Source organism: Mobula birostris, chromosome 13 (assembly GCF_030028105.1).
Source record: "Mobula birostris isolate sMobBir1 chromosome 13, sMobBir1.hap1, whole genome shotgun sequence".
Lineage (NCBI taxonomy): Eukaryota > Metazoa > Chordata > Chondrichthyes > Myliobatiformes > Myliobatidae > Mobula > Mobula birostris.
The window spans coordinates 51299426-51371514 of record NC_092382.1 but is presented as its reverse complement, the minus strand read 5'-3'; the positions used below and the strand labels follow the sequence as shown (position 1 = coordinate 51371514).

General features: G+C 46.1%; 1 protein-coding gene, 5 non-coding genes and 1 pseudogene across 6 annotated transcripts; 4 read left to right on the top strand and 3 right to left on the bottom strand.

Annotated features, from left to right (window-relative positions):
- Positions 1-2201: 2201 nt before the first annotated feature.
- Positions 2202-2273, top strand: trnae-cuc (transfer RNA glutamic acid (anticodon CUC)). The gene has a single exon. It is a non-coding gene; the product is annotated as a tRNA-Glu (tRNA).
- A 3050-nt stretch (positions 2274-5323) lies between these two features.
- Positions 5324-5419, top strand: LOC140208841 (U6 spliceosomal RNA; annotated as a pseudogene).
- Positions 5420-10526: 5107 nt separating this feature from the next.
- trnav-cac (transfer RNA valine (anticodon CAC)) lies at positions 10527-10599 on the bottom strand. The gene has a single exon. It is a non-coding gene; the product is annotated as a tRNA-Val (tRNA).
- Positions 10600-12453: 1854 nt separating this feature from the next.
- trnai-uau (transfer RNA isoleucine (anticodon UAU)) lies at positions 12454-12547 on the bottom strand. Its single transcript has 2 exons — positions 12510-12547; positions 12454-12489 (listed from the first exon to the last, which is right to left on the bottom strand). It is a non-coding gene; the product is annotated as a tRNA-Ile (tRNA).
- Positions 12548-20497: 7950 nt separating this feature from the next.
- On the top strand, positions 20498-20570 carry trnav-uac (transfer RNA valine (anticodon UAC)). Its single transcript has one exon. It is a non-coding gene; the product is annotated as a tRNA-Val (tRNA).
- A 3295-nt stretch (positions 20571-23865) lies between these two features.
- Positions 23866-23947, bottom strand: trnas-gcu (transfer RNA serine (anticodon GCU)). The gene has a single exon. It is a non-coding gene; the product is annotated as a tRNA-Ser (tRNA).
- Positions 23948-28006: 4059 nt separating this feature from the next.
- LOC140207603 (uncharacterized) lies at positions 28007-36720 on the top strand. The gene is made up of 2 exons (XM_072276150.1): positions 28007-28034; positions 34413-36720. The coding sequence occupies exon 2, from the start codon at positions 34818-34820 to the stop codon at positions 36039-36041; it is 1224 nt and encodes a 407-aa protein (XP_072132251.1). The 5' UTR covers positions 28007-28034; positions 34413-34817; the 3' UTR covers positions 36042-36720.
- Positions 36721-72089: the final 35369 nt, after the last annotated feature.

The window sequence follows — 72089 nt, the reverse complement described above, 5'->3', positions numbered from 1 at the left end:
TCCAACCCTCCTCCTCTTCTTGGACTCAGCGTGCTGGTCCTCTGCCTGTTCTGGGATATCTTCATCACTAATTGCCAACTAGACATCAACCGCCTCAGCATCAGGACCCCCTCTGAATACGCTGCCCTCCCAAATCTAACCCCCATCCCCAAATTTACCTTCAATCACGCAGACAAAGTGCTGCTGTTGTAGAGTGGCGGACTGACCTCTACCTTGCTGAGACAAAGCGGGAACTCTCAGACACATCTTCATCCCTACACCTTGAATAATCCCGACTGCGGACGATCACAGATCTGTCTCCGGGGTGCGGACGATCACAGAACTGTCTCCGACATTATCACTGACGTCATCAACTCTGGAGAACCTGCATTCACTGTACAAAACTCATGGTTCCATTGCCCTGAACTGCTCGCTCTACCTCCGACTCGATTCACAAATCTGATTGTCCAGGTAGGCTCATTGTCTCAGCCTACTCCTGCCCCACTGATTATGTGTTCTCATAGCTCCAGTCCATCCTATGCCCCATACTCAGTCCCATCCCACCTGCATTCGCGAACCTTCCCGAGCTCTTGATTGACTCACTAAATTCCAGTTCCCTGGCTATGACGGTCTCATTTTCTCTATGGACGTCCAGTCCCCGTATTAAAAGGCCTTAAAAATCTCCACATTTCTCAAGGAAAGAACCAACCAGTTCCCCTCTATCATCACCATCCTCCGTCTGGCAGAACCGGTCCTCACCTGAACAGTTTCTGCTTCGGTTCCTCCTACTAACTTCAAATTCAATGGGTAGCCATGGACACTCGCATGAGTCCAGATATGTCTCCCATTTCGTTGGCTAAGTAAAACAGTCCATGTACCTGTTATGGTCCAGTCCGTGAAATCCGCATTCCCGTTCACAGTCCGGTTCATTGATGCTTATTCCGGGTTTTCCTGTTTTCCCTTGTTCCATTGAGTGCCTTAAGTGAGGCACCTGATTCTCGTTTTGGGCTGGCACATAAATACCTCTGGAAACCAAAGATTGGCTGCTGGATTGTTCCCTTACCCTCCCCGTCTGAAACCCTCACAGTTACCTCGGCGGTTTCCTCGGCAGTCACCTCGGCAAGTATCCTCGACAGTTATCCCGGCACTGCGTCCTGGAAGGGTCCCGGCCCTGCGTCTTAGAAGGGACCCGCCCCTGCGTTCTAGAAGTGTCCCGGCCCTGCGTCCTGGAAGGGCCCGTGCATTGTGTCCTAGAAGTGTTCCGGCCTGCACCTTAAAAGTGTCCCGGCCCTGCGCCCTGGAAAGGTCCCTGCCCTGCGTCCTAGGAGGATCCCGGCCCTGCGCTCCAAGGAGGGCCCCGGCTCTGTACGTAAGAGCCTAATCAAGCCGAGTCCAAGAACAGAGCCAAATCTACTCCAAGAGCCACGTTCTGTGCTGGAGCTTTTCATCCTGTGCTGGATTTCCTCGCCCAGCCCAGGAGTCGCCACCATTCCAGGAAAGCCTACCATTCCATCGCCAGACCATATTTCGGGCATTCTGAACGTCTGCTTTTCTTTCTCCTACTTCCATCCAGGCGGAGGTATGCTCACAAAGCGCGTTGGCCACTTGCGTAGGTTACGGCGTCGGAATTAGCCTTTAGGAAGAAGACACCAGATGTATCGGCAACAGTGATGTGGTCGCGGGATCGTAGGGCCGACCACTGAATTGCTTCGAGGCGATAGACAGAAATAAAAATGACCCAGGTCTCATAAGAGAATCTGAATGTCACAATCTTTATAAAGACACGGAGAACGAGTGTTTACCTCAGATTCATTCAGAGTCCAGAGTGTTCCTTAACCAGAAGCACTGGATGAACAAAGGATCTGCAAAATGCTGAGCGGTGGATTCGTGGCAATACTTATCACATTTACTCATTATTATTATTTATCTATAGGATTTGTTTTATATTGACCCGCATCTGGGCCGTACCCTCCAAATATCCGGACCTGCCTCTTGGTATTTTTGCACTACCTTACTTTCCATTTTTCTATTTTCTATTTATGATTTATAATTTAATTTTTTAATATTTACTATTGATTTGTAATCCAGGGAGCGGGAAGTGCAGAATCAAATATCGCTGAGATGATTGTACGTTCTAGTATCAATTGTTTGGCGACAATAAAGTATAAAGTATTTTGCTCATTTGATAGTTGTCCATTGCTGTGTGCTGCGTTTTATCAGCTTCCCTGGTGGTCTAGTGGTTAGGATTCGGCGCTCTCACCGCCGCGGCCCGGGTTCGATTCCCGGTTAGGGAATTAACATATTGCCGCTGTAATTTAATGTGTTAATTTTAAATTATGGTGTGGATTAGCCTGCTTCCACTATAACCCCATTCCTGTCTATGCTTAACCAGCATTGGCCTGATTCAGCACCATAAAACCACAAAATATAGGAGCAGAATTAGGCCCTCGGGCACATCGGGTTTGCTTCGACATTTCCTCTGAGCCCCATTCTCCTGCTTTTGTATCATTTCATGCCCTGATCAATCAACAATCTATCGATCTCTGACAATTATACAAAAAAACTTGCACTCCACAGGGGCCCGTGGCAACGAATTCAACAGATTTACCGCTCTATCGCTAAAGAACTCACTCCTCATCTCTGCTCTAAAAGGACGGTCCCCTATCGCGAGGCTGCGTCCTTTGGTCTTATTTTCTCCTACCATAGGAAACATCCTCTCAGCATCCGCTCTATCAAGGCCTTTCACCATTCGATAGGTTTCAATGAGGTCATCGGGCAACCTACTGAATTCCAGTGAATGCGGGCCCGGCGCCGGCAAACGCTCTTCATATCACTAGCCAATCCATCCTAGCATCATTTCTCTGAATCTCCTTGGAACTCTGTCCAGGTCAGCAATACTTCCTCAGGTAAAGGAACTAAAAATGCTTACAATACTCCAAGCAAGGCCTCACCAGTGCTTTGTAAAGTCTCTGAATTACATCCTTGCTTTATATTCTAGTCCTCTTGAAATGAAAATGAACATGTGCCTTTATCACCACAGATTCAACCTCCTGTTTCATATGCAGCACCTGTTTATTATTTGTCTGTGAATGGGGATGTTGGCCCAGCAAATTTCCTATCGGCTGCAGATACTTTATTTGATCTCCAGTGTTACGTTCCTTTTCTGAAAATAATTTCGACATTACATTCAAAATGTGTCTAAATCAGTATACATTTTACTCTTACTTCCACTTCGCTGCAAACTGAAGTGCTTCTTTTCACTCACTCTTTTTCACAAGCATTCTAAAACTGATTCAAATACATTATTTACAAGCTCCTCGCAACCACCTTCCTCGCAAATATGTTGCCTTCTAATTAAGGTTGACAGCTTCTCTTCAAGACGGGTCACCAGATCATGGAAAACATGATTGCTTCATCTAATCAGTCCCTCTGTACTCCATTTTGCTGCCGTAATTCTACCCAATTCTGAATTAAGCTTCCTTGTGCTCCAGCTTCGTTTAAATTCCTTGCCTCACATCATCCCATGGGTAAACATCGAGAGCCTCATCACAGGCACTTAATATCCTCCGTACATCCGTGACCAGCGATATCCCCACACTAAGGAGAGTTCCACGTTACCGTGTAACAATCAGGGTAGAATTCTCAGTACGGAAGATGTTGAGCCTGTCGGAGCAGGTTATCATTTCATTGTTAATCCAGGGGATTATATCAATAAAAAATATAGTAGATGTCATAAAGGAAAATGTGTGCAGATGCGGCTGAGACTTCAGAAATTGAACTGAAGGGAAATGCTGGATGTTGAGTCAGTTTCAGAACAACGGGGTCGATTTAAAATGTTTATTCACGCTGTGTAGGGAGCTTCCGAACCCAAGGTCGTCAGAAGCACAATAAAAACAATAGATTAATGTTGAAAGTTCAAAGTAAAATTTATTATCAAAGTACATAAAACATACAACCTGAGATCCTTTATTTTCTGCAGACATATTTAGCAAATCTATAGACGAGTATACGGATCAATAAATATATAGGTAAAATATTGAAGAAAAGACAGTTATAAAAAGAATAGAGAAAAAGATAGTAATGATGTTAACCGTACGGCATATGAAATGTGAGAGCAACAGTCAAGAGTTATATTCGGACTCCCAAACTGCAGGTTGAGAAGTAAATTGCCGATAATGCTGAGACTGAGGGGAATAGAGGTTCTTCCTTGTCGGACAAATATTAGGAACTGCACTCAGACACGGAGGAGATCGCTTCAACCAATCTTTATTCGTGATATCACGGGAAACCCTGCCCTAAGAGCGGGGTGTCAGAGTTCCGGAAACAGCTTCAAGTACAGCTTCATTGATACAGTTGAGTACATATCAGTAAGCTCTACATGCAGGGGTTATCGGTTAGTTATCAGTTGTTCACGCACTCATGATCACAGAACGGTCCATTGTAGGATGCAGGCCTTGGGGTTTAAATCAACATTAAAGGACAACACTCACAGTCAATTCCTGATACTTGACATTTGTGCAGACACACAATACATTCTGTTGCCCTTTGATCACGATAAGGAAGCCGCTCCAGCAGAAATATGCTAATGTGTGATAAAGAATTACAAAAACAGGGATAGACTGGTGCGTCTGGTTTCACCCATTCCACCGCCCCCCCCCGCCCCCAACTCTCGCCTTTCACAGGCTTCAGACATTTATATCATTTAGTCGATTTTAACCCTTTGACGCTTGAAAATTCCTCCACAAGTCCCTCCTTGTTGATCTGTCTTCCAGATTAACATCCTAGTACGTTGTTTTCTTCCTCGGCCTGAAAAGAGGGTTCGTATCCTTCAGGGAAGGGACAGTCCCTTCTCGGATACACTTTCTCCCCCAGACAATGCTCTTCGAGGGCTATGGACCCCATCACCTGGGGAACTACTGGGGTGCCTAAAGGATTTACAATATGTTTGATCCACGGGTTACAACACGGCCTTAATGCTCCACATACACAGCACCCGAGAAGACATAACACTACAATTATTATAACTCCATGGATGATTCACAACCTCCAGCTGGAGAACCAGCCAGTAAGCCAGTCCCAGCAGCCCGCCGGCCCCTGCGTGAAGCCATCTATGTAATCACATATTTCACCTATAGCATAGGAAATAATATACCACTCGTCCCTGACATGGGTGATAGATTTATCTCCTGCTATGACACAGACCCCTCCTTGTTGGGCAAGTTCATAGTCAACGGCATAGCGAGTCTGTTGAGCATACAGCGGCAGCTTTGCCAGTTCTCGGTTGAGAGCATTAAACCCATCTATTGTACTGTTGCCTAAGATAGTCAGCCCACACATGAGATGGTTTCAATTCTTTGCAGCTATGGTACGATACAGAGAAGATTAGCATGGCCCCTGCGCAAGGATGACGCGCAAATTCTCAAAAGTGAACTCAGGCATAGGCATATGGTCGTCTGTGGCCGGACCTGGGGCCTTAGTATTTTGCTGACAGATGCCACATCTTTTCACAACCTCAGCAATGGCTGTTGTTATTCCTGGCGCATACCATTGCTGTTCTATTGCATGTAGCATCCCTCCTCTGCCCATGTGGGCCGCACATCGATACCAGTTCCCAGATAGATACAGACATGAGGCTTTCTCCGGCAACCGAGGCCACACATTGGTACAAGTTCCACACTGGAAGCAGAGTGGTGAGAGTTTCGGTTATCTAATAAGCCGAGGGCCGCTCTTCGGTACCAGTTTCACAATAGGCACGCAATAGTTTGTACTACAAAAGCAGAAGGAAATGAGATTGAAAGGTCAGCTTGAACACTCCCTCTATTCTGCACATACTTAGATTGGTGACGAAGTGGAAAATGAGAAGACACTGAATGGAGAAATGGGACAGAGATAGTCATGAAGTCGCAGATTATTACCATAGAAAATAGGTACAAGCTAGGCCATCCCTCTGTGATCTTCCGCCTCGCTCCATTTTTCTGCACCCTCCGTCCCTCTCTCATACACGTCCCTACACAACCTCCACTAAAATGATACAATTGAATCCGCATCTATCAGTTACGCTTGGAGTTCCTTCCACGCTCGCTCGACCCTCTGAGTGAATAAATTCTATTACATATACTTCTTGCATATTTCAACTTTCTCCCCAAGCCTATGAACTTTAGTTGTAGATGTTCTCAAAGGATATGACATAGAACATAGAAATCTACATCATATTACAGAGCTTCCGGTCCACAATGTTGTGCCGAATATGTAACCTACTCTAAAAACTCCTTAGACTTTCCCTAGCGCAGAGCCCTCTGGTTTTCTAAGCTCAATGTACTTGTCTAAAGGGCTCTTCAAAGACCCTATTGTACTCGCTTCCACCACCGCCGCCGGCAGTGCTTTCCAGGCACTCACCATTCTCCGTGTGAAAAACATACCTCTGGTATCCTCTCTGTACCTATTTCCAAGCACCTTAAAACTATATCCCCCTTGTGTTAACCTGGGGACAAAAAAAACTCTGACTATTCACACGATCAATGCCTCTCTTCATCTTGTACATCTCTGTCAAGTCACCTCTCATTCTCCGTCAGTACGAGGAGGAAAGGCCAAGCACACTCAACCGGTTCTCCTAAGGTACGCCCTCCAATCCAGGCAACATCCTTGTAAATCTCCTATGCACTCTCTCTCTCTCTCTCTTCAGTATCCACACACCCTCTCTATAGTATTGACCCTGGATGGGGAAGATCTGCATGCATTCACACTGTTCATTTCCCCATCTCTTCCTTTCAAATTATCGCTGCACTCTTTGAAGTTTATTGATATTTCAAAACTGTAAGTAGATGGCCAGAACAGCCCACGATATTCTATGTACGGTCTCACCAACGTGTTGTACAGCTTCAACAAATCGTCCTGATTCGTGTACTCAGTCATCTGATTGTGAAGGCCTCTGTGATTCGAGCTCAATACGACCCGATTTGCCCGTGACGCCGCTTTCCTGGAGTTATCAATCTGTATCGCCTTGTCTCTTTTTAAATACTGCACACTAAAGTCCACATATTCAATATGTGCGTCGAAGCCCGTTGCACCGTTCCTCACAACGCAGACCGTCGCACACTGTCTGTATTAAATGCCATCTGCCAGTTTTCAAGCCAGCTGACATCAAGCTGCAAGCTTGGATGGAGATTCTGGCCGGAACAGCGGCCCCAACCTTAGAGTCGTCCGTAATTCTTCTGATTCAGTTTTCTACATCGACATCTGAGTCAGTAACATACATGATAAATAGCAATGGGACTAACACCAATCCCTGCAGTAGACTTGTCACAGTTAAAACATCAACAACCCACTCTCTGCTAATCCGGACATGAACGCTCATCAACCCGGCCCTAAACCGCAGCTAAATTCCTCTGGGCGGGTAACTTTTTATTACCAAAGGTCCCTGGAACATTGCTCTCCATCTCTCTTATATGCTCAGAAGAACATACGTACAACGTGTTTTATTGTGACACATGTCATCAGCTGTTACTGTGACCTTCTTGTTCAAATGACTCGAAATGACTGGAAGAAGCGACAGAAAAGAATGATCCTATCTCCCCGTTCAATAAGGTATACTCCATTTCACCTGCCGAGCTGATGTCCCGCCCTCAATGTCAGAAGCGAATGTGCTCCGCTGAATGGGATAAAATAAATCTGTTTCTCTCTCTCCAAATTTCTTGTAGTTAATTTAACGGCGATTGTGATCCTATCTCAGGGAAAGTGCGGACTCTCCAAATGCATCACCCGTTACCTGGTTGGAATGGCAACAACGGAACTGATAGTGGTTATAGTTTTCGCTTTAGTGGACCAGACCAACAATATCTACATTTATTCCAGATCCCTGCTGATCACTCCTGTATGCGCTCTGACAAATGTATTATTTGGTGTGACGAGAGACTGTTCTGTGTGGTTTACGGTCAGTTTCACATTCGACCGTTTCATCGCAATATGTTGTGAAAAGCTGCGGGACCGATACTGCACTGAGAGAACAGCAACGGTCATCATGGTGACTGTGGTTTTAGTGAGCTGCGGGAGATGTGTCCCGTTTTACTTTGCGCTTGAACCTTACGTCATCATTGACAACATGCCGTGGCGTTGCTCCTTCACACATGAATACACTACTTCACCCGAGTGGAAAGGACTCGAATTACTAGATAGCATTTTAACACCATTGCTACCAATCGGCTTAATTCTTATCTTCAATGGGTTAACAGTAAGACATATAATTGCGGCAAATAGAGCCCGCAGAGGGCTTCGGAAGAGCAGCGATAAACAGAAAGATACCAATGTGGAAAACCGCAGAAAATCGATGATCTTATTGTTTGCAATTTCAACTAATTTCATATTGTTTTGGATGCCCTATATAGCTCATTCTCTGAAATGGCAACCGGAAAATTACTATTACCAGGACAGATATTTCAGTTCCCCGGTATATATACTGCAGCAAACTGGATTAATGTTTCAAATTCTTAGTGTGTGCACCAATACTTGTATCTACACACTGACACAAAGGAAATTCAGACAACAGCTGAAGGATGGAATGAAATATGTGTTTACGTTAAATGGCCTTCTGTGTAGAAAACGCCAACTCCAATTCCAATTCAGAGAAGTTTTTGAATAAAGCAGTTTAAAATTCAGTAGTTTTGGCAAGTACGTCATAAATTCAAACAATCATGTGCCTGGTCATCCTGAAATGAATAAATTCCAAACTATTACAGAGACGTGACAATAATCCGGGAAACTTTACCGCAGCATAAAAGCCAGGACCAACAGGTTCCAGGACAGCGTCATCCACCAGACCATTAAACTGACTAACTCAAGTTGGTTTGAATGTTTTTCTATGTTCCATTGCCTGTTCCATTTATTATAAATTATTATAAATTACTAGGATGGCATATTGCACATTTAGACAGAAACGTAACCTAAAGATGTTTTATTCCTCATGTATGTGAAGGATGTAAGAAATAAAGTCAATTCAATCACAAGGGAAGGAATGATTTCCGTACTTCTACAGGTTCAGGTGTTTCAAGATTCTCATAGTCGGGTAAAAGAGAGTAAAGGGAAAGCCTTTTAAACACAAGGAGAGCATTATAGTAGCACAGCGCGGAAAGCGGGGACAATGTGGTGGGATTGTATGCTAATGGACTGTGAGTGGAACTCAGAAGTAGGAAGGGAACAAACACTCGTTTGAGAGTATTCTGTACAGAGCTCCCATCACCAAATCTAAAACAACACACAGAGACAGTGACAGATCAGGAGATAGATTTTGCACAGCTGCTTTTATTAACACGGCTGTTGTCAGAGGTAACTTAAACTTCACTGATATTCATCGGCAATTCCTCTGTTTAAAAGGTTTAGATGTGACAGAATTTCTCAGTTGTGTACAGGCAGAAGAATTGGTACAAGTAACGGGCAGGTGGACTAGTGAACAGTCGATCCTGTGCTAGGATCACCAGAAAGTGAAATGGATCAGGTAACTGATCTCTCCGCGTGTCAGCAGTTCAGATGGATAGAGCACAGCGATTCGACATACCTTACACTGGGATAGCAGCAGACAATATGGAATCACTTAATTGATACTATTGGGTAGGAACGTTGGAGCCGATTTTGGGAAGCGATTTGTACCTTCAAATGCACAAGAGAAATATGGAGATCGTTAATGCAGCATTGATTGGGATTCAGTATTAGCTTCTTTCATTGAGGTGGGGATCGGATGACTCCGTAAAGTAACCCTGGTTGATAAGAGATATGGAACACGTCTTCAAGAAAAAGAAATAAATATACTTAAGGTTTTGGAAGAAAGGATCAGACAGTGCTATGGAAAGTCACAATGTAGCCAGGAGGGATTTAACAATGGACTTAGAAAAATTAAAAGGAGGTATGAGAAGGCATGAGAGAGCCGCATTAAGATAGGTGAAAAACAGGAGGATGACGAGAGAGAGTGGGAGAGATCAGAGATAAAAGAGGAGACTTGTTTGTAGTCCAAGGAGGCAGTGAGGATGGGAGAATGGCAAATGTTACTTCTTTGTGCAGAAAATGTAATAGGGATAGTCTTGGATAGGACCCTGGTCAGACCCTACTTGGAGTACTGTGCTTGGTTCTGGTCACCTGACTACAGGAAGGATGTGGAGCGATTTAACATCTTAAAGTAGTTTTGAAATTTTGCAGGACACGGTATTTGCTCCTGATGTTTGTCTGGATGGGAACATTTGAGATGTCCGCTCCGGTGAAAACACAACACATCCTCCGCTCTGCGACAATAGCTTCGAACCGCTAATTCTCCCGTTGCGACGTCTACGTCATCCACGAACCGCCTTATGTTTAAATCCGTTTATGTTTTCCTGGAAATTATATATCATTTTTATTATTTTTTCTTTCTTTACTTTACCATTGTCAGGTTTGAAATACAATGTGCTACTGCTGGAAAAGCGGATGTTCATTGTACTTACACCCTGGATGCCCACGACAGTAAACCTGAACACGAACTGAAAAGTTCAGTTTCAAGTTCATCCCAAACACTGGAGCCCAAACGATGTTTCTGCCCAGGATTGAACTGGGGACCTTTCGCGTGTGAAGCGAACGTGATAACCACTACACCACAGAAACTGTGCAAAGCGCTCAATACTCTGCGCTATTGAGCAATGACCCGAGGCACCCCCTCCCCACCCTGCTCTGCAATACAGCGATAAGAACAAGTCATTGCCCACCGTTCCTCTTCGCTTTCAATGACAATTATTGCATTTATGTGACATATACGGTTACATGCATTAACAATTTCCTGTGGGGTGCTGGTCAGGGCGCGACATGTAACAGGTAACTGAACTATGTTGCTTATATACAGCAAGGAATTCAAACAGCAAACACGAGGAAATCTGTAGATGTTGGAATTTCGAGCAACACACATAAAAGTTGCTGGTGAACTTAGCAGGCCAGGCAGCATCTGTAGGAAGAGGTACAGTCGACGTTTCAGGCCGAGACCCTTCGTCAGGACTAACTGAAGGAAGAGTTAGTAAGAGATTTGAAAGTGGGAGGAGAAGGGGGAGATCCAAAATGATAGGAGAAGACAGGAGGGGGATGGATGGAGCCAAGAGCTGGACACGTGATTGGTAAAGGGATATGAGAGGATCATGGGACAGGAGGCCCAGGGAGAAAGGAAAGGGGGAGGGTGAAGCCCATGGGCGAAGGGTATAGTGAGAGGGACAGAGGGAGAAAAAGGAGAGGGAGAAAAAGAATACACACACACACACACACACACACACACACACACACACACACACACACACACACACATATATGTGTGTGTGTGTGTGTGTGTGTGTGTGCATGTACTTTTCTCTCTCTCTTTTTTCTCCCTCGCCCTCCTGTCTTCTCCTATCATTTTGGATCTCCCCCTTCCCCTCCCACGAGGTTGCGCTCCAGCTCACGAACTAAATTCAACGGCGCCTTTAAGATTTCTCACCCTGTCTCTCTCGTCCGTTCTCATCACCTCAGATTACAAGTTAATTGAAAGTGACTGAACAACGTGCCGATACACTTATAGACAACAGGACGCGTTACAAGCCGGAGTTACTTGTGAGATGATACCAGCTGTAGAGTAATGAATCACGGCCAATCGTCACACTGAATCCACACTAACACCAGACACACCATCACACTGATATCTCACTGATGATCATGTTCCAATCTAATCCGTCGGATCGCAACCAGACAAAGACATGAAAGGCCAGTTATACGACCGATTGTGAAGGAAATTTATATTGGGAACAACAACCTTCAGGCAAATAGACCAAATCAAAGGTCGCAGTGGAGGGATCGCATTGCAGCTAGAGGGATCTGACCATTGGAAACGGAATCTCAGCAAGTCAGTAGAATCGGGGGAGGTGTCGTCTCTTTCACAGAGGCTTAGTGAACACGGGACATGTGAGAATTATTTTATAATTCTGTCCTGAAATACTGGAGCTTCATGTTGAGAGAGGGGGACAGAGATATCAGCATCTCGATACCATTTCTGGCCATTGAGGCCACGATTAATATCTCTTTTGTTCGCGTGGGCCTGAAACAATTCGCCGTTGTAAGCGAACATTGAGCTTAATCGACAGCACAGCGAACCAAGGTGAGGTGCAATTACAGCGTTTCTGAGGCATGGCTTCAGGAAAGGTCGGGTTCGTTGTTTCACTGTTTGGTTAATTGAATTGAGAAGACAGGAATATGTGTGGGCTTGTGATGTCCTGATTCAACAAAGAAACCGCCTGTTCAGGCACGTTCAACAAAGGGAAGTGAGGCTACGCGTGTTGAGCGAGAGAAGCAAACACGGAGAATGTTTGCAGCCCCGCGGGCACATGCCTTTTAGTGTATAAGGTCAAAGGTGCATCGCTTCGAAGTTAAATGCAAGTAATAAACAGGGTGCTCAGCTTGAAAAACGCGCAGTCACCTGGGCGTTGCAAGCATTAAAATCACAAGTGCTCTAGGTGAGGCTCGAACTCACAGCCTCGGCATTTCTCCGCCGTGTACTGCCATATAAGTACCGCGCGCTAACCGATTGCGCCACTAGAGCCCAGCGCTGCAAACACTTGGCTGTAAATATCTGGAAAGGAAAACTGGAAGAAATTCCAATATCATGGAGCAAACAGCACAGAAATATACGTGAAAAGGCAGTTCGGCCCACAGTGTATTGCCGTGACATCTAAACAGCAAATCAAAGATACTCAAACTCTAATCCCTCCTTCCTACCTTGTCCATATCCCTCGATCTTCCTGACATCCATGAGGATATCGAGTAATCAAAAGTGCACATCAAATGCCACCTATAAATTTGCTGATGATGCAAACATTGTAGGTAGAATCTCAGATGGAGAAGAGAGGGCCTACAGGACTGAGATATGCCAACTAGCGGAGTGGTGTCGCAGCAACAACCTGGCACTGAACATCAACAAGACGAAAGAGCTGAGTGTGGACTTCAGGAAGGGTAAGACGAAGGAACACATTCCAATCCTCATAGAGGGATCAGAAGTGGAGACAGTGAGCAGTTTCAGATTCCTGGGTGTGAAGATCTCTGAGGACTTATCCTGGTCACCACAGATCGATGCAGTTCTAAAGAAGGCAAGAAAACGTCTGTACTTCATCGGGAGTTTGAAGAGATTCAGTATGTCAACCAATGCACTGAAAAGCTTCTATAGATGTACATTGGGAAGCATTCTGACAGGCTGCATCGCTGTCTGGTACGGGGAGTGGGGCTACTGCACACAACCGAAAGAAGCTGCAGAGGTTTGTAAAATTTGCTCCTCTCCATTGTGGATACTAGCCTACGAAGTACCCAGGACATCTTCCAGGAGTGGTGCCTCAGAAAGCGTCCACTATTAAGGACCTCCAGTACCCAGGACATGCCTTTTTCCCGCTGTTACCATCAGATAGGAGGCACAGAAGCCTGAAGGTACACACTCAGCGATTCAGAAACAGGCTCTTCCTCTCTGTCATCCGATTCTTAAATAGACATTGAACCCATGAACACTACCTCAATTTTCAAATATATATTATTTCTGCTTTTTTACACAATTTTTAATCTATTCGATATACGTATACTATCATTGATTTACTTATTTATTATTATTTATTTTCTTCTTCGATATTATGTTTTACTTTGAAATGCTGCTGCTGAGTTACAAAATTTCACGACACATGCCGGCGATAATAAACCCGATTCTTTTTCTGAATTCTGATTCTGCTCTCTTTAAAGCCTCTAATGTTTTTGTTTCTACCACCGTGCCGGGCAGTGCACTTCAGGCATCCACCACTCTGATCAAAAAAGCTTGACCTTGACATCTCCCCAGAATCTACCTCCTCCCATCCTCAATGCATGGCATCTGGTATTATTTACTTCAACCCTGGGAAACCGACACACCCTGTCTACTCTAACTCTTCACCTCATAATCTTCTAAACCTCTACTAGATCTCCTCTCAGCTCCCGGTGCTCCAGAGAAAACAAACCATGTTAATCCAACCTTCCATAAACACGCATACCCTTTAAACCCGGCCGCATCCAGGTAAAACTCCTCTTCAACCTCTTCAAAGCCTGAACTTCCTTCCTACAGTAGGGTGACGAGAATTGTATGCAATACTCCAGAAATAGCCTAATCAGAGTTTTATAAATTTGCAACATAACCCCTTCACTTTTGAACTTAAGGCTTCGACTAATAACAGCAAGTTTTATCTTATAAAAGCAAGGTTGATCGATGAACCTCCTTATCGATCTTCGCTTTCAGCTCAAGCGGGTATAACTTCAGGTTAAAAGGTACATCTATTATCAATTTATACAAATCGTCTTCTAATTCGGGTGGAAATGAAACCTAGAGGGAAACGAAAGGCAGCAGGATGATCAAAGCACATATCCCCTACCGCAGACGGAGATTAAATTCCTGATATCAGTGGATTCAGCATTAATCGGGAACTCGGGATCATCCGCGTAGACGAGTGTTCCGTAGATTGAGCAGCTAGACTCAGTGTGTTTATTGTTACAATGTTTCTCGTTGTGAACAATGAAAGTACAGTAGCCTCGGCCGGCAAATGTCCAATTAAATCGTCGCGTCATTGCATTACGTCAGAATGAAACAAAGAAAGTCAACACATTACGCGACATCCTCTGAAACCTACACTTCCACTAAACCTGTGTCCATCGTGTTAGATGCAGCTGATATAGAAACATAGAAACATAGAAAATAGGTGCAGGAGTCGGCCATTCGGCCCTTCGAGCCTGCACCGCCATTCAGTACGATCATGGCTGATCGTTCAACTCAGACCCCTGTACCCGCCTTCCCTCCATATCCCCTGATCCCTTTAGCCACAAGAGCCTTTTCTAAGTCCCTCTTAAATATAGCCAATGAACTGTTTCCTGTGGCAGAGAATTCCACAGATTCACTACTCTCTGTGTGAAGAAGTTTTTCCTCATGTCGGTCCTAAAAGGCTTCCACTTTATCCTCAAACTGTGACCCCTCATTCTGGACTTCCCCAACATCGGCAACAATATTCCTACATCTAGCCTATCCAATCCCTTTAGAATTTTATACGTTTCAATAAGATCCCCTCTCAATCTTCTAAATTCATAGCGTATAAGCCTAGCCGAGCCAGTCTTTCATCATATGAAACTCCCGCCATCCCAGGAATCAATCTGGTGAACCTTCTTTGTTGTTGTTGTTGTTGTTCGTCCTTCGTAGTCGGAGATGACCATGGCTTCAAAGTCAAATGGGAGATTGGTGGCTGTGGGTCCGGAGGTGACTGATGAGGCCAATCCGGGCCCTGAAGGCTCGCCCACATGTGGGACACAAGTGGGTGGGTGCTGTCATGGCAGTGGACGCTCCTTGGGCCTTGCTCACAGCACGCTTTCGTTGTGCCTCGATGGTGCGCCTGACTTCAGCTGCACGGGCTCCTGTGGTGATCTTGCTGCGCCAAGCTGGACGGTGGAGGGCAAGCGTCTCCCACGTGTTGATGTCGACACCCAGGCCTTTGAGGGACGCTTTGAGGCAGTCTTTGTAACGTTTCTTCTGCCCCCCCCCCCCGACTGAGCGCTTGCCCTGACACAGTTCTCCGTACAGTAGCTGCTTAGGCAATTGGCTGTCTGGCATTCTGACCACATGTCCAGCCCACCTGGCTTGGGCTTTCAGCAGGAGGGTGTAGACGCTGCAGAGCCCAGCTCGTTCCAGGATTTCCGTGTCGGGGACTTTGTCCTGCCACCTGATGTGGAGGAGTCTGCAGAGACAGCTCAGGTGAAAGTGGTTGAGCTGTTTGGCGTGTCTGCTGTAGACAGTCCCGGTCTCGCTGGCGTAAAGGAGGGTGGTAAGGACCACTGCACAGTGGACCTTCAGCTTGGTGGTAAGGCTGAGTCCTCTCCGCTCCCAGACGTTCTCACGGAGTCTCCCAAAGGCGGCGCTGGCTTTGGCAATCATGTTGTTGATCTCAGCGTCTATGTTCACTGCGCGAGAGAGTATGCTGCCCAGGTAGGTGAAGTTGTCGACTGCCTGGAGGTTCTGGCCCTTCACCGTGATGTGCGACTCCTGGTATGGCTTTCCTGGGGCAGGCTGGTACATAATTTCGGTCTTTTTGGTGCTGATAGTGAGACCGAAGTTGTCGCAGGCTTGTGAGAAGCAGTCCGTTTCACGCTGCATCTTCTGATCTGTGCTGGCGTTGAGTGCGCAGTCATCAGCAAACAAGAAGTCTCTGATGACAGTCTCTTGCACCTTTGTAACTGCCTGCAGGCGCCTAAGGTTGAACAACCTGCCGTCAGTCCTGTACCTGACGTGGATTCCTTCTTCGTAGTTACGGAAGACATCTGTCAGCATGGCAGAGAATACCATACTGAACAGAGTCGGGGCAAGAACGCAGCCTTGTTTGACGCTATTTGTCACTGGGAAGGCCTCCAACTCGTCGCCATCATCCAGAACTTTCACCATCATACCGTCGTGGAACTGCCGGACGATTGTGATGAACTTGCTGGGGCAGCCAAACTTCTCCATGATCTTCCACAAGCCTTCTCTGCTGACCGTATCGAAAGCCTTGGTTAGATCGACAAAGGTCACGAAGAGGTCGTTGTGTTGCTCCTGGCATTTTTCCTCGAGTTGGCACGCAGCAAAAATCATGTCCGCCGTCCCAAGTTCAGCACGGAAGCCGCACTGGCTTTCTGGGAGCAGAACTTGCTCAAGATGTTGGAGAAGGTGGTTGAGCAGGACGCGGGCCAGAATCTTCCCCGCAATGGACAAGAGGGAGATGCCTCGGTGGTTGTCGCAAGACTAGCCGTTGCCTTTCCTCTTGTAGATGTGGACTATGCCGGCATCTTTCAGCTGTTGCGGGACCTGTCCCTTTTTCCACATGGACTGGAAGAGAACAGTCAGCTTTTGCATCATGACAGGGCCTCCTGCTGTGTATACCTCAGCAGGGATTGCATCGGGTCCTGGCGCTTTGCCACAGGAGAGTTGCTTCACTGCCTTCCTGACTTCATCTGCTGTGGGGAAAGTGTCGAGGTTTTTGTTGATCTCTACCTGGGGCAGGCGGGCAATGGCCTCGTCGTTGATGTCGGCAGGGCGGTTAAGGACGTTGTTAAAGTGCTCAGCCCACCGATCCAGAATCTGCTTCTTCTCTGTCCGCAGCTGCGTCTCATCTGCGTTGAGGAGAGGTGAGGAGCCGGAGGATCGGGGTCCGTATACAGCCTTAAGCGCATCGTAGAAGCGCTTTACTCGTGGCTGTCTGCATAGCCCTGGATTTCATCGGCCTTCTTGCTGAACCAGCTGTCCTGCATCTCGCGAAGTTTTTTCTGCACCTTTCTTCTTGCGTTGGTAAAGGCATCTTCCTTGGCTAGCGACGTGGGGTCGTTCTGATGCGCTCTGTAATGTTGATGTTTCTCCGTTAGTAGTGCCTGTATTTCTTCATCATTCTCATCAAACCAGTCTTGGTGGATACAGGTTCTCCTGGAGCGGTCGCAGCAGCGCTGAACGACGAGAAGCAGGCGTGGGATTTGCCATCAATTCTAACCTCGCCCGTAAACTCACCAAGCACCCAGAGAGCATCAACGACCGCCTGATGACACTTCAGCTCCCACTTGCAAACAAGAAGAGTGCTACGCTGATTAGTGCCTACGCTCCCACCATGACCAACCCAGATGACATTAAAGACAAGTTCTATGAAGAACTCGACGCCCTCATCTCAGCAATCCCACAGTCAGAGAAGCTCATCGTTCTCGGGGACTTCAATGCCAGAGTGGGGACAGACTCCCAAACCTGGGAAGGGATCATTGGAAGACACGGCACTGGCAAGTGTAACAACAACGGCCTTCTGCTCCTCAAGACATGTGCCACGCACGACCTTGTCATCACCAACACCCTGTTCCGCTTACCCACCCGTAAGAAGACGTCATGGATGCACCCACGCTCGAAGCACTGGCATCTGATTGACTGCATCATCACCAGGAAGAGGGACAGGATGGGTGTCAGAGTGACGAGAGCCATGTGTGGTGCCGACTGCTGGACCGACCACCGCCTCATCGTGTCCAAGTTCAGGCTTCGCATTCTGCCCATGAGAAGACCCCAAGGGCAGAAGATTGCAAAGAGGCTGAATGTCTCCAAGCTGAAAAGCAGCAGGGTTGCAGAAGAACTCGTCGATGACCTTGAAGGCAGACTGCCAGACACACCACAGGAAGACGGGACCAGCGTTGAGGAACAGTGGACGGCCTTCAGAGACGCTGTCTACACCACCGCCTTCGAACACCTGGAACCAGCAACCTGAAGAAAGCAAAGTAAGTCTCCATTAATTCCCACGTGGCAGACCAAATGCAAAGATTACTCGCATTGGCAGTCTTAAGACACAAAGTGATTCCCAGAGACACAGGACCTACTTTTTACGATCGCAAGTAACCCTCAGAGCGTTATATTCGGGTTACCTTACTTCATAATTTCCATTAGCGCTCACCCTGCCACCCCACCCACCCCCCGCCCCATCTATCCCTCTTGCTGACAACTGCCCCTACCTGTCACTTTTCCACCTGGTTTTCACTGCTTTCCATGCGTGTTTTTTTTTTCTGTTGGGAACTTCAATACATGAACCGTGTGCAATCAATTTCAGATCATCATGTAATCTGCTCACGGGTAGTGTAGCCGAGAGGTTTCTGTCTCCAGTCCTTAAAGTGAAGGGGCTTCGAATCACAACACAGCCACGGTTCGAATGTCCCCCTATGCTTTTTCGAGAAGCTGTCGTTGGGCGGATGGTCGCAACCGACATTCACCAACCTACAGTTGTAACAGAAATCTCTCATACCTCTGATGATCCCGTACATCGATTCTCCTTCCACCCCAGCGCAGTAAAACAGTGGCTAAGATTGTGTCACTAAATTGAACGTAGATTGTTTTTTACAAGTGGAGTCCTCATGTTGTAATTAATTTTGGAAAGAGCTGACCATCCACTCTCCAAACAGACTGGCCGGAGCTCTCATCATTGAAGCCAATCTGTTCTTTACATAGGTGAACCCAACGTAAAAGAACAGGTCGAGGAGAGAATCTCTTTGCCCACCAAAGTCCGTTCCTCATTGAAACATGCGATAGAAACACCACAACAGTTTCTCCACGTTGCTAAAATTACCTCTGCATTGAACGGAGTCACGTCCACGTCTCACTCACGTAATAAATATGTGCACTGATCTGCCAGCGTAAATTAAAACAATATACTGTCCATAATCCCGATAAAACCCCGCATGGATTTGTTCCTGCTGTACATGACATTAAATCAAAGGTGGAGTCACGGCCAATATGCAAGCTATGCAGTGAAACCGCGCGACATGCGATGTACCCAGCATAGGCGCCGAGCCGCAAATGCTTGGAGGACAGTATCAAACTCCACCTTCCAGCACCCTGACATGGGGTTAAACTGGAGGAATTATCCATGTCATTGCGGCTGTTGTTACAATACAAGGTGAGCGCACGGAATGAAAACTAAAAGGTCCGGAAATGGGCAATTCCTTGGTTACTTTTCACACTAAACTATTGAAACCTGCAGTTGAGACGATTCCATTCTGGAACAGAATTATAAATCAGTTCTTCCATGTCCAGTGTAATCCGATTTCTGACTTGCTTTACCAAGCTGCTGTTAAAGAATGGAGCCCTCCACCAAATCTACTGACATGCCGATTATCAGATCCTTCAGGCTCTCTGTGACCTGCGACCTCTGATGTGACCGACTCAGCGCTGCTGTAAAATGCTCACATTCCCGCTCTCCTGTCACACGGGGCTCGCTTCCTGATGGTTATTGTGATTAATATAATTTTCCATCCAAAAGAGGTTGTTTGATTATCCGCAGATGAGTGGGTCTGGTTCAGATACGACGGAACAGATTGGAAAATGAAGATTAAGATGGAATTAATGAAACATTAGTGTGATTGTGTGTTTAATAATAGCTCGCTTGTGCACTAGGCGGGGCTAAAGACATTGGTTTCTGACTCTACAGATGCTATTTCCTCTTGTTTTCACTATTTCCGTTGTCTATGAATTATTTCCTTCAATTAACGTTCTGGCGAGAGTGACGAGAACGGAAGATTGGCGAAGACTGGCGAAGAACTAATCTACAGCGAGAAATGTCAAAATTACAGCTGAATTATTCTTGAGAGGCGGGGAGCCACCATGTGGTGACTGAAGGACATTGCAGCGACCGATACGTTTTTTGTTGCAACACACATCAAAGTTGCTGGTGAACGCAGCAGGCCAGGCAGCATCTCTAGGAAGAGAACCAGTCGGATGTTGTTGGATGTTGCGCCCTGACCAAAACATCACAGCAAATTCGTTGTGAAATTAATAAATATGCACTATAAAGTTGGCCCTTGTTCCTGAAGTGGGAACGAAGAGTGGGCAAAATTTAGTTTTCTATTGCTTGCGGGCAGAAAAAAATTGTCCTTAAGAACAGGATGAATAAATAGACAGTCGGAGGTGCAGGGTGTCTGGTCAATGCTCAAAAGCGTAGAACATTGAGCTCCTGGCAGCGTTTCTGTGGTGTAGTGGTTATCACGTTCGCTTTACACGCGAAAGGTCTCCAGTTCAATCCTGGACAGAAACACTCTTTAGGCTCCAGGATTTAGGAGGCACGTGATCTCAAAGATCCCGCGAACTTTTACGTTCGTATTTACATTTATTATCATGGGTATACCCCTGCGGGAAATTGAAAAGGAATGGTCAAAAACCTCGTGCATAATCTACAGAGCAAGGGAATTGGGAACCGTTTTGTTTCGAGACAAGATGATGATGCGAGATCATATATCGGTATAGAGTTATAGTCACTATATTTTAATATGTCGGTCTTGCTGAGTATTGATGCAACATGTAACTACTTACGGAATATCCCACGCGTGCATGCAGATGAGTAATTAACCAGTGATGTTTTTCTTTTCTTCGTCGTTAACGTCACGAATAAGTTTATATTTCGGTATACACTTTGCCCTGTGACTCAACACATAGCTCCCGATGTTCCCTCGGCACCCTGTTACCTCTATTACATTATTAAAACATAAGGGTCAGTTATCTTCATCAAACCGGCCACTGTTACGTATATTCTTCAATGTCTTGATGGCGAACTTACCACTGATGTTCCAATCTGCCCACAGTCGATATAAAATATGTATCACTGAAGTTGCAGAAATGTCAGTCAAAATGTATCCGGAGGTATCAGCAGAATGGAAGGGAGAAAACATAAAACTGTACATCGGAAGTAAAGAGACAGATGGGTGGGGAAATCGCGGTTTAATCGGTGCCGCCCACAGTATTCATGCGCTGTATGGAAATTCCTTCAGTTTGTGTTTTACTTGTAGATTCCTCGCCTGCGTGGCCGCGGTTGATGCATTTCACTTACTCGGTCCGGACGTTGTGCCGCTCTTCTGCTGTCTCCGGAATCGGATGACGAGAACATACTCCGCTCGATCTGTCTTTGATATCAGTTCGGTACACTCGAGTATTAATCGACACCGCGCTGTGTTTAATCGTTTCTGACGCGTGTTCTGCAGGAAGGTTTGAAAATCACCTGCTTCGGGATCTGTGCGCTCAACTCCCAGTTCAGAATTTCCGCATGCACCTCCATCCGCCCTTCATCGTTGCGAAGAGACGTAGGCTGAATGGGGAAACTGATAAACATCGCAACTTATAGTGACACTCACACATTTTCCCCTGTAGGCGCATTTGTACTGATCGTTCAAGGAACAGCAGACTTTGGAACAGTTCAGGAGAACTGGAAAATTAGAAATGTCTCTCCACTCTTTAAAGGGAGAGAAACAAAAGACAAGAAATTTTATTCCCATTCCCATTCCCATTCTGAACACATTTTAATTCCACTTCCCATTCCCATTCTGATATGTCTGTCGACGCCCTCCTCTACTGTCAAAATGAAGCCACACTCAGGTTGGAGGAACAACACCTTATATTCTGTCCGGGAAGCCTCCAACCTAATCGCCTGAACATTGACTTCTCTAACTTCCGCTAATACCCCATCTGCCCCTCTAACCCCATCCGTTATTTATTTTTATACACACATTCTTTCTCTCACTCTCCTTTTTCTCCCTCTGTCCCCCTCACTGTACTCCTTGCCCATCCTCTGTTTCCCCCATCCCCATTTTCTTTCTGCCTAGGCCTCCTGTCCCATTATCCTCTCATATCTCTTTTGCCAATCATCTGTCCAGCTCTTGGCTCCATCCCTCCACCTCCTGTATTCTCCTATGATTTTGGATCTCCCTCTCCCCCTCCCACTTTCAAATCTCTTACTAGCTCTTCCTTCAGTTAGTCCTGACGAAGGGTCTCGGCCTGAAACGTCGACTGCACCTCTTCCTAGAGATGCTGCCTGGCCTGCTGCGTTCACCAGCAACTTTTGTCTGTGTTACAGGAAATGTTAGGCTCGTTAGTCTTCTTCCGTGTTTAGGACGATGTTGTCCATTATTAAGGATGAAGTTTCGGGGCACTTCGAGGCACATATTAAAATAGGGCAAAGTCAGCATGGTGTTCCTCAGGGGAAATTTAGCCTGACAAATCTGTTGGAATTCCTCGAGGAAATAACAGACAGGATAAATGGAGAAGGGTCAGTGGATGTTGCTGGCCTAGAAAATCAGAAGGAATGTCACAGGGTGCAACTCTTGAGGTTTCTTAACAAGAGGAGAGCCGATGGTCTTACGGGAGTTATACTAGCATGGATCGAAGATTGGCTGAATGGCCGGAGGCAGCGAGTGGAATTAAGTGGAGCGTTTTTCTTGTCGGCTGCCGGTGACCAGTAGTTGTTTGGACCACTTATTTTCACGTTATATGTCAATAATCTGAATAAGGGGATTAATAGTTTTCTGGCCAGTTTGCAAACCGTATAAATATAGGTTGATGGTTATGTTGTGTGAGTGTTGATCAGCAGGAACTTGGCAGAAGGAACTGAACTGATTAGGAGAGAGATGTAAAATTATATTGGGATGTGTATGGTCGTTCACTTAGGCAGAAGCTATAAAGGCGTGGTCTATTTTCTAAACGGCGAGCATGTTCAGGAAACAGATGTGTAGAAGGAAGCGGGAGACCTGGTACAGGATTCCCGAAAGATCAACTTGCAGGTTGACTCAGTATTAACGAAGGGAAATGCAGTGACAGCTTACATTTCGAGAGAACTGGAAAAGGAAAACAAGGATGTAATGCTGAGTCTTTGTAAGGCATTGGTCAGACCGCAGTTGGAATCTATTGAGCAGCGTGTGTTCCTTAACCAAAAGCGGGTGTGCTGGCATTGGAAAGGGCCCAGGAGACATTCGCCAGAATGATCCTGGGAATTACAAGGCGAAATATGCACAGCGTTTAATGACTTTGGGACTATACTTGCTGTAGTTTCGGAGAATGACGCGGGTATCCCATTGAAACTTATCGAATAATGAAAGGCCTGGAGATAGTGGACATGGAGAGGATGCTTCTTGTCGTGGAGAAGTCTAAGAATAGAGGGAACTAACCCAGAATATAAGGAAGTCATTTTCGAACTGGGGTAAGGAGAGATTTCTGTAGCCTGATGGTTGTGAATTTGTGGGATTTATTGCTACAGATAGCTGTGGAGGCCACGTCATTCGATATATTAACAGTTTCATGATCAGTAAGGGGGTCACATGTGACGAGGAGAAGGCAGGAGAATAGGGTTGAAAGGGATAGTATATCAGCCATGCTGGAACGGCAGAGCAGACCCGATGGGCGGAATGGCCTAATTCCTCTCCAAATGACCAAATTTGGAGACAAATTCCAATTGTGAACATTATTTTTCATGACTCACAAAGCAAACTATCTGGCAAATATTGGAGACTTGGAAGCTTTAAAGTACAGTAATAGTTCAACAGATGGCTCCTCACATAAAGAGGTCACGACGAGGATGGGATTCGAACCCACGCGTGCTGAGCACAATGGATTAGCAGTCCATCGCCTTAACCTCTCGGCCACCTCGTCTGTTCTTCTGTCTCTTGTGTTACAAAATTCTGAATTTCTTCACAGCACTTAGAAACTCCTCTTATGTTAGAAATATTTGTTTTCAGATACCATTTATATTTACTTTGCCTGTGATGCTTACCAGAATTTCTGGATATTGGGAAGAAAGACTTAATGGGATAGGTGCTAACCATAGGGAAAAACAGAACTAGCTATTATTGGCATTTCAGACGCCACCGCCGTGCTATGCCAAATTGATCGATTCCGTGCGCTGTAGCTCTAAGAAATAGTGTGTTTTGGGTAGTGCAGTGAGATAAAATTATATCGAATTTAGTAAACGTCTAGTAACTTGTTTATCAAATTGTTTGATTTCAAGAAACACATATTATCGTAAATTATCATCTGGCTCCAAAACAACGGCGTTTCGTGTATTGGCAATTATGAGAACCCGATAGCTATTAAATTACAGAAACGCTGAAGAGCACTTAGCTCTGTCTGCGGCAGCAGATCTGAATATCCCAACCTTAACCGACACAATGCATGGCTGCTCGGTTCTGGTATATGCATATGATATATAAAAATAAATCACGCCCGATGATGTTTTGAATGAACTGTACCATTTTGCTGATTCCACTCCCAGAATTTAGGGCCGCCTCAAAAGTCAGAGGCGCGTGCCTTTAAGGATGGCTTTTTATGTAAGAGAAACAGAGATACAGAATATTAAATCCTTGTAAATGAAAGTCGCAAAATGTAGTGATATTAACAACATTGGCCGAACTTTCATCTGGACGTGTGTAGCAGCATTGGGCCGGTACCGAATTTAAACGAGAGCCGATGGTGGTACGGCCTGGGGGAAGTATCTGAGGGTGAGACCCTCTTAGTGGAAGCTCCAAACTACCACGAAGGAGGGGAGTTGACCGCTGAAGACACCTCGGTGAGAGAGAGGTCGCGGCGACTGGCCCCTGCAGCCGTGAAGGACGTGTGTGTGGATTATAGGACTCTGACAAGGCGCACTGTCATTGACCTGAATACGGGTCTGACGGCCGAAGACGCGATGGTCTGTCTGAATGGTGCGATGTGGTTTAATGTGCTGGATCTGAGGAGTGGATGTTGCCAGATCCCGATGAGTGAGGCCAATGAGGAGAAGACGGCAGTTATAGGTCCACTAGGATTCTTCCAGTCCGAAAAGATGCCACAGGGCATATCCGGAGCCCTTGCAACCTTCCCGCAGGGGACGGGGGATGTGGACTTGTTTGGAGTTTTGGTGTATTTGGATGATCTCCGAGCATTGGGATTCACCATGGAAAGCTATGAATTGAGGCGAGTGAGGGATCCCGGGAGACTAGGGATAAACTAAATAAAACTTTCTTTGGACGAATGCCAGCTCTGGAGAAGGACGCAGATCCTGAGTGTTTGGCTGAGAGAGGAGATTTGTACCGCTGAACTGAACGCTCAGAAATGCAGGATGGAGACTGAGTGCTGCAATTTTGGGACAACCATTGAAGGATTGGAGTCCATGCTCATCAAAGTGGAGACGGGGAAACGGTATTCCGAGCCGAAACTGCGGTCATTACTGATGAATTAATCCAAAGAGACGCTGCAATGACCAACCTTCGAAAGGATCAGCAGAAGCTCAAGAAATCGACCCAGCACAGATTGGAAGAAGCTGGTGGTGTAATTGCGTCCCAGATAGAGATGGACACGGAGCGTGGGTCAGAACTGCTGCGACTGCGGGTGGAGGTCGAGGAGTCAAAGAGTCAGAGGACATCTCAATTGCCGGAGGTTGAAGAGGCCGCAGTGGCAGCCCAGGCTAAGTGCTTCCGTTTGGAGAGCATCAAACAGCATTTACCAATCGAGGAAATGGGGAGGAATATGGATTCGAAGGATGGTGTGCTGGTTGTGTGGTACATACTAGGTGAGAGTAAGCGTTCGACACGGACTAGAATGGTCGAGATGGACTGGTTCCGTGCTGTAATTGTTATATGGTTAAATGGTTATAGAAGGAGGTGGGACCATGAGGGAGGTGGTAGGCAGCAGGGGGAGGGGGTAGAGTAAAACTGGGATAGGGGAAAGGCGGGGGCGGGAATTTCCGGAAGATGGGGAATTCAATATTCATACCAAGGGGCTGGAGACCACCCAGACGGTATATGAGGTGTTGCTCCTCCAACCTGAGTTTAACCTCATCATGGCAGTAGAGGAGGCCATGTATGGACATATCTGAATGGGAATGTGAAGCAGAGTTGAAGTGGGTGGCAACCAGGGGATCCTGTCTATTGTGCTCGACGAAGCAGTCCCCCAATCTGCCTCGGGTTTCACCGATGTAGAGGAGGCCGCACCGGAAGCACTGGATGTAATAGATGACCTCTCATGGTATTTTTTAATTCAAATCAGCCCTGTGTTAAATGTTTAACTATCACGGTGACTGAAGGCAGCTGCAGGTTCATGAGGAACTGTTACTGTCAGATTCTGCAGTTCTTGCGGCTGCTCATCGCACCCAGGACTGAACCCTGGTCACTGAGTATTGGAGGAGTCTGTTCTGCTGATGTTAGCCTTAAACTAGACTGATGTTTAATATTGTGGATCTGTGAAAGATAAATCAGTTCTGTATCAAATCCCGTGTCTCAGGTACTTACTGTATCTACCACACTCACAATGTACACTAGAGAGGTCACTCGGCCCATCTGGTCCCTGCCCAGGTTTCGTTTCCATATCAGTATATGAAAATCTATCCCTGCCGTTCCCCTCTCACTCTCCCTGTGATGACAGGTTGCAACTAGTTACCACTCCGTGGGATAGGAGATTTTCTTTGAATTTCATGGAATCATAGAAATCTACAGCACATTACAGACCCGTTGGCCCACAATGTTTTGTCGACCATGTAACTTACTCTAGAAACTGTCTAGAATTACCCTACTGCATAACCCTCTATTTTCCTAACCTCCATGTATCTATTTAAGAATCTCTTAAAAGACCCTATTGTATCCACCTCTACCACCATCGCTGGCTGTGCTTTCCACACACACACCACTCTTTGTGTAAAAACTTAGCTCTGACATCTCCTCTGTACCTACTTCCAAGCAGCTTAAACCTATGCCCCCTCGTGTTAGCCATTTCAGCCCTGGGAAAAGCCTCTGGGTATCCACACGACCAATGCCTCTCATCATCCTATACACCTGCATGAATTTCCTGCATGATTGTCTCCAGGCTGAATAAGACGATGAACTCACTGTGGTTTTGATGTTCTTTAGAGCTCTGAACTAAGGTGGTTAAACTCTTCCTTCCCCGCTCTTTTCAACGTTTTCTATCATTTTCACTCATTTCAAAGGACTGTGCCATAGACAGCTGGGTTGTTGCAATGCACCTCTAAAGTCTGACAGCAGACTAGCGAGTGAATCTTCGATGGAGCAGAGGCAGAAACCAAAGAGTTGCCAGCCTGAGTCAGGGCTTTGGGGCTCCAGAAAGAGATGGGGTCTAGAGTTTATGAGGAGGAGGAGGAAGAAGAGGAATCAGACCAGCAGGATGTGGCTACAGAAACATTTGGAAGCTGATTGATTTTTAAAAAGGTGGTTAATGTCTGCAAAATACTGGAGAAAATCAACAGATGAGGCCGCAAATGTGGAGAGGAATAAATAGATAACGATTAGGCCGAGCCCCTTCGGCATGGCTAGACTGTCTACTCCTCTGCTTAGTTGCTGCCCGAACTGCAGAGTTCATCCAGAATAGTGTGTGTGTGTGTGTGTGTGTGTGTGTGTCTACATTTCCAGCAACAGCAGAATCTCTTGTGTTTTATATCTGCATTTTGTAAGAGGATTGTACCTTGGCTCCTGACACGCGAAATGCCTGTTGATATTGAGTATATTATTTATAAAAGCTGCTTTCTGCGTGAAAACAGCTGCTGAGTTTTCTACACACAAAACACAGTGAGGCATGGACATGGAACCGGTGCCTGCAGAAACCTAAAGTCACCGTGATCATCCAGAAAGCGGTGCCTTAAAAATAACGCCCGCGCTGCAGCACCGATTAAATGCGCAGGCGTCAGGGTTGTTGACGTTCCCGAATATCACGCATGCGCGCAGTACACAAAAGGCCGCGGAACGATCAGCTGCAGGTAAGAGCATATTCCGGGCGGGGGGTTTCGACTCTGACTGAGGGGCAATTGCTCCTGCCATCGTGGCCCGCAATCCCGGGGCAGTCCTGTTCTCTTCCCTCTCTCTCTCTCTCTCTCAGCCCCACCATCCGTACACGGGCCCCGGGGAGCTTCCGGCTGATGAGGGAGTGGGAACCGATGCATCTTTCAGACAGAGCTGAGCTCCAGCTGTCTAAATACAAGGATTAGGAACTCGGGGAAAGGGAACAAAATCTTTCAGATCAGTAGCTGAGAAAATCTCCTTTGTTCTACCTTCAACCACAAACAAAAGAAACTCTGCAGATGCTGGAAATCCAAGCAACACACATAAAATAGGTAAATTAGAATTATTTTCCATAGATGCTGCCTGGCCTGCTGAGTTCCTCCAGCATTTTGTGTGTGTTGCTTGTTCTACCTCCTCTTGTTCTGGACGTTTCTACCCGTGGGAACATATTTTGACCCATTCTGTCCGGTTACATAATGATATCAAACACCTTTGTCCTGGGCAACATGTAGCTTTCACATAACAAACGTGCCAGACTCCAATGAGACAGACTGCTGCCCTTCCCTTCATATTCATTGCCATTGCCATCAATGAGTTCACCACCGTCAGTCACCTGGGGGAGGGTTCAGGAGAGATATTTATGTACAATACAGAAAATGGTATTACCTGTGTGTATTGTGGCAATGCAAAAGTTGCTGGAGAATTTGCAAGTGGGAAGAAGTGAGTGATATTGGGAAATCTGACTTTTTAAAGTATCATTTTACGAGCAAATCAGATATGGACAGTGTGCAAAATTTCTGTTGAGAAGATCCTTCATTACCCGCTGCAGGCCTGCTACATAGGTTGTGTGAGAGTGCAGATGAACATGATCAAACCTAGGGGAGATCAAAGTTCTTATTGATTGTGATTTGCTAACTGTTAAAATCAATACCTCTCTATATAAAATTCAGTGTGCACATTTTTGTTACTGTTAAAAATTGCACAGCGCAAGATATTTGCACACACTTGTCATTACAAATTTGAGGGGGCATTGGTGGAAAGGTGGGGAGACCTCCAGTGTCCCTGACACCATCACCTACAAGATGTGTATCCAGCTACACTTTAAGGAGTTGGAACTCAAAATGGATGAATTCCAGATCATCTGGGAGTCAGAAGGGATGATAGATATAACATGAAGAGAGGTGAGTTACACCCAAGGTACAGGACAGAGGAAACTGGGTGAGAGTCAGGAAGGGGAATGAGGTTAAATAGCCATCGCAGAGTGCTCTTGTTGCCATCCCTCACAACAGCAGATGGACCACTTTAGAAACTTGTTGGGCGGTGGGGGGGGGGGGGGGAATTACCTTGCAGAGGAAAGTCAAAGTGGTGATAGGGGATTAGTTAGTTTGGGAAATAAAACTAGCAGAGGTCTAATATCCTAGTGGTAAGGCTTGCAATTGCTAGTGTGGGGGTGGGAGTGTTGGTTAAAGTAAAGTTGCAGGGGGGTGGGGGGCGGGAGCCAGAATGACAGAACAGATAGTGGAGAGGGTGAATTGAATTGAATTGACTTTATTACATACATCCTTCATATACATGAGGAGTAGAAATCTTTACGTTACATCTCCGTTTAAATGTGCAATGTGTAATTTATAGTAATTTATAACAAATAGTTTGTACATAGGACAGTCTATATAACATAGAAATACAGTTCTATCAGCATGAATTAATCAGTCTGATGGCCTGCTGGAAGAAGCTGTCCCGGAGCCTGTTGATCCTGGCATTTACGCTGTGGTACCGTTTCCCAGATGGTAGCAGCTAGAACAGTTGGTGGCTGTTTCTGTAAATGTCCTGATAGTGGAAAGTTCACATCTGCAGATTCGCTGTGCTGTCCGCACCACTCTCTGCAGAGTCCTGCCATTAAGGGAAGTACAGTTCCAAACCAGGCAGTGATGCAGCCAATTAGATTGCTCTCAATATTGCCCCTATAGAGTGTTCTTAGGATTTGGTGGCCCATAACAAACTTCTTCAACTGTCTGAGGTGAAAGAGGCGCTGTTGTGCCTTTTCCACCACACAGCCGGTATGTACAGACCACATTAAATCCTCGTTGATGTTTATGCCGAGGAACTCAAAGCTGTTCACCCTCTCAACCCCAGATCCATTGGTGTCAACGGGGGTTAACCTGTCTCCATTCCTCCTGTTGTCCACAATCAGCTCCTTTGTTTTTCTGACATTGAGGGAGAGGTTGTTTCCTGGACACCAGACAGATTTGTTCAGACCTAAGACGAAGTCAGCAATCAGAAGGTTGAGCATGGTGCGATGAATGTGCTGAGCTGTGTATATCACAATGCAAGAAGCATTGTAGGAAAGCCAGATGAGCCCAGGGCATGGAATTATGATATTGTAGGCATCACTGGGAGCTGGTTGCACCCAACAGTCTGAGGGATTCAGAGGAACAAATTTGTAGAGAGTTCACAGACTATACCAAGAAACAAAAGTTGATATTGTAAGTGATTATAACTTCCCATATGTAGCCTCCTGGTAAACCTCAGCTCGCTCAACTCGCTTTCATCTAGGGGAAGCAGCCTTCGGCCCCGCCAAACTGGGTAATCAAGTTTGTATGGATGCTGTGGCCAGTTAGAAGATTAGGTTTTGTACCTTCAAATTAATCACGGACATGGGCACGTGACCGGGCTCTTCTTGTAGCGTATGGTGCGCTGTCTTCTCCAGCATCTCCGCCTCCACATTCAAGGATCAGTGACATTCCCACAAAATAACAGACAATACAGCATATGCCATTAAATGATTACAATTTATAGATATTACTGGAACTATGTAATTAATAGAGATAAAATATAAAAGGAAATAAAAGGCGCCAAACTTATCAAAGTTCACTTTGTGCACAACAGTTGGATCTCAAGTAACGGGGTCTTCTTTCCACCATTCAATCCCCTCCAACCACCTCGACCCGCCGCCTGGGACCAACCACAGTGGTCGACCAGACGCTCCACACGAGTATGTCTTCGTCTCCTCTCCTCGCTGAAGACCCTGGGCCTTGGACTCTGGCTCGTGGTCCATCCTATCGGCCAGCCCACAGCATCGTGTCCACTGTCTCTGTCCCCATCGTGCCTTCTGCGCCAAAGCCCGCGCATCACACTAGCTTACAGACACACAAGAAAAAATAACGTCTATCCCAATTGGTTAGCAACTGAATACTACTCTCTTTGTAACCCAAACAAGCAGCTAGAGAGAAAACTTTCTCAGCAGTTAACATAACAAAGAAGCCATTTTGGTTACCGTACACAGTAACATAAAAGAAGAAACCCCTTACACATATATTGACTGGGACTCCCATACTGTAAAAGGACTAGTTGTCAAATGTGCCTTAATTAGTATGGAAAATTTCCGATGTTGAAGTGTGCAGTAAGCTATTAGAAAATGGTCCAGGGCTGGTGACTGAAATTAGTGTACGGGAACACGTTATGTCTAGTGATCATAATGCCATGAGATTCCAAGTAAATACGGAAAAAACAGAGGTATGGACCAGGGGTTGAGATTCTAAATTGGAGAAAGTCAATTTTTATGGTATTTGCAAGGATTTGACAAGTGTGGATAGGGACAGGCTGTTTTCTGGCAAAGGAGTACGTGGAAAGTGGGAGTTCTTCAGAAGTGAAATTTTGAGGGTGTAGAGTTTGTATGTGCCTGTCAAAATAAAAGTTGAATTGTAACTAGTGCAGGGAACCTTGGTTTTCAAGAGATATTGAAGCCCCAGATATTTTGTTCCTGTAAATGCCTCAGGCTGTTGGGTGCTACCAAAACACATTAATGACTACAATATCATACTTCCACACCCTGAGCTCATCTTTCTTTAGTTGTCTTCTGTTGGTTTCTAAAAGCTTCTCAATCTGTTTTGCTCATTATCTGCACTCTCTTTGTTTTTTATGTTGACTTTGGCTTCTCACTTCAGCCATGGTTGTGTCCTCCTGCCTTTCTAATGCTTCCACTTTTTTGGGATGTGTCTATCACTCAGCTCCCGAATTGCTCGCAGAAACTCCAGCCATTGCTGCTCTGTTGTCATTCCTACCAGTTTCCCTTCCAAACAAGTTTGGCCAGCTTCCGTGTCACAGAAACATGGAGAAAGTCAGTGCAGAAACATGCCCACTCTGGAAGATCCGAATGGTAATTTATATGAGGAGACAAAATAGATGGGGGAGATTTTACATAGTATTTTTGCATCTGTATTTGCTCAGGGGATGGACACAGAGTCTATAGAAGTGAGGCAAAGTGGCATCAACTTCGTGGACCCTGTACAGATTACAGAGGTGGAGGTGTTTGCTGTCTTAAGGCCAATAAGCGTGGATAAATCACCAGGGCCTGACAAGTTGTTCCCTGGGACCCTGCGGAAGACAAGTGCAGAAATTGTTGGGGCCCAAGCAGAGATACTTAAATCGTCCTTAGTGACAGGTGAGACACTGGGGGATTGGAGGACAGCCAATGTTGTTCTGCTATTCAAGAAAGGCTCTAAAAATAAATAGGAAATTCTACATTGGTGAGCTTGACATCAGTTGTGAGGAAGTTATTAGAAAGTATGTGCAGGAAATCAATATATATTTGGATACATGTGGACTGATTAAGGATAGGCAGCATGGCTTTGTGCATGGTAGGTCATGTCTAACCAATCTTATAGAGTCTCTCGAGGAAGTTATCGGGAAAGTGGATGAAGGCAATGCAGTGGATGTTGTCTACATGGATTTTAGCAAGGCACTTGACAAAGTCACATATGGGAGGTTGGTCAAGAAGGTTCAGTCACTCAGCATTCAAGATGAGATGGTAAATTGGATGAGACATTGGCTTTGGGAGAAGCCAAAGTTGTGGTAGCAGGTGATTGCCTCTCTGACTGGAGGCCTGTGACTAGTGGTGTGCCACAGGGATCGGTGCTGGATCTGTTGTCGTTTGTCATCTATATCAGTAATCTGGATGATAGTGTGGTTAACTGGATCAGCAAATTTGTGGATGACACCAAGATTGGGGTGTAGTGGGCAGTGAGGAAGACTATCATGGCTTGCAGTGTGATTTGGACCAGCTGGGAAATAGTTTGAGAAACGGAAAAAGGAATTTAATGCAGACTAGTGTGAACCGTTGCATGTTGGTAGCACCAAGGTCTTACACAGTGACTGGTAGGGCACTGAGGAATGCTGCAGAAGGAAGGGATCTGGGAATACAGGTCCATAATTCACTGAAAGTGATGCCCCATTTAGATAGAGATGGAGAGAAAGATTTTGGCACATTGGCCTTCGTAAGCCAAAGTACTGAGTACAGGAGATGGATGTTATGTTGACATTGTACAAGACATTGGTGAGGCCTAATCTGGAGTATTGTGTACAGTTTTGGTCACCGACCTACAGGAAAGATATAAAAGAGGTTGAAAGAGTCCAGAGAAAATTCATAAGGATGTTGCCAGGTCTGGAGGACTTGGTTATAAGGAAAGATTGAACAGGTTAGGTGTTTATTCCTTGGAATGTAAAAGATTGAGGAGAGACTTGATGGAGGTGTACCACAATTATGAGGGGTAAAGATAGGGTAAATGCAAGCTGGCCTTCTCCACTGAGATGGGGTGGGACAACAACAAGAGGCCATGGGTTAAGGGTGAAAGGTGAAATATTGAGGGGAACATGACTGGAAACTTCTTCACACAGAAGGTCATCCGGGTGTGGAATGAGCAGACAGCACAAGTGGTGAACGTGACCTCAATTTCAACATTTAAGAGGTTTGTGTAGGTACCTGGATGGTAGGGATATGGGAGTAGAAAGCTTAAATAGTTCAGCACAAACTAGATGGGCCGAAGGGTCTTGTTCTGTGTTGTACTTTTCTATGACTGTAACAAGAACCATAAATAATATTAATATTCACTCTAATTCCTTTTAACAGACCGACCGTTCATCTCAGCAGCAAATTTTTATATGGCGTTAAAACTGTGGCACTTTAATCTAACAGTGCATAAAAGAAAGTCCCAGCTGCAGGTCAACAAAGGCTATTTGTGTGAGAGTGCTTCAGTCACTGTGGAACGAGACACCCATGTAGCTCAGTGGGAAGAGGGAATAATACCAATGGAGAGACTCAAACTGAGGCAAAGCACAGATTGGAGATGGCAGAAATGCCCCATTCTTATAGAGACAGGAAAAGCATCAGAGAGATTGATTCCAGTTAACATTTAATCCCAGATACCAGCACTGTGCCAGTTCGAAGATGAGTTCTCTCTCCAACTTGGGTTGAAGCTCACTGTAACAGTGTGATGTCAGATCACAGCTTGCTGACTAAAGTGATCTCATCTGAAATGTTGTCCTTCAGCCATTGATGGATTTTGTAAATGTTTTCACAGGTTAAAAACGACAAGGAATTTATCTACAGGAATCTCGAACACAACACGCCAGTTTTTCTGACTCTGTCCAGATATTTAAGAATTGGAGCAAGGGATTCACTCGATCTTCCTTCCTGCTCAGACTGGGCAGGGATTCAGTCAATCATCTGACCGACTGGCATGGCCGTCATTTTACACTGGGGAGAGGCTGTTCACCTGCTCAGACTGTGGGAATGGATTCACTGGGTCACCTCAACTGAAGGTACATCAGCAAGTTTACACTGGGCAAGACCATTCACCTGTTCTGTGGGTGAGAAGGGATTCAGTTGGTCTTCCCACCTGTAAGCACACCAGTCAGTTCACATTGGGCAGAGGCTGATCATCTGCTGAATTTGTGGGGAAGGATTCACTCGGTCAGCTGACCTAATGGCTGACCAGCGAGTTCACACCAGGGAGCGGCCATTCACCTGCTCAGACTGTGGGAAGGGATTCCATCAGTCAACCACCCTACTGGTACACAAGTCAGTTCACACTGGGGAGAGGCCGTTCACCTGCTCAGACTGTGGGAAGGGATTCACTCAATCGTCCAACCTAATAGTGCACCAGCGAGTTCCCATCAGGGAGAAGCCATTCACCTGCTCAGACTGCAGGAAGGGATTCACTAGGTCATCTGACCTACTGGTGCACCAACGAGTTCACACTGGGGAGAGGCCATTCACCTGCTCAGATTGTGGGATGGGATTCACTCGGTCACCTAAACTGAAGGAACATCAAAGAGTTCACACCGGGGAATGGCCATTCACCTGCTCAGACTGTGGGAAAGGATTCTCTCGGTCATCCAAGCTACTGGCACACCAGTCAGTTCACACTGGAGAGAGACCATTCACCTGCTCAGACTGTGGGAAGGGATTCATTTGCTCATCTAATCTGAAGGCACATCAGCGAGTTCACACTGGAGAGAGGCTGTTCACCTGCTCAGACTGTGGAAAGGGCTTTACTCGGTCACCCGACCTACTGGTACACCAGCGAGTTCACACTGCAGAGAGGCCATTCACCTGCTCAGACTGTGGGAAGGGATTCACTCGGTCACCCGACCTACTGGCACACCAGAGAGTTCACACTGGAGAGAGGCCGTTCAGCTGCTCAGACTGTGGGAAAGGGTTCAGTCGGTCACCCGACCTACTGGTACACCAGCGAGTTCACACTGGGGAGAGGCCGTTCACCTGCTCAGACTGTGGGAGGGGGTTCACTCAGTCCTCCACTTTACAGAGACACCAGTCTGTTCACACAGGGGAGAGGCCGTTCAGCTGCTCAGTCTGTGGGAAGAGATTCGCTCGGTCATCCAACCTAGAGAGTCATCAGCGAGTTCACACTGGGGAGAAGCCGTTCACCTGCTCAGAATGTGGGAAGGGATTCACTCATTCATTCACCCTACACAGACATCAGCGAGTTCACACTGGGGAGAAGCTGTTCACCTGCTCAGAATGTGGGAAGGGCTTCACTCGGTCATCCAATCTACAGAGTCATCAGCGAGTTCACACTGGAGAGAAGCCGTTCACCTGCTCAGACTGTGGGAAGAGATTCACTTGGTCACCCCAACTACTGGCACACCAGTCAGTTCATACGGGAGAGGCTGTTCCCCTGCTATGAATGTGGGAAAGCATTTCTGCAATCATCCTGCCTACAGAGACACCAGCGAGTTCACACTGGGTAGAGGCCATACACCTGCTCAGAGATTGGGAAGAGATTCTCTCAGCCATCTCCATCAAATGTGCATCATTGAGTTCACACTGGGGAGAGGCCGTTCACCTGCTGTGAATGTGAGAAGGGATTCACTCAGTAATCTAACCTTGTAACACGCTACCGGGTTCACACTGGGGAGAAAGTTTCAATAAGCTTCATGCTGGATATTTGTCCATCATTGTTTCTCAATGCAATTTTGAGAGTGACTGTCGGTGCTGAACTTGGGGGGGGGGGTGTGACGTCACCTGTGGGGGAGCACTCGTATTTAAAAGCACCACAATGGACATTTCTTATGATTTCAGTGGGACAACAACATTAATCACGGGTTTCATCACTGAATCCAGTGTTGTGAGATGTAAAGTCCCCTGTTATGTGTCCGGCTGTGCCGTGTTGTTGGTGGAGTGGGCAGCGTGGTGTTTGTCTCGATTCGGGTCACAACACCAGAATTGCCAGCGGGGTCCACACACAGTGTATTAGTGACCAGAAAACCTCTCGTCCCTGCAGTCTTTGTCTCCTGGTAAACTCAACACCCTGACAATGTGGATCATAGACACCCCTTCCTCTCAGAGTCAGGGGATCATTCAGACAGCTGATCAAAGAGAGGAATTATATTTATTGGTCATTAAAGTTCACCCAGATTCGATGTTATTGTTCCCGTTTGTGGGAGGGGTGGGTTTTGGGGGGTTGATGATCGGGATGCCGTTCTTTTTTATACGGGGGTGGGGTGGGAGTCCGATTTTTTTCGCTCTGAAAGCCTTTTTCTTTCTTTGTTTCGTGACTCTCTGGAGGAGAAAAAAAACTCAGAGTTGTTTATGGATACCTGCTTTGATAATGAATTAACCTTTGAACTATCCGTCCCGAGCGGGACTTCCCGTGTCCAAATATTTTCATTCCCATTCCCAATCCGACGTGTCAACCCATCGTCTCCTCTTGTGCCAAGATGTGGCCACCCTCAGGGTCCAGGATCAGCACCTTATATTCCGTCTGGGTTCATTTTCTCTTTCTTCTCTCTCTCTCTCTCTCTCTCTCTCTCCCCCCCCCCCCCCGACTTTTCAGCTCAGTGCTTCAACTAATAAAGACAACCACACCATTTGCCTTCTTAACCACCCGATCAATCTCTGCAGTCTCTTTCAGGGAGCATTGAACTTGGAGTCTAAGATCCCTCTGATCATCAACACTGTTCAGGGTTTTGCATTTAACAGTGTACTGTCTCACACATTCGACCTACCAAGCTGCCAAGGTGATCATCACTAATCAAAACTCACTGAGATTTCTCAGGTCCTCTTGAATTTATTGCCAAGTGCACAAGTACGGGAAGGTACAGGTACAGAGAAACACTGACTTGTGGCAGCATCACAGGCAAGTACATTCAGATAACACACGGAACACAAATTATACGATTCTCTGTCAGTCACAATCTATAAATACGTTTTATGTCATTAAAAGTATATAAAATACATTGTGTTGTGATCAATATTAAAATGTGCATTTTGTGTCAATAACAGACTTGGAAATGTTGAATTTTGGTCCCTGTCTCCATTCCTCCTGTAATCCACAACCAGCTCCTTTGGTTTTGTGACAATGAGGGAGAGGTTGTTTTCTGGACACCACTGTGTCGGGGTGATGACTTCTTCTCTGTAGGCTGCCTCGTTATTATTTGCGATTAGGCCAATCAATGTAGTGTCGTAAGCAAATTTAATTAGCAGATTGGAGCTGTGGGTGGCGACACAAGTCATGGGAATACAGAGAGTAAAGGAGGGGGCCAAGGAGACAACCCTGTGCGTATGAGTGCTGAGGGTCAGAGAGACAGAGGTGAGGGAGCCCACTCTTTCCACCTGCCGGCGATCTGACAGGAAGTCCAGGATCCAGCTACACAAGGCAGGGTGAAGGCCGAGGTCTCTGAGCTCCTTGTTGATACCTCACGCCTTCGTATGGCTACTGCTCTGCCCATGACTGCAAGGAACTGCAGAGAACTTTGGAGAGCAGAGAACATCAGAGAAGCAAACCTCCCCTCCATGGACTCTTCCTACACTTCCCCTGCCTTGGAAAAGCCAGTCATATACTCAAAGATCCTCACAACCCGGACATTCTTGCAAACCTGCTCCCCCATCGGGGAAGAGATACAAAAGCCTTAAAGCGCATACAACCAGGCTCAAGGACGGCTTCCTGTCTGCGGCTATAAGCCAAATGAATGGTCTCCAGTCCGATAAAATGGACTTGATCTCACAATGTAATTCGAGATGACCCTGCACCATATGTCTTTCTGCACTGCACTTTCTCTGCAGCCATAATGGTTTGTTACAGTTATTGTTTTGTCGTATATCAGATCAATGTACTGCCGTAATGTATAGATCTGTGTGGATGGTACGTCAGGCAAGATTTTCACTGTAGCTCAGTACATGATAATGATAAACAAATTCACCATTTTAATTGTGTGTAAATATTAGACAGACTGAGCTTCTGCTTTGGAATGACAGAAGGAAACTTAACTGAACTATTGTTATTTCTGAGGAATGCAGATAAATAGAAAAGGCTTCAATCTCGCATTACGATCTGCGGTAACAACTATGAATTGCAATAATGTACATATTAAATTGTTAAATTATATAAATGTTGCAAAACTAGAAATAAAAGATGTAATAAACTCTTTTAATTGTGTGGAAATTCTGGAGCAGAACTTAACTAAACTGTACACATTTATGAGAAGCTCAGAAAAATAGAAATGTCTAAATTCTCAAATGCATGGCTTTGTGTTAAATGTTTAACCATCACGGTGACTGAAGGCAGCTGCAGGTTCATGAGGGACTGTTACTGTCAGATTCTGCAGTTATTGCGGCTGCTCATCACACCCAGGACTGAACCCTGGTCACTGAGCATTGGAGGAGTCTGTTCTGCTGATGTTAGCCTTAAACTGGACTGATGTTTAATATTGTGGATCTGTGAAAGATAAATCAGTTCTGTATCAAATCCCGTGTCTCAAGTACTTACTGTCTCTACCATACTCACAATGCACACTAGAGGCCACTCGGCCCATCTGGTCCCTGCCCATGTTTCTGTTCCATATCAGTATATCAAAATCTATCCCTGCCGTTCCCCTCTCACTCTCCTTGTGATAACAGGTTGTAACTCCTTGGGAAGGAGATTTTCCTTGAATTTCATAGAATCATAGAAATCTACAGCTCATTACAGACCCTTTGGCCCACAGCGTTGTGCCGACCACGTAACTTACTTTAGAAACTGCCTAGAGTTACCCTACCACATAGCCCTCTATTTTCCCGAGCTCCATGTACCTATCTACAAGTCTCTTAAAAGACCCGATTGTATCCACCTCTACCACCGTCGATGGCAGTGCATTCCACACACACACCAAACACTTTGTTTATAAAACTTAGCTCTTTCACCTTCTCTGCAACTACTTCTAGGCAGCTTAAACCTGTGCCCCCTCGTGTTAGCCGTTTCAGCCCTGGAAAAAAAGCCTCTGGCTATCCACACGACTAATGCCTCTCATCATCCTATACACCTGCATGAATTTCCTGCATGCTTCTCTCCAGGCTGAATAACACGATGAGCTCACTGTGGTTTTGACGTTCTTCAGGGCTCTGGACTAAGGTGGTTAAGCTCCTTCTTCCCTGCTCTTTTCAAAGTTTTCTGTCATTTTCACTCATTTCAAAGGTCTGTGCCTCAGACAGCTGGATTGTTGCAATGCACCTCTAAAGTCTGACAGCAGACTAGCAAGTGAATCTTCGATGGTGCAGAGTCAGAAACCAAAGAGTTACCACCCTGAATCAGGGCTTTGGGGCGCCAGAAAGGAAATGGGGCCTAGAATTTACAAGGAGGAGAAGGGAGAGGAATCAGACCACCAGAATGTGGCCACAAATGAAAGATCAGAAACATTTTGAAATTGTTCGATTGAAAAAAAAGGGTGGTTAACCTGTGCAAAATACTGTAGGAAATCAACAGATCGGGCCGCAAATGTGGAGAGGAATAAATAGACAACGTTTAGGCCGAGCCCCTTCAGTATGCCTAGACTGTGTACTCCTCTGCTTAGTTGCTGCCTGAACTGCAGAGTTCCTCCAGCATTTTATGTGCATGTGTCTACAGTTCCAGCAGCAGCAGAATCTCTTGTGTTTCATATCTACTTCGGCATGAAACACGCGGAAAGTTTGCTGATATTAAGTGCATTGTTTATGAAAGCTGCTTTCTCCATTAAAAGAGCTGCTGAATTCCGCCCCCCCCACCAAAAAAAAACTGAGGTATGAACATGGAACCGGTGTTTGCAGAAATGTTTAATGGCACCGTGATTACCCAGAAAGCTCTGCGTAGGAATGGTCGCTGTCGCTGAAGCGCCGATCGAATGCGCATGCGTCAGGGTTGCGGTTGTCCCGAATATCACGCATGCGCGCAGTACATAAAGGCCTCGGAAAATCAGCTCCGGGTAAGAGATATTCCCCGGTTGCCGGATTCGGAACAATTGCTGTGAGCTCCGGACACCGTGGCCCGCAATCCCGGGACATTCGTGCTCTCTTCCCTCTCTCTCAGCCACACGATCCGTACACGGGCCCCGGGCAGCTTCCGGCTGATGAGGGAATGGGAGCCGATGGATCTCTCAGACAGAGCTGAGCTCCAGCTGTCTAAATGCAAGGATTAGGAACTCGGAGAAAGGGAACAAAATCTTTTACATCAGCTGTTGAGAAATTCACCTTTGTTCTGCCTCCCATCACAAATAAGATAAAATCTACAGATATTGAAAATCCAAGCAACACACTCAAAATGCTGGAGGAATTCAGCATTTATACTGTTTTCCATAATGCTGTCTGGCCTGCTGAGTTCCTCCATCATTTTGTGTGTGTTGGTTGTTCTACCTCCTCTTGTTCTGGACCTTTCTACCCGTGGGGACATGTTTTGACCCATTCTCTCTGAGGACACAATGATATCAAGCACCTTTGTCCTTGGCAACAAGTGCCAGACTCCAATGAGACAGACTACTGCCCTTCCCTTCATATTCACTGGCCGCCAGTCACCTGGGGGAGGGTTCAGGGGAAATATTTATGTACAATACAGAAACTGGTGTTACCTGTGTGTATTGTGACGATGCAAACGTTGCTGGAGAACTTGCAAGTGGGAGGAAGTGGAGTGATATTTGGAAATCTGACTTTTTAAAGTGTCGTTTAGCAAGCAAATCAGATATGGACGGTGTGCAAAAGCTGGTGTGAGAAAATCCTTCATAACCCTCTACAGGCCTGCAACACAGATTGTGTGAGAGTGCAGATTAACTTGATGAAACCCAGAGGATATCAAAGTTCTTATTAATAGTGATTTGCTAGCTGTTAAAATAAATCCCTCTCTATTTAAAGTTCAGTGTGCACATGTTGTTGTCACTGGGTAAAAATTGCACAGCACAAGATTTTTTGGCACACTGGTCATTACAAATTAGAGAGGACATTGGTGGGAAGGTGGGGAGACCTCCAGTGTCCCTGATGCCCTCACCTGCAAGATGTGCATCCAGCTGCAGCTTCGACATACCCACCCCACAGAATCCACAGCCTCCCGTAACTTCCTGTCGTCTATCACGCAGGTCTTAGACGACGGCAAGCAGGAGAGTCTGGATCGGCCACTGACCCTGGACGAGCTGACAGGCTCCATCCGTTCCTTTGGGTCGGGTAAGACTCCCAGAAGTGACAGCTCACCGGCTGAGTTGTACTCGGCTCTGTGGAACTGGATGGGCCCAGACCTGCTGGAAGTGTGCAACGCTATGCTTCTGGCCGGCAGTATGTCTGAGTCCATGAGGAAGGGCATCATCACCCTCATCTACAAGCAGAACGGGGAAAAGGAGGACATTAGGAATTGGAGACCCATCTCTCTCCTGAATGTGGGCTACAAGATCCTGTCCAAGGCTATCGCCAACAGGGTCGAGTCTGCTCTAGGACAGGTGATTCACCCGGACCAAACCTGTGCTGTACCGGGCAGGAAAATCTCAGACAACCTCGCACTGCTGAGGGACACCATCGCCTACGTGCAGGACAGGGGGGTGGACACCTGCCTGGTCAACTTGGACCAGGAGAAAGCCTTCAACAGGATATCACACACATACATGGCGGACGTGCTTTCCAAAATGGGATTTGGGGAGGGAATCCGGAATTGGATTAGACTGCTCTACACAGACATCCGTAGTGCAGTCCAGGTCAACGGGTGGGAAACAAACAGCTTCCCCATCAGGTCGGGAGTCAGGCAGGGCTGTCCCCTCTCCCCTGTCTTGTTTGTCTGCTGCATAGAACCCTTTGCGGAAGCCGTCAGGAGGGATGAGGGCATAAGAGGGGTGACGCTGCGAGGCAGTGGAGGGACCCAAGTGAGAACCTCCCTGTGCATGGACGACGTCACCGTCTTCTGCTCTGATCCGAGGTCAGTTCACAGGTTGATTGGCACCTGCGAACAGTTTGAGCTAGCGTCGGGGGCCAGGGTCAACCGCACGAAGAGCAAAGCCATGCTCTTCGGCAACTGGCCCGACCGATCCAGCGTCCCCTTCACCATCAGGTCTGACCACGTGAAGGTGTTGGGGATCTGGTTCGGAGGGGCTGAGGCATGCAACAAGAACTGGCAGGAGCGGACTGCCAAGGTGAAACAGAAACTGGGACAGTGGGGAGGGCGCTCCCTGTCAATAACGGGCAAGAACCGGGTCATCAGGTGTGAGGTGCTCTCAGGGCTGCTGCACTTGGCGCAGGTGTGGCCCGTCCCCCGCTCCAACAGCTCGGAAATCACCCGAGCTGTCTTCAGGTTCGTCTGGGGATCCAAGATGGAGCGGGTGAGATGGACTGTCATGCACAAGTCCCTGGACAATGGGGGCAAGAACGTCCCCAATGTCGCCCTCACCCTAATGGCCAGCTTCGTATGTGGCTGCATCAGGTTGTGTGTAGAACCCAGGTATGTGGGCACCAAGTACCACTATGTGCCCAGGCTCTACCTGTCGCCCTGGCTACGAAGGATGGGTCTGGCCCCACTCCCGCGCAACGCCCCAGTCAGCTGGTCGTTGCTGGCATACCTGTCCTACGTAGCAAAGTTCTTCCAGGAGAACGCCTTTGACCACGGGGCCATCAGGCAGTGGTCGGCACGTAATGTCCTGCAGGCACTGCAGGAGAAGGACGTGATGGACACAGTGGTGTGGTTCCCTAAGCAGACCGTCCAGTTCATCTGGCAAAATGCCTCATCGCCAGATCTCACCAACAGGCACCAAGACCTCGCCTGCTGGCGGTGAGAGGGACCCTCCCAGTCAGAGCCCTCCTATATGCCCGGAACGTCGTCTCCGCACCCCACTGCCCACGGGAGGACTGCAGTGAGGAGGAGTCTGTGACAGTTCGCAGAGAGGGTGTGGAGGAGGATGGACGGGCTAGTGTCACGTTTCATCCCCAGCAGCTGCGTAACAGAGGACTCTCTGATCTACGGGCTGTTCCCGGGGACGCACACGGAGACCAACATCCGGTGCTGCTGGCAGATCATCAACTCGGTGAAAGACGCTCTTTGGTCGGCCCGAAACTTGATGATCTACCAGCACATGGAGATGTCCGTGGGAGAATGCTGCCGACTGACACATTCTCGGCTGCAGGAGTACGTGCTGAGGGACGCACTGAAACTCGGTGCAGCCACCGCAAGGGCCCGGTGGGGAAGGGCCACAGTATAGAGTTCTTCTCCCGTGGGAGTGGGAGGGGCCGGGTGGCGGGGAGTATACCCCTCAACAGTGATACGGTAAGGTGAACAACTGGAGTGCCACGTGGGTGGCCATAAATATGGATATGTCCAGACTATAATGGAAACGTATGTAAAGGATGGGAAGTTATTGAATGGTTTATTGTATATATTTATTTTTGAATATAGTATATTTTGAAACATAAAAAAAACCCTGCACTTTCAGGCATTGGATCTGGTGTTTTATAAGGAATAGGATGGGAGGTAGAAAATAGCATTACTGGTCAGGGATAGTATCACGGCTGTAGGAAGGGAGGATGCTGCAGAGGGAGTGTCCACTGAGTCGGTGTGGCTGGAAGTCAGGAATAGGAAGGGATCAATCACTGTGCTGGGAGTAGTCTATAGGCCCCCAAATAGCCCTCGGGACACCGAGGAGCAGATAAATTCCATATCATCCAGGAGTTGGATGGGTGATAGATATGTCACGAAGAGAGGTGATTTAAACCAAAATGCAGGACATAAGAAACTGGGTGACAGTCAGGTAGGGGAATGAGGTTAAATAGCCATTGCAGAGTACTCCTGTGGCCATCCCACACAACAACAGGTAGACCACTTTAGACACAGTTATGGAGGATTACCTAGCAGAGGAATGTCAAAGGGTTGATAGGGGATTTGTTAGTTAGGGAATTAAAACTAGCAGAGGTCTAATATCCTCGTGGTAAGGCTTGCTGGTGCTGGTGTGTGCTGGGGTGGGTGGGGAGGTTAAACTCAAGTTGCAGGGGGGATTGGAGTCAGAATGCCAGAAAAGGCAGGAAGGAGGTCCCAGTGCAGGTAGTTACATTAGACAGCCTGAATGTTTTTTCACCATTGACTAGGTGGGCCCCTGTTTCTGTACTGAACTTCTCCAAGTTTGGGTACTGTTGATGGGGACGACCTGCCAGGGACAAGTTGTAGTGGTCGCGTCTCTGGCACTGCGTCTCTGGACCCTTACCTCAGAAAGGAAGGAGTGAAAAGAGGAGAGCAGTAGTGATAGGGGATTTGATGCTATGGCATGAGTTGGTGAGGAAGGACAGGCAGGGGACAAAACATAAATGTAGCCAGTTAAAGGGGTTGAAGTGTGTCTATTTCAACAGTAGGAGTGTTAGGAATAAAGGGGATGAACTTGGAGCATGGATCAGTACATGGAACGATGACGTTGTGGCCGTTACTGAAACTTGGCTGGAGGAAGGGCAGGATTGGCTGATGCAGGTGTTTTATAAGGAATAGGATGGGAGGTAGAAAAGGGGGGGAGTAGCATTACTGGTCAGGGATAGTATCACGGCTATAGAAAGGGAGGATGCTGCAGAGGGAGTGTCCACTGAGTCGGCGTGGGTGGAAGTCAGAAATAGGAAGGGATCAATCACTGTGCTGGGAGTAGTCTATAGCCCCCAAATAGCCCTCAGGACACCGAGGAGCAGATAAGCAGACAGAGTTTAGAATGGTGCAGATTTGTAGTTATGGGTGATTTCCACTTCCCTCGTATTGACTGGCACCTCTTGACTGCAAGGGGGAGAGGTGGGGCTGAATTTGTCAGGTGCATTCAAGAAGGATTCCTGACACAGTACGTGGACTGGCTGATGAGAGGAGAGGCCATACTGGATCTAGTTCTGGGTAATGAACCTGTTCAGGTGGTAGACCTCTTGGTGGGGGAGCATTTTGGTGAGAGTGACCACAACTCCCTTAGCTTCAGCATAGCTATGGAAAAGGATAAAAACAGACAAAATGGGAAAGTACTTAACTGGGGAAGGGCTAACTATGAAGGGATGAGGCAGGAACTAGCGAGAGTAAATTGGAAACAGATGTTCAAGGGTGAAAGCACAGAAGTAATGTGGAGGAAATTTAGGGACTACTTGTGCTGGGTTCAGGATAGGTTTTGTCCCTCTGAGACAAGGAAAAAATGGTAGAAAAAGGGAATCGTGGCTGACGAAACACGTGATTCAACTCGTCAAGAGGAAGAAGGAAGCATATGTTAGATATAAGAAGCAGGAAGCAGGAGGGGCTTATGAGAAATATAGGGTAGCCAGGAAGGAGCTTAAGGACTTAGGAGAGCTCGAAGGGGGCATGATGAGAAGGCCTTGGCATGTAGGATTAAGGAGAACCCCAAGGCGTTCTATGCGAATGTGAAGAACAGAAGGATGGCAAGAATGAAGGTGGGGCTGCTCAAGGATGAAGAAGACAACATGTGCCTGGAGGTGGGGGAGGTTGGGGAGGTCCTAAATGAATACTTTGCTTCAGTATTTACAATTGAAAAGGATCTTGATCAGGGTGAGGTCAAGTTAGAACAGGCCTGTGTGCTGGACAATGTGGAGTTTAAGGAAGAGGGAGTGTTGGATCTTCTTAAAAGCATCAGTAAAGAGCTTTTCCAAATGTTCCCGTTAAATTTTCACTTCCCCACTTATCCATGACCTCTGGTTGTCATCCCACCCAACCTCAGTGGAAAAAGCTGCTTGCATTTACCCTATCTATACCCTTATAATTTTGTATACTTCTCACAAATCCTCAATGCAATGTATAATTTCCTTGTTTATGTTTAAAGCCATTTTTAGGTGTATAAGATGATGAGGGGCATTGATCGTGTGGATAGCCAGAGGTTTCTTCCCAGGGCTGAAGTGGCTAACACAAGGGGGCAGAGTTTTAAGGAGCTTGGAAATAGATACTGAGGGGAAGTCAGGGGTAAGTTTTTTACACAGAGAGTGCTGGGTGCGTGGAATGCACTGCCAGCTATTTGTGTGAGAGTGTTTCAGTTACTGTGGGGCCAGGCACCCATGCAGCTCAATGGGAACAGGGAATAATACCAATGGAGAGAGTCAAACTGAGCCAGGTCACAGATTGGCAGAAGTGCCCCATTCTTATACAGACAGGAAGAGCATCAGAATTTGATGGTCATTCCAGATACCAGCACAGTGCCCAGTTAGAAGATGATTTCTCTCTCCAACTTGGGTTGAACTTCACTGTAACAGTGTGATGGCAGATCACACCTTGACAAATCAAGTGATCTCATCTGAAATGTTGTCCTACACCCATTGATGGATTTTGTAAATCTTTTTACAGGTTAAAAATGACAAGGAATTTGTCTGCGGGAATCTCGAACACAACACGCCAGTTTTGCTGTCTCTGTCCAGATATTTAAGAAGTGGAGCAAGGGATTCACTCGATCATCCTTCCTGCTCAGACAGTGGGAATGGATTCAGTCGGTCATTTCAACTGAAGGTACATCAGCAAGTTCACACTGGGAAAGGCCATTCGTCTATTCTGTGTGTGAGAAGGGATTCAGTCAGTCTTCCCACCCGTGGACACCAGAGGCTGGTCATCTGCTGAATTTGTGGGGTAGGATTCACTTGGTCATCTGACCTAATGGCTCACCAGCGAATTCACACCGGGGAGCGGCCGTTCACCTGCTCAGACTGTGGGAAGGGATTCTCTCGGTCATCTTACCTAATGGTATACCAGCGAATTCACACTGGAGAGTGGCCGTTCTCCTGCTCGGATTGTGGGAAGGGATTAACTTGGTCATCTCAACTGAAGGTACATCAGCGACTTCACACTGGCGAGAGGCCGTTCACCTGCTCAGACTGTGGGAAGGGATTCACTTCGTCATCTCAACTGAAGGTACATCAGCGAGTTCACACTGGAGAGAGGCCATTCACCTGCTCAGCCTGTGGGAAGGGATTCACTCAGTCATCTGACCTAATGGCTCACCAGCGAGTTCACACCGGGGAGAGGCCATTCACCTGCTCGGACTGTGGGAAGGGATTCACTTGCTCATCTCACCTGAAAGTACATCAGCGAGTTCACACCGGGGAGCGGCCATTCACCTGCTCAGACTGCGGGAAGAGATTCACTATGTCATCTGATCTACTAAAACACCAGTCAGTTCACACCAGAGAGAGGCCATTCACCTGCTCAGACTGTGGGAAGGGATTCACTCGGTCATCTTACCTAATAGTACACCAGCGAATTCACACTGGAGAGTGGCCGTTCTCCTGCTCGGATTGTGGGAAGGGATTCACTTGGTCATCTCAACTGAAGGTACATCAGCGACTTCACACTGGTGAGAGGCCATTCGCCTGCTCAGACTGTGGGAAGGGATTCACTCTGTCATCTCAACTGAAGGTACATCAGCGACTTCACACTGGTGAGAGGCCATTCGCCTGCTCAGACTGTGGGAAGGGATTCACTCTGTCATCTCATCTGAAGGAACATCAGCGAGTTCATACTGGAGAGAGGCCATTCACCTGCTCAGACTGTGGGAAGGGATTTGCTTCGTCATCTCCACTGAAGGTACATCAGCGACTTCACACTGGCGAGAGGCCATTCACCTGCTCAGTGTGTGGGAAGAGATTCACTTTGTCAACTGATCTACTGAGACACCAGTCAGTTCACACCAGAGAGTGGCCATTCGCCTGCTCAGACTGTGGGAAGGGATTCACTTCGTCATCTAAACTGAAGGTACACCAGCGAGTTCACACTGGGGAGAGGCATTTTTATGCTCAGACTTTGATAAGAGGTTCTCTCAGCCAAATCAACCAAATGTGCATCATTGAGTTCACACTGGGGAGAGGCCGTTCACCTGCTGTGAATGCGGGAAGGGATTCACTCAGTCATCTATCCTTGTGTAAATCCCGTTTTGGCTAGCAGCTTAATATAGGGGGTGATAGCCCCCCAGCCTGGGAAAACTTAAGAAATCTCATTTGGTTGAATGCTGCGTGATGTGTCCCCTGTTACAAATCAGTACCCCGAAATAACAAAAACAGTACAGAGTATGTGATTATACGATTGAGCTTTATAATTCTTACTTTGACTATAGGGTCAGGAAAGAAAACCAAAAAAAAGAAAAGGGGCCCACTCTCTCCATTCGTGTCTTCTCATTTCTCCCCGGCAAAAGACTGGGAAAATCTCTCTTCCAGACTCACATGAAAGAACAACATTTCTCTCACTGGATAACCCCGCATTCCAAAATCCTGTTATCTGTAGTCATAACCTAAACATTGCTGCTACAGAGAAACCATTACCTCAGCAGTGAAACATTACAGAGAGGCCATTACATTAGCAGTGAAACTTACAGCTTATTCAGCATATTACACTTGTGACACACTGCCGGGTTCACACTGGGGAGAAAGTTTCAATCGGCTACATGCTGGATATTTGTCCATCACCATTGCTGAATGCAATTTCGAGGGTGACTGTTGGTGCTGAGCTCTGTAATTATTGCTGCTGGTCACCACACCCAGTTCTGCACCCTGGTCACTGGGTATGGGGGGACTTTCTTCTGCTGCATATTCACCTTTAATGGGACTGGAGTTTAATATTCTGGATCTGAGACATATAAATCAGTTCTATTTTAAACTCTGTCTCTGGTACTTAGTGAATTTATGACACACCTAGTGTACAGTAGGGAGTCAACTCAGGCCGGCTGGACCCAGCCAGTGATTCTGTTCCACGACAGTCCTTTTAAATCCACCCCTGTTGTTCATCTCTCGCTCTCCCTGTGGGATGGGTTCCAAACAGTCACCACTCTGTGGGTGAAGAGGTTTTGCTTGAATTTTCTGCAGACTGAACAAGTCGAGCTGACTGCAGTTCTGTCTGAGATGTTCTTTGCCCCTCAAATCTCTGGGCTGAGGAAGAATGTCATTGGGAGTTAACCTCTTTATTCAGGGTTCATTCCCACATTATGGGTCATTTTCTCTGCTTCTGAAGGGTTGTAAGGAAATACCACTGTCCTCTAAAGACTGAAATCAGAATGGGAAACCATCAGTTGGATGCTCAACAGAACAGGGTCAGAAACCAGAGGCGGGTCTGCATAGGGCAGAGTTTGGGGCTCTGGACGATGGTCGGGGTAAGAACGTATGATGAGGAGAAGGGAATCAGCAGCGGGGCATGGCAACGAATGACAGAGCAACAACATTTGGAAGCTGATTGACAGAGAAAATAATTTGTTTGTCTGACTGGTGACACAAACAATGCCCGTGGTGAGGTGCTCCACTGGTCGAGGAACATGTGTGTGTTGGGAATGGTTTTATCTATTGAGGGAGTTGTTCCTGCTTGTTTATCCTGTAATATTATATCCGGATGGTTATTATGGGTTGTCTTATCTGTAATAATGTATTGATTATCATATAATTTGTAAGATTTGTACTCTAAAACTGGATCAGGCTTGAATTTATGGTGCCTTTATGAAGTGATGAAGGGCATTCATGAGTTTGTATTTTACAGCAAGATTTTGGCGAATGATATTTACCACTTGGTTGTACCTTTGTAATTAATCAGATTGAGTTAAACTGCTGCAGGATCCTGGAATGTGTTGGATTGTGTCTCGTTTCTCTTGGCATTTTCTACACTTGCTGCCTTGTTTGTTTGTATTTCCTGTATTTTTGATTTTTTTTCCCCCTTTTGTTAACCAGCTTGTCCTGTATTTCTGGAAGGACTCCCTCTGTTTCTGGGAAGAGGTCTCCAACTCTCAGTCAGGTGCTCGATGCTTCCTTGTCACCATCTCGTCTGCTCAGATCGTTGGGATGTCTCCCATGGAGGGTCATACTCATTCCACTGGTTAATCTTTTCTTCCATAGTTATGATTCCTTTTTCTGAGCTGGTCTCTCATTTAAGTTTTCCGGTCTGTATTTCTTATTGTGATTGCATATACACACATGGAGTGCTGAATCCTGTTCATTTTTGATGAAAGTGTATACTTAGAAGTTTTATCTGACTGTTGTGTTTTTTTTTCATGTGTGTTATTTCTCTTCCTCCTTCTGTCCAAGGTAGTGTTAATCTAAATGGGTTTGAGTGTAAATAGGCTTTTCTAAGGTTGTTATTTATCTTTGTAAATTTTACTGATTGAAATGGGACCAAGGTATTTTTATATTTAAAAAAGTCAATGTTGGTTTTGGTGAAAGTATTTATTGCCTTTGTTGTATTTGTTAACAATTGAGCTCTGGTTGGCAGGTTTTTTTAAGCTTTGAACTAAATTTTGTCAAGGTTTTCCCTATTTTTCACTACTTTCTATTTTCCTTGTTGATATTCCAGATATGTGGGTATCAAGATTCCAGATGAAGGGTCTTGGCCCGAAATGTTGATTCCCATCCATAGATGCTGCCTGACATGCTGAGCTCCTCCAGCACTTTGTGTGTGGTTCTCTAGATTTCTAGCATCTGCAGGTCCTCTTGTTTCCCAGATACGTTTCTGGAAAGAACAAGCTGGTATTGGGGTTGTGTGGGTCTGTTTTTAAAATATTAAATAACATCATTAGAAAGAGGTGGCATAGGGTTGGAAGGTGTAGAATCTGTGGGTAGAATTAAGGAACAGCAAATGTAAAAAAAAAAATCCTTGACGGGAATTGTATAGAGACCTCCAAACAGTAGTAAGTATGTGGGCCACAAATTACAACGGGAGATAGAAAATGTGTGCCAAAAGGGCAATGTTACAGTAGTCATGGGGGATTGTCATGCAGGTGATTAGGAAAATTAGGACAGTGTTGGTGTCAAGAGGAGGAATTCCTAGAATGCCCGCAAGATGCTTTTTTAGAGCAGCTCATGGTTGAGCCCGCTTGGGGATCAGCTATTCTGGATTGGGTGTTGTAATGAACCCGAATTAATTAGGTCTCTTAAGTTTAAAGAACCCTTAGGGGCAAGTGATCTTAATATGATCAAATTCACCCTGACATTAGAGAAGGAGAAGGTAAAGTCAGATGTGAAATAAAGTGAACTAGAGAGGCATGACAGCAGAATTGGTCAAACTGGTTTGAGAAGAATACGGGCAGGGATGAAACAGAGCAGCAATGGTTGGAATTTCTGGAAGCAATTCGGAAAGCACGGGATATATAAATCACAAAGAGGAAGTGGTATTCTAAAGGTAAGGTGACAAAACCGTGGCTGATAAGAGAAAACCAAAAAACAACATAAAAACCAAAGAGAGGGCATGGAGCAAAAATTACTGGGAAGTTAGAGGATTGGGAAGCTTTTAAAAACCAACAGAATGCAACTAAAATAATTAGGAAGGAAAAGATGGAATACATAGGTGAGCTAGCCAGTAATATTAAAGAGGATACCAATTTTTTCTTCAGGTACATATAGTGTAAAAGAGAGGTGGAAACCACTGGGAAATGATGCTGGAGAGGTAGTAATGGGGTGGGGGTGCAAGGTGATGGCAGGTGAACTGAATAAGTATTGTACATCACTCTTATCTGTCAAAGACACTGGCAGGAATATGAAAGTCCCAGATGTCAGTGGTCAGAATGTGTAAAGTTACGTTACTCGGGAGAAGGTTCTTGGGAAACAGAGATGGTCTGAAGGTAAATAGATCACCTGGACCAGATGGTGAACACCCCAGAGATCTGAAAGAGGTGGCTGAAGGGATGTGGAGCCATTAGCAATGATCTTTCGAGATCTTACCCCCACTATCCGAAATCTCTTCTCCTCATCCACCCTCCCAACTCCAGTCCTGTCCCCGCTTGCAGGGCAACAGTCTGCCGGTGTTTGCCCCCCAATGTGGTGAATCGCCACCACCGTGGGCTCAGACATTTCCACAGATGAGCCCCTCCTGTCCCCACCGGGACAAACATCCTGTCCGCCCCCTCTCTCACCGTCTTCATCCTCTCCCTCCCCGGGGAACCGGCATCAAACCGACGGGCCGAGCGGTCTCCTCCTACCTCTCAGCGATACATCAGACTCCGGCCGCAGGAGACGCTTCACAAACGCCCCAACTTCCCTCGGAGGGAAATGGAAATAAATCAGAAAGCGGACATTTACTTTGGGGTTTGTTCCTCTTTGAGAAGAGATGTCAGCGGGGTAACGCCCTCTCGGCTGGTCCGCCTCCGCTATTGGGCGTAATCAGTGATTGACATCGCTTCGGGCCAATCACTACAGCGCAGCGGAGGTGAGGGGTGGAGGGGTCTCGTGGTGGGTAGCTCAGCCGTTAAACTGCCTCAGCAAGAGCGCAGCAGCGCGTGTGTGACGTCGATACGCGCGAGGGGAACCATGTGTGACGTCAGGCGGGTGGTGGAGCGCTGGTATTTAAAAACACCTGAATGGATATTTCTTATGATTTCAGTGGGACAACAACATTAATCACGGGTTTCATCACTGAATCCAGTGTTGTGAGATGTAAAGTCCCCTGTTATGTGTCCGGCTGTGCCGTGTTGTTGGTGGAGTGGGCAGCGTGGTGTTTGTCTCAATTCGGGTCACAACACCAGAATTGCCAGCGGGGTCCACACACAGTGTATTAGTGACCAGAAAACCTCCCGTCCCTGCAGTCTCTGTCTCCTGGTAAACTCAACACCCTGACAATGTGGATCATAGATACCCCTTCCTCTCAGAGTCAGGGAATCATTCAGACAGCTGATCAAAGAGAGGAGTTATATTTATTGGTCATTAAAGTTCACCCAGATTCGTTTGGACGGATTTGATGTGGAGTTCGGGGGTCACAGTGAAAGGGCCGGATGGCCGAACTCTCTCCGTTGTCTAAACATCCTTCCAGGTGAGGCGCCCCTTCACCTGTGAATCTTCCGGGGTCGCCCGTTGTGTCCGCTGCTCCCGATGCGGCTCCTCTACACCGGTGACACCGGCTCCTCCGCAGTTGTGCGGGGTCGGGTTGTTTTTACTGGGGGATCGATGTTATTGTTCCCATTTGTGGGAGGGGTGGGTTTTGGGGGTTGATGATCGGGATGCCGTTCTTTTTTTATACGGGGGTGGGGTGGGAGTTTGATTTTTTTCTCTCTGAAAGCCTTTCTTTTTCTTTCTTTGTTTCGTGGCTCCCTGGAGGAGCAAAAAAAAAACTCTGTTTATCGATGCAAACAACAGGAAATCTGCAGATGCTGGAAATTCAAGCAACACACATAAAAGTTGCTGGTGAACGCAGCAGGCCAGGCAGCATCTGTAAGAAGAGGTGCAGTCGACGTTTCAGGCTGAGACTTTTCATCAGGACTAACTGAAGGAAGAGTGAGTAAGGGATTTGAAAGTTGGAGGGGGAGGGGGAGATCCAAAATGATGGGAGAAGACAGGAGGGGGAGGAATGGAACCAAGAGCTGGACAGGTGATTGGCAAAAGGGGATACGAGAGGATCATGGGACAGGAGGTCCGGGAAGAAAGACAAGGGGCGGAGGGGGGGACCTAGAGGATGGGCAAGAGATATATTCAGAGGGACAGAGGGAGAAAAAGGAGAGTGAGAGAAAGAATGTGTGCATAAAAATAAGTAACAGATGGGGTACGAGGTGGAGGTGGGGCCTAGCGGAAGTTAAAGAAGTCGATGTTCATGCCATCAGGTTGGAGGAACAACACAATATATTCCGTCTGGGTAGCTTCCAACCTGATGGCATGAACATCGACTTCTCTAACTTCCGCTAGGCCCCACCTCCCCCTCGTACCCCATCTGTTACTTATTTTTATACACACATTCTTTCTCTCACTCTCCTTTTTATCCCTCTGTCCCCCTCACTGTACTCCTTGCCCATCCTCTGTTTCCCCCATCCCCCTTTTCTTTCTGCCTAGACCTCCTGTCCCATTATCCTCTCATATCTCTTTTGCCAATCACCTGTCCAGCTCCTGGCTCCATCCCTTCCCCTCCTGTCTTCTCCTATCATTTTGGATCTCCCTCTCCCCCTCCCACTTTCAAATCTCTTACTAGCTCTTCCTTCAGTTAGTCCTGACGAAGGGTCTCGGCCTGAAACGTCGACTGCACCTCTTCCTAGAGATGCTGCCTGGCCTGCTGCGTTCACCAGCAACTCTTATGTGTGTTGCTCTGTTTATCGATACCTGCTTTGATAATAAATTAACCTTTGAATTATCCGCTCCGAGCGGGACTTCCCGGTGTCCAAACATTTTCACTCCGATTCCCATTCCTGTTGCGACGTGTCAACCCATCGCCTCCTCTTGTGCCAAGATGAGGCCTCCCTCAGGGTCCAGGATCAGCGCCTCATATTCCGTCTGGGTACCCTCCAACCTGACGGCATGAATATCGATTTCTCCTTCCGGTGAACAAATCTCCCCGTCACCTCTCCATCCCACTCCCTCAATTCCTCTCTGACTTTTCAAGTCCTCTCTCCTGCTGATCACTTCTCTCTGGGTCCACTGCTCCAACCCTTTCTCCTATTCTCCACTCTCCTCTCCTATCAGATATGGGTTCTCGTTCTCTCTCTCTCTCTTTAGACTGGCCGACTGCCTGTCTGCAGACCGCTCTCTCTCTCTTATGGTTAAATCCACAGTTAGCGCTGTCAGCCTGTGACTGACGTCATAGTCCCGCCTCCTCACTCCGGCGCTCTTAAAGACACAGTCACAGTCCGACCGCAGGCTCGCAACAGCCGCAACACAACTTCCCGACTTTTCAACTCAGTGCTTCAACTAATAAAGACAACCACGCCATTTGCCTTCTTAACCACCCGATCAATCTGTGCAGTCTCTTTCAGGAAGCGATGGACTTGGAGTCTAAGATCCCTCTGATCATCAACACTGACATCTCCGCAGCCGCATTAAACTCCCCGTCCAAGAAGAACAAAACCCGAAGTAAATGTCCCGCTTTCTGATTTATTTCTATTTCCCCCCGAGGGAAGTTTGGGGCGTTTGTGAAGCGTCTCTTGCGGCCGGAGTCTGATGTATCGCTGAGAGGTAGGAGGAGACCGCTCGGCCCGTCGGTTTGATGCCGGTTCCCCGGGGAGGAACAGAAACATGGAGAAGTTCAGTGCAGAAACAGGCCCACTCTTGACGATCCGAATGATAATTTATATGAGGAGACAAAATAGAAGTGGGAGATTTTAAGTAGTATTTTTGCATCTGTATTTACTCAGGAGATGGACACAGAGTCTATAGAAGTGAGGCAAAGCAGCATCAACTTCATGGAATCTGTGTTTGCTGTCTTAAGGCAAATAAGCGTGGATAAATCACCAGGACCTGACAAGTTGTTCCCCTGGGACCCTGCGGAAGACAAGTGCAGAAATTGTTGGAGCCCAAGCAGAGATATTTAAATCGTCCTTAGTGACAGGTGAGGGACTGGAGGATTGGAGGACAGGCAATGTTGTTCTGCTGTTCAAGAAAGGCTTTAAAAATAAATAGGAAATTCTACATTGGTGAGCTTGACATCAGTTGTGGGGAAGTTATTGGAACGTATGTGCAGGAAGTCAATATCTAAGTATGTGGATAGATGTGGACTGGTGAAGGATAGGCAGCATGGCTTTGTGCACGGTAGGTCATGTCTAACCAATCTTATAGAGTCTCTCGAGGAAGTTATCAGGAAAGTGGATGAAGGCAAGGCAGTGGATGTTGTCCACATGGACTTTAGCAAAGCACTTGACAAAGTCTCATATGGGAGGTTGGTCAAGAAGGTTCAGTCATTCAGCATTCAAGATGAGATAGTAAACTGGATGAGACACTGTCTTTGGGAGAAGCCAGACTGTGGTAGCAGATGGTTGCCTCTCCGACTGGAAGCCTGTGACTAGTGGTGTGCCACAGGGATCTGTGCTGGATCTGTTGTTGTTTGTCATCTATATCAGTAATCTGGATGATAGTGTGGTTAACTGGATCAGCAAATTTGTGGATGACACCAAGATTGGGGTGTAGTGGACAGTGAGGAAGACTATCATGGCTTGTGGTGTGATCTGGACCAGCTGGGAAAATAGTTTGAGAAACGGAAAAAGGAATTTAATGCAGACAAGTGTGAAGTGTTGCACGTTGGTAGGAACAAGGTCTTACACAGTGACTGGTAGGACACTGAGGAGTGCTGTAGAAGGAAGGGATCTGGGAACACAGGTCTGTAATTCACTGAAAGTGGTACCCCAGTTAGATAGGGATGGAGAGAAAGATTTTGGCACATTGGCCTTCATAAGCCAAAGTACTGAGTACAGGAGATGGATGTTATGTTGACATAGTACAAGGCATTGGTGAAGCCTAATTTGGAGTATTGTGTACAGTTTTGGTCGCCTACCCACAGGAAAAATGAAAAAGAGGTTGAAAGAGTTCAGGGAAAATTCATAAGGATGTTGCTAGGTCTGGAGGTCTTAGGTTATAAGGAAAGCTTGAACAGGTCAGGTGTTTATTCCTTGTAATGTAAAAGATTGAGGGGAGATTTGATGGAGGTGTACCACAATTATGAGGAGTAAAGATAGGGTAAATGCAAGCTGGCCTTCTCCACTGAGATGGGGTGGGACAACAACACGAGGTCATGAGTTTAGTGTGAAAGGTGAAACGTTAAGGGGAACATGACGAGAAACTTCTTCACACAGACGGTCATCCGGGTGTGGAATGAGCAGACAGCACAAGTGGTGAATGTGACCTCAATTTCAACATTTAAGAGGTTTGTGTCAGTACCTGGATAGTAGGGATATAGGAGTAGAAAGTTCAAATAGTTAGCACAACCTAGATGGGCTGAAGGGTCTTGTTCTGTGTTGTACTTTTCTATGACTGTGACAAGAACCTTAAATAGTATTAATATTCACTCTAATTCCTTTTATCAGACCGACCGTTCATCTCAGCAGCAAATTTTTATATGGTGTTAAAACTGTGGCACTTTAATCTAACAGTGCATAAAAGAAAGTCCCAGCTGCAGGTCAACAAAGGCTATTTGTGTGAGAGTGTTTCAGTTACTGTGGAACGAGACACCCATGTAGCTCAGTGGGAAGAGGGAATAATACCAATGGAGGCACAGATTGGAGATGGCAGAAATGCCCCATTCTTATAGAGACAGGAAAAGCATCAGAGAGATTGATTCCAGTTAACATTTAATCCTAGATACCAGCACTGTGCCAGTTCGAAGATGAGTTCTCTCTCCAGCTTGGGTTGAAGCTCACTGTAACAGTGTGATGTCAGATCACAGCTTGCTGACTAAAGTGATCTCATCTGAAATGTTGTCCTTCACCCACTGATGGATTTTGTAAATGTTTTCACAGGTTAAAAACGACAAGGAATTTACCTACAGGAATCTCGAACACAACACGCCAGATTTTCTGACACTGTCCAGATATTTAGGAATTGGAGCAAGGGCTTCACTCAATCGTCCTTCCTACTCAGACTGGGCAGGGATTCACTCGATCATCTGACCGACTGGCATGCCTGTCATTTTACACTGGGGAGAGGCTGTTCACCTGCTCAGACAGCAGGAATGGATTCACTCGGTCATCTCAACTGAAGGTACTTCAGCAAGTTCACACTGGGACAAGGCCATTCACCTGTTCTGTGTGTGAGAAGGGATTCAGTCGGTCTTCCCACCTGTGGACACACCAGTCAGTTCAGACTGGGCAGAGGCTGGTCATCTGCTGAATTTGGGGGGAAGGATTCACTCAATCAGCTGACCTAATGGCTGATCAGCGAGTTCACACCAGGGAGAGACCGTTCACCTGCTCAGACTGTGGGAAGGGATTCCATCAGTCATCCACCCTACTGGTACACAAGTCAGTTCACACTGGGGAGAGGCCGTTCACCTGCTTGAACTGTGGGAAGGGATTCACTCAGTCATCCAATTTAATAGCGCACCAGCGGGTTCACATCAGGGAGAAGCCATTCACCTGCTCAGACTGCGGGAAGGGTTTCACTCCGTCATCTGACCTACTGGTGCACCAGCGAGTTCACACTGGGGAGAGGCCATTCACCTGCTCAGACTGTGGGATGGGATTCACTCAGTCATCTAAACTGAAGGAACATCAGAGAGTTCACACCGGGGAATGGCCATTCACCTGCTCAGACTGCGGGAAGGGGTTCACTTGTTTATCTAAACTGAAGGTACATCAGCGAGTTCACACTGGAGAGAGGCCGTTCACCTGCTCAGACTGTGGGAAGGGATTCTCTCGGTCATCCAAGCTACTGGCACACCAGTCAGTTCACACTGGAGAGAGACCATTCACCTGTTCAGACTGCGGGAAGGGATTCACTTGCTCATCTAATCTGAAGGCACATCAGCGAGTTCACACTGGAGAGAGGCTGTTCACCTGCTCAGACTGCGGGAAGGGATTCACTCGGTCATCCAGCCCAGAGAGTCATCAGCGAGTTCACACAGGGGAGAAGCCGTTCACCTGCTCAGAATGTGGGAAGAGATTCACTTGGTCATCCCAACTACTGGTACACCAGTCAGTTCATACAGGAGAGGCTGCTCCCCTGCTATGAATGTGGGAAAGCATTTCTGCAATCATCCTGCCTACAGAGACACCAGCGAGTTCACACTGGGTAGAGGCCATACACCTGCTCAGAGATTGGGAAGAGATTCTCTCAGCCATCTCCATCAAATGTGCATCATTGAGTTCACACTGAGGAGAGACCGCTCACCTGCTGTGAATGTGAGAAGGGATTCACTCAGTAATCTAACCTTGTAACACATCACTGGGTTCACACTGGGGAGAAAGTTTCAATAAGCTTCATGCTGGATATTTGTCCATCATTGTTTCTCAATGCAATTTTGAGAGTGACTGTCGGTGCTGAACTCTGCAATTATTGCTGCTGCTCACCACACCCAGTTCTGCACTCTGGTCACTGGGCATGGGAGGAGTTTCTTCTGCTGCACATTCACCTTTAATGGGACTGGAATTTAATATTCTGGATCTGAGACAAATAAATCAGTTCTATTTTGAAGTCTGTCTCCGGTACTTAGTGAATTTATAACACACCTAATATAGAGTAAAGAGGCAACTCAGGCCGGCTGGACCCTGCCAGTGATTCTGTTCCATGACAGTCCTTTTAAATCCTCCCCTGTTGTTCATGTCACGCTCCCCCTGTGGTGATGGGTTCCAAACAGTCACCACTCTGCGGGTGAAGAGGTTCCCCTTGAATTTTCTGCAGACTGATGAAATCGAGCTGACTGCAGTTCTGTCTGAGATGTTCTTTGCCCCTCTAATCTCTCGGCTGAGGAAGAATAACATTGGTAGTTAACCTTATTGACGGCTCATTTCCACATTTTGGGTCATTTTCCCTGCTTCTAAAGGGTTGTTAGAAAACACCCCTGTCCTCTAAAGACTGAAAGCAGAATGGGAAACCATCAGTTGGATGTTCAACGAAGCAGGGTCAGAAACCAGAGGCAGGTATGGACAGGGCTGAGTTTGGGACTCTAGACGATGTTCAGGGTAAGAACGTATGATGAGGAGAAGGGAATCAGCAACGGGGCGTGGCAGCAAAGAACAGAGTAGCAACATTTGGAAGCTGACTGACTGAGAAAATATCTTGGTTGTCTGACTGATGACCCAAACAATACCCGTGGTGAAGTGCTCCATTGATCAAGGAAAATGTGTGTGTTGGGATGGTTATATCTATTGAGGAAGTTGTTCCTGCTTGTTTATCCTGTAATATTATATCCGGATAGCTATTATGGATTGTCCTATCTGAAATAATGTACTGATTATCATATAATTTGTTAGATTTTGACTGAAACTGGATCAGGCTTGAATTTATGGTGCCTTTATGGATTGATGGAGGGCATTCATGAGTTTGTATTTTAAAGCAAGATTTTGGTGAATGATATTTGCCACTTGATTGTACCTTTGTAAGTAATCAGATTGAGTTAAACTGATGCAGGATCCTGGAATGTGTTGGATTGTGTCTGGTTTCTCTTGGCATTTTCTGCACTTGCTGCCTTGTTTGTTTGTATTTCATGTATTTTCATTTTTTTTCCCTTTTGTTAACCGCCTTGTCCTGTATTTCTGAAAGGAACCCCACTGTTTCTGGGAAGAGGAATCCAACTCTCAGTCAGGTGCTCGATGCTTCTTTGTCACCATCTCATCTGCTCAGATCGTTGAGATGCCTCCCATGGAGGGTCATACTCATTCCACTGGTTAATGTTTTCTTTGACAGTGGTGATTCATTTTTCTGAGTTGGCCTCTCATTTAAGTTTTCTGCTCTGTATTTCTTATCACGATTGCATAGACACACATGGAGTGCTGAATTCTGTTCATTTTTGATGAAAATATATACTTTCTGTTGTGTGATTTTTTTTCAAGTGTGTTATTTCTCTACCTTATTCTGTCCAAGGTAGTGTTAATCTAAGTGAGTTTGAGTGTAAATAGTCTTAGAAAAGTTTTCTGGAGTTATTTATCTTTGTAAATTTTACTGATTGAAATGGGACAAAGATATTTTTATATAAAAAAAGTCAATGTCGGTATTGATACAAGTGTTTATTGCCTTTGTTGTATTTGTTAACTTTGAGTTCTACTTGGCAGGTTTTTTAAAGCCTTGAACGAAATGTTGTCAAAGGTTTTCCCTATTTTGCACTACTTTCTATTTTCCTTGCTTGTGGATATTCCAGGTATGTGAGGATCAAGGGTCCCGATGAAGGGTCTTGGCCCGAACTGATGATTCCCATCCATAGATGCTGCCTGATATGCTGAGCTCCTCCAGCACTTTGTGTGTAGTTCTCTAGAGTTCTAGCATCTGCAGGTCCTCTTGTTTCCCAGATACTTGCATGCTTCTCGAAAGAACAAGCTGGCAGTGGCATTCTGTGGGTGTGTTTGTAAAATATTAAATAAAATCATTAGAAAGAGGTGGCGTATTGTTGGAAGGTGTAGAACCTGTGGGTAGAATTAAGGAACAGCAAGTGTAATAAAAATCCCTGACCGGAATTGTATAGAGACCTCCAAACAGTAGTGAGTATGTGATCCACAAATTACAATGGGAGATAGAAAGTGCGTGACAAAAGGGCAATGTTACAATAGTCATGGGGGATTGTCATGCAGGTGATTAGGAAAATTAGGATGGTGTTGGTCTCAAGAGCAGGAATTCCTGGACTGCCTACAAGATGCTTTTTTAGAGCAGTTCGTGGTTGAGACCACTTGGAGATCAGTTATTCTGGATTGGGTGTTGTAATGAACTGGAATTAATTAGGTCACTTAAATTCAAAGAACCCTTAGGCGCAAGTGATATTAATATGATCAATTTCACCCTGACATTCGAGAAGGAGAAGCTAAAGTCAGATGTGGGATAAAGAGAATTCGAGAGGTATGAGAGAAAAATTGGTCAAAAGTGATTTGCAAAGAGCACAACAGGGATGAAAACAGAGCAGCAATGGCAGGAATTACTGGAAGCAATTCGGAAGGCACAGGATATATACAGTGGCATGTAAATGTTTGGGCACCCCTGGTTAAATTTCTGTTACTGTGAATAGCTAAGCGAGTAAAAGATGACCTGATTTCCAAAAGGCATAAAGTTAAACATGGCACATTTCTTTAATATTTTAAGCAAGGTTACATTTTTATTTCCATCTTTTATAGTTTCAAAATAATGAAAAAGGAAAAGAGCCCGAAGCAAAAGTTTGGGCACCCTGCATGGTCAGTACTTAGTAACACCCCCTTCAGCAAGTATCACAGCTTGAAAACGCTTTTTGTAGCCAGCTAAGAGTCCTTCAATTCTTGCTTGGGTAAATTTCTGTGTTCAGTCAATAGCAGCAAAGCACTGACTGTGGAAATTACAAATCAGAATATTATCAGAGTCACAGAGCCCAGCAGCACTGAAACAGGCCCTTTGGCTCTTCTAGTCAATGTTGACCTGTTTTTGTTTTTACTGCCTAGTTCCAACTACCTGCACCATAGCCTCCATACACCTCCCATCCATGTCATCACCCAAGTTTCTCTTTAGTGTCTAAATCAAACCCATATCCACCAGTTCCACTGGCAGCTCATTCCACACTCCCACCAAACTCTGAGTGAGGAATTCCCCTTCAGACTCCCCTGAAAGAATTCACTTTCACCCTAAACTTATGTCCAATGTGGGGGTGAGAGGGAAGACGGGGTGAAGAGGGAAGTCAGTAAGGGTAGGGGGTGGTCGAGTGCGGAGAGGGAAACAGAGCGGAGAGTTTATACTTAATATCTTTCAGAAAAAGTACTTGTTTAAACTTACTTGCTGCAAACCTACTCTCCATACCCTGTACATTCTCAACCAAATTATTGATCGAAATGACAAGTAGCAATGTTCAAACTTCAAAGTAACTTTTATTATCAGAGTACCTATGTCACCACTTACAACCCTGAGATAATTTTTCCTATAGGATCACTTAGCAAATCTATAGAATAGTAACAGGATCAGTGAAAGATCAAGTAGAGCATAGAATTCAACAAACTGTGTAAATGCAAATATAATTAAATATCAATAAATAATGACAGCAATGGGGTGTAACCCTGGGGAACCCCACTGGGCCTGGCCTTGAGTCCAATAAACAGCCTCCCACCATCACTCTCTGCTTCCTACCATCAAGACAACTGTCTTTACTTCAGTATTCACCAGTGAGAGAGATCTTAATGTTTGTGAGGGCGTTAACTGGGCTGAAGTGCTGGAACATAACCAGCTGAAGAGAGAGAATGTGCTGGAAATTACACGAGCCTGCTTGAAGTCTCTGATGTGACAAAGCATATGATAAAAATAGAGAGTTTGATCTGGTGATATTTAATAAGATATTTGATAAGGTTTACCATGGTTGTGTCCTTCAGAAAGTAAGTAGGCGTGGTCTTCTGGGAATGATAGCTGCAGGATTCAGAATAAGTTTTGACCATAGAAGACAAGGGATGATTACACACAGAGGTGGTGTTGTGAAGAGATCTGGTCTCGGACCACACCCACCCCCTCCACTTTTGTGATATTTATAAATGATTTGAATCAGGAAGTGGAAGGGAGGAATTAGTAAATTGGCGGATGATATGCCAGGTTGGTAGAGTTGTGGACAGTGTTACAGATTGTCGTAGGTTACAACAGGACATGGACAGAATGCAGAGCAGAGCTGAGAAGTGATTCACCATGGAAGGACAAATTTGAAAGCAGAGCACAGTGTTAATGACAGGAATGTTAGCCGTGTGGTGGAACAGAACAATGATAGGGTCCAGATCCAATGATCACTCTAAGCTTCTTAGCAAGTTGATAGGGTGATTAAGCAAGGATATTGGGAGTTGCCTTCATTTGTCAGGGGCTTGAGTTTAAGAGCCGCAATCTACTGTTGTAACTCTGAAATCCTGGTTAGATCACACTTGGATTACTGTCTTCAGGTCTGAACGCCTCGTTACAGAAAGGATACGGAATCTTTATACAGGTTGCATGGGATGTTTACCATGACGCTGCTTGGATAAGACATTCTGTACATTCTCTTTGGAGCAAAGGAGGTTGAGAATCGACTCGATAGATTTGTACAAGATGCGTCTCTACGAATCAGGGCCATGTGAAGCTGTGGAAGAATGTGGTGGATGGTAGCATGAGCAATCAACGCAGGTCTCAAGTTGTGCTTATGTGATCACTGACACTGGGCGGACAACATCTGAATAGCATTGATCATGGCTGGAGTCATTTGCCTTGTAAAGATAATCTCTGGGAGAAGGCAATAGAAAAGCGCTCCTGTCGAAAAAAAATTGCCAAACAATGAGCGTCATGGAAAGACCATGATCACCGATATCACAGCAAAGAAAGGAAGGTAAGCTGGGACATTGTTAGTACAAGTGGTTTAGAGGCGGCATCCAGGTGGGTTTATCAAATTACTATGTATATTGTCCAACAGGAGCAGAAGCTATACTGGATCTGACGTTAGGTAATGAACCTGGCCAGCTGACCGACATTTCAGACCAAACAGCTACCACATCTCCTTAAATTGTACGATAGCAACAGATAAGGATAAACATGGAGTTTGTGAAAGGATGTTAAAATGGAGCAAGTTACATTACGAGAGCTCCGTGCAGTACCTAGGGAGAGTTAATTGGGAACAGCTGCATTTGAGCAAGTCCACAACCAAATGTGGAAGGTAATTAATGTCTAACTGCACAGACTACAGGACAGGTATGTTCCAGTCAGAAGGAAGGACATGGATGGCAGGGTAAGAGAACCGTGGATGTCGAGGGAGGTCATGCGTGTAGTCCAGAATAAAAATGAAAAATAGGTAAAGCTGAGGAAGCTAGAATCAAAGGGTGTCTTGGAGGATTATAAAGAAGCCAGAAAATAACTTAGGAGGGGAGTTGGGAAAGCTAGGATGGACAATGAAATGCCCTTGGTATGCTCTATATACATCAGGGGCAAGAGATAACAAGGGAGAGGGTGGGAAACACACAACGATAAAGTGAGAGGGTGGGGGGAGCATTTGCTTGAGTTCAAAGGATGTGGGTGAGGTCCAGAATGAGTATTTTACATCAATATTTACCAAAAAGAAGGACGTGGAGGATGCGGAGATCATTGCTAAGAGTCCTATTATGCTGGGGCTTTTTGAAGTATAGGAGGAGACAGTGCTCGGTATCTTAAATAGCAATAAGTTGGATAGATTCCGAGTGCCTGATGGGATATACCTCAGGTAATTGAGAGGAAAATGAAGAGATTGCTGGGTCCTTGACAAAATATACTTCTGTCCTCCGTAGCCACAGGCCAGGTCCTGGAGGACTGATGAGAATTTCATGTTGCTCCATTATTCAAGAAGGACATCAGGGATAATCATGGAAACTATAGACCGGCAAGTCTCACCTCAGTGGCAGGGAAGGTACGGGAGTATTGTGACAGATAGGATTCATGAGTATTTGGAAAACCTGATTAGGGAGAGTTAGCATGACCTTTCGTTTGGCAAATTGTGTCTTACTACCTTGATTGATTTTGTTGATAAGGTGACGAGGATGATTGATAAAGGTAGAACTATGGTTGCTATTTCACCTCATTTCAGAAAGGCGTTTCACAAGGTCCCACATGGGAGGCTCATCCAGAAGATTAAGATGCATGGCATCAGTGGTGATTTGGCCATTATTGAATTCAGAATTAGTTTGCCCTTTGAAGACAGAAGGTGATGAATGAATGGACCTATTCTAGCTGGAGCTCTATGATTACTGGTGTTCCGCAGGGATCGGTACTGTGACCTCTGCAGTTTATGATGTATATAACCGACCTGGCTGAAAATGTACAGGGGTATGGATAGCACAGATGACTGGCAAAGAATAGAGTGGGATGTACTGCACATCAGTTGCAGACATGGACAGAGAAATGGCAGATGGGGTATAACCCAGGCAAATATGAGTTCTTGCACCTCGACATGTCAAATGTAAACATACAATACACTGTTAAGTACAAGACGCTGACTAGGTGTTAATGAACAGAACGATCTGGGATTGAAATTCAAACCTCCCTGAAATTGGCTATGCAGGTTGATTATTTGGTTAAGAAGGCATTTGTCATACTTGACTTTCTTACTCGAGACACTGAGTCCAAAAGTCAGGAAGTTATGTGCACCTGATAAAACTCTAGTCAGGCCATATCTGGAGTATTGCGAACCATTGCGGTTGCCTCACTCTTGGAAAGATTCTGAGGCCTTGGAGAGAGTGCAGAAGAGGTTTACCAGGCTATTAGCCCGATTAGAGGGTATGTGGTTGGACAAACGTATTGTTTTCTCTGGAGCGGTGGAGTGTGAGGAGCAGTATGATAGAGGTTTATAAGATTATGAGAGGTATATATATATAGTAGGTCGACTCACTTCACCTGTGAGTCGGCTGGGGTGATATTCTGCGTCCGGTGCTCCCGATGTGGCCTTCTATATATTGGCGAGACCCGGCGCAGACTCGGAGCCTGTTTCGCTGAACACCTACGCTCTGTCCGCCAGAGAAAGCAGGATCTCCCAGTGGCCAGGCATTTTAATTCCACGTCCCGTTTCCATTCTGATATGTCTATCCACGGCCTCCTCTACTGTCCGGATTAAATATATATATATACTTTCTCACTCTCTCCTTTTTCTCCCTCTGTCCCTCTGACAAACCCCTTGCCCATCCTCTGGGCTCCCCTCCTCCCCCTTTCTCTTCTCCCTGGGCCACCTGTCCCATGATCCTCTCATATCCTTTTTGCCAATCACCATCCAGCTCTTGGCTCCATCCTTCCCGCTCCTGTCCTCTCCTATCATTTTGGATCTCCCCCTCCCCCTACCACTTTCAAATCTCTTACTAGCTCTTCCTTCAGTTAGTCCTGGCGAAGGGTCTCGGCCTGAAACGTCGACTATATCTCTTCCTAGAGATGCTGCCTGGCCTGCTGTGTTCACCATCAACATTTATGTGAGTTGCTTGAAATTCCAGCATCTGCAGATTTCCTCGTGTGAGACGGTATCTTTGTTGAGATGTTGAAATGTCTAATACCAAAGGATCTGCATTTAATGTGAGAGGTCGTACGTTCAAAGAAGAAAGGAAACCCTTGCGTGAAAGGCAAGCTCGTTTACACAGTTTCGGAGTGCCGAGGATGAGAGCCGAGTGTTTTGGTGGAACCATATACAGTAGAGACTTTAAAGAGACTCTTAGATCGGAACATGACTGTGAGGAAAATGGAAGGAGATGGATTTTTTGAAAGAATAATGGATTAGTATCCATAGCCGTTGGATTACAGATTTACTTGGCCACTTCCAGGGAACTATAAACATTGTGGGCCGAAGGGCCTGTTTCTGTGCTATACTGTTCTATGTTCTATGTCTATGTTCTATAACATTGTTCAGTCTACAATGTTTCAATGTAATTTTCATTTCAGTGTGTTACACACCGAGCTCGAGAACTTCTTTTATCATTTTGTCCATCCTTACCAAGGCATTCCTCATTTCCACAAAAAAATTCCCACATCACTCCCTGGGACTGGGAAACTTTCTCCATTACCAGACTGAGAAAGTGTGGGGAAACCCTCCGTGTGGGTTCCTTTCTCTGTCAGTTCTGTGACTTGCTGTAGGCAATGAACTTGTTCCGTTACAGGCTGAGAGAAAACGACTGGAGAAGACAATATCTTTACCGTGAAGAGACGTCCCAATAACATTGAACACAGGACTAGTCACTGAGCAACCTCTTCACCCATTCTGAACTTTCTGGGTTCAGTCATCAGCAGTAAAGCACTGACTGTGGAAATTACAAATCAGAATACTATTAGGTTAACAGAGCCCAGCAGCACTGAAACAGGCCCTTCAGCCCTTCTAGTCCCTGCTGACCTGTTTTTATCTTGCTGTTTCGATCCGCTGCATCATCTCCTCCACAAATCTCCCATCCTGTACCGATCAAATTTCTGCTAAATATTGAAATCCAGCCCCAATCAATCACTTCTGCTGGCAGCTCGTTCCCAAATGTCACCATCCTCTGAGTGAATCGCCCCTCAGGTTCCCTTAAACATTTCACCGTTCACCACAAATCTGGGAACTCTGAAGGACAGAGAGGGACAGATGGAGTGGAGAGAGAAGACAGGTGGTATGTGAGGTGGAGACAGAAGGCGGGAGGGGAAGGGGGAGGCTAAGTGGGGAGAAGGAAACGGAAGGGAGTGTTTATACTTATTAGCTTTCAAAAAAAGTAATTGTTGGAACTTACTTGCTGCAAACTCACTACTCATACCCTGTACATTCACAACCAAGTTATTGATATAGTTGACAAGTTGCAATTGGCGTAACAGCGGGGACCAGCACTAGGCACTGGCCTCGAGTCCAATAAAGATCCTGCCGCCATCACTCTCTGCTTGCTACCATCAAGTCAAATGAGCATCCTGTTAGTCAGCTTTCCCTGAATCCATTGTGATCTAACTCTCCGCGGGAAATTACCATGCTGAACCTTATCAAAGGCCTCACTGATGCACATATAGGCCATGTTCCTGGAACAGGTGGGTCAAAGATCATATGGCACAGATTTAAACAGAGGATGGAGAGGTTTAGAGGGATCTGAGGAAGAGATTTTTCACTCAGAGGGTGGCTGAAATTTGGAACACACTGTCCGAGGTGGTGGTGGAGACAGGTCCCTTCACAACATTACGAAATGGATGAACATTGAAACTGTCGAGATACAGTCAGCTATGAACCGAGTGCTGATAAATGGGACCAGTGTAGACAGTGAGTGGATGGTCAGAACAGGTATGGCCGGCCAAAGGTCTGTTTCCGTGCTGTGTGATCCACCACTCCGGACATGCTTGATTCACGATGGTGGCATAGCAAAGCATTGATTTCACAACGCCTCACCCCTCTCCAACCTGAAATAAACCAGATGGCATCCCTTTGTCGCCATTGCGAATATCTGTTTTGTCAAGATAACGTACAGGTTGATCATTTCTGCTAAACAACTGTTAATTGATGACGCTTCCGTGTCTTCTTCCATTAACATCGCTTCCTTACAGCAAATCAACCCTCTCACTGTGTCAGAATCAGTGATTAAACCGGGCCCAAAACACTGTGCTTTCATTCCTGTACATTGTAACTTGAACCATCTCACTGGGGGTCTGATGGAGACGTACTGCCTACACACGCAATTACATCTGCCCTGCTTCTGACATATCAACCACCCTCAGATTTTTTTTTTCTGATTCAGTCTGAAGGTGACGGATTATTCAGCTCGTTATAACAGCAACTCACATCATTGTCGCACTCAACGTTCAGAGTTCAAATTAATGTGTCATCACCACACACCAACCTGAGATTCTTTTTTTTTTCTTGCGTGCTTACTCAATAAATCTATTGTAGAATAATTTATCAATGAAAAAACACGCCACCGAGGGCGTACAACCAATGTAGAAAAGTCAACAAACTGTGTAATAATAATAATAATAATAATGATAAATATTCAGAACATAAGCTGAGGGACTCCTGAAAGTGAGTCCATTGGTTGTAGGAAATTTTCAATGATGAGGCAAGAGAAGTTAAGTGAAGTTTCTGCATTTGGTTCAAAAGCCTGATGTTTGAGGAGTAATAACTGTTCCTGAATCTGCTAGTTTGAGACCTGAGGCTTGTATACTTTCCTCCTGATGCTGTAGCAAGTGGAGAGCGTGGACTGTATGGCGGAGTTCTCTGATGATGGATGATGCTTTTCATGTAGATCTGCCCAGTGGTGAGAACGACTTTATTCCTGATGGATGGGGCCGTATCCAGTTCTTTTCATGTGACTTTCCGTTCAATGGCAATGGTGTTTCCATAACAGGTTGTGTTGTAGCCAGCCAATGTGCTGTCCACTACACATCTATAAAAGTTTGTCAGTTTTAGATGTCATGCCAAATCTCCGCAAACTACTCAGGAAGTAGAGGCACTGGCATGCGTCCTAGGTAACTGCATTTACATTCTGGGCCCAGTCCAGGCCTTCCAAATAGTAACGTTAAGGAGCTCATGGACCTCTGGTTTCCTCCTCTTGAATTTATAAGCAGCTCCTTGGTCTTGCTACTTGGTCAATCTCCTTCCCGTATGCTGATTCGTTACTGCTTTGGATATAATAAGCCTATTTAGTGCAATGTTAATTTTCTCTTCAACCTACGAACAATTGGCATGTGTCATTGATTTCCTTCTGTACATACTAATGCGCATAGGCCACTCACGCTACTCCTGGCGGTAAACTGATTTAAACTTTGCTTGTCAGATTCCCACATCCATCACGCCCGCTCCATAGAGCTCTTCACCCCACGTTTATCGATCATCTGGCCCTTGAATGTAATCGAAAACTTTGCTTCCATTGGCCATTGTGAGATATTACAAACGCTCACAATCTACCTAGAATATATATTCATGTACTCATCTGAAATGAGATGTTTTCAAAATCTAGCGGGCGTTGGCTATTGCCCAAGAATATTCTGACATTGTCGATGTTTTCAAGTCGTGGATTTCAACTCGCCCGGCTCACTGCCCCACCGGAGTCCTATCGGGGTTATTTTGCAACCACGGCAATACATAGTATACTGTAAGAATTCAGTAGGTCAGGCAGCATCCATGCATGCAAGTGAACAGTCGATGTTTCAATCCGATAGCTTTCATGAGGACTGGAAATGAAGAGGGAAGGAGGAGAATTGACTGATTTTTCAGGTGCAGGTTGTTGTTCTGTAAGACTCGGAGTTCAGGTTCTCTCGTAAGCAGCTGCGTGTTGTAGCACATTTCTGAGAACAGGGTGCGGCTTTCCGACTGAAATCATGTCTAATCCGTTCCTCAAAATACTCACCTTCAGATGTGAGCAAAGTCGCTTTAATATTGTAATTAACCATTTCTGCTGCAGGGACGAACACTTCATACTCTAACATACATTTTGTTTAAAACGAGTCTTTAATTGATGTTAGACTCCAATTTTCTCAACAAAATATTCTTCACGATCCTTTGTGGTTAATCAGCCCATTGCGTCTCAACAACAACATTCTTTAATATATAAAAAAAACAACAACATTATCTGGAGAATGGAACAGTTAAAATTTCCACTTACATTTTCAATGCTCTATATGTAAGTGTGAGGGTGGGTGTGAGGAAAAGGGAGAGAGTGAGGGTGAGCATTGGGCTACAGTTTATGATGAGGCGAGAGCGAACTTCGGGGTGAGTGTGGGGGGCGGTGGTAGTGAGAGTAAGAGTGAGTGTGGGGGGAGGGTGAGCGAGTTTGAGGATGACGTTTAAGGTGAGGTTTAGAGTTAGCGGTGAGAGAGGAAGAGGGCGATGGGGAGTGTAAGCGGAGGGTGAGGTGGAAGGAGTGGAAAAGTGAATCTAAGAACGGTCTCTAGGGGCAACGGAGGGATGAGGAGAAAGTTGACGGGATGGGTATGTGGAAAGTTGATGCAGTTGATGACATTATGGTGAGAGGGAGAGTGGGGAAAAGAGGGAGAGTGAGGGTGGGAGTGGGTGGTGAGTGTGAGTGTTTGAGGAAGCGAGGATAAAGGAATGGTGAAGATCGGTACAGAGGAGGGATGGATGAAAGGGGTGTGAGGAGTGGAGGAACGGTGACAGATTTGGTAGGGCAATGAGGCAGTCGGTGTGAGGGAGACGAGCGTGAGGCAGAAGGAGTGAAGGAGTGGGGTAAGGACGAAGGGCTGAGCATGCGCGATATGTGAGTGAGAAGAGCAGGTAGAGGAAGGAAGGAATCTTGGGCGAGATAGGAGGGGTGAGTTGAGAGGAATGGAGAAGAGGGATGGGTGGGAAGGGGCAGTGAGGAGAGACGGCTGGGAGAGAGAGGCAGCAAACAAGGAGGGATGAATATAGCGAGGAAGGGGAGGTGATGGCAAAGGGCAGGTGGAGGGAGGTCTGGCCAGTATTGTTAGACTAACTATTTATTCATTCCACAGCGAGAATGAAGTTATTCCTGGTTGTTCAGAAGTCACCGAACAAGTTCACAGTGAGATTATGTTTCCTTGTCTCTGTATCGCAAACCCGGGGGTTTGCCACTCACTGTTCCCTTTCTCCATGTCCCACATCGATAGTTTTACCTCACACGATTACCAGTCTCTATATCCCACCGCACACCATTTCCAGTCTCCGCATGCTACATGGGAGTTTTACTGCGCATAATTCCCAATCTGCCACCCTGAGAGGTTTAATGTGCACGGTTGCAGATCTCCGTGCCGAACCGTTAAACTACCGAGACCCATTACTTGGTCTCCCTACTCCTCCCATCCCACT

Excerpts from the sequence above, each read along its gene's own strand:
- LOC140207603 (XM_072276150.1), top strand. The coding sequence starts at position 34,818 with ATGGCTGACCAGCGAGTTCACACCAGGGAGCGGCCATTCACCTGCTCA.